A 72,089-nucleotide genomic window follows, 5' to 3' on the forward strand; every position below is an offset into this window, starting at 1 on the left:
GCCAATGTTATTAAGAACTATCTTCAGCGTAAAGAAGAACTAGTCCTGAAAGTGATGGCTTAGCTCCCACAGAACCCTGATCTCAGCATCATCTTGTCAGTCTGGGATTACATCATGGGTGCTCAAGCTGTGACCCTCCAACTGTTGGGAAACTAAATTGCTATCATGCCTCTGCCTTTGGGAGTCATGCTTGTAACTGTCATCCTTGCAATGCCTCATAGGACTTGTAGTTTCGCAACAGCTGGAGGGCCACAGATTGAGGACCCATGGATTACATGAAGAGACAGAAGGATTTGAGGCAGCCTACAGCCACAGAAGATCTGTGATTAGTTTTCCAAGATGTTTGAACCTACCTACCTGCTGAGTTCCTTTAAGGAACAAGTGTACCTAGAATAATTGATGCTGTTTTGAAGGCAAAGGGTGATGACCAAATAATAATTTGATTTGGATTTCTCTTCTGTCCGTGTTCTTTCAATTTTGTTAAAGTGTTATAAAACCCAGCACACTGCATTCACTATATCTGGTCTCCCACAGTACACAGAATATGGCCAGGCCCGGATTGGCTAATTGGGAGCACCGGGAGAATTTCCAGTGGGCTGGTGGCCGCGAGGGCCGTTGTCATGGCACTGGATTGAAATATGGATGCTGTCTGGGCCGGCGATACGTAGGTGGGAGGAGGGGAGGGGAGCGGAGCCCGGCAGCCGGCGATGCGTAGGTGGGAGGAGGGGAGCGGAGCCCGGCAGCCGGCGATGCGTAGGTGGGAGGAGGGGAGCGGGGAGCGGGGCCCGGCGGTCGGCGACTAGTGGCGGCGATACGTAGGTGGGAGGAGGGGCCCGGCGCTGGGTTTCTTTCTATGATGTCCTGTGAGCCACATCACTTAATCACCGTTATTTATCATATTGGTTTTTTACATACTCTTTTATATCAAGCTATCTGGTGCAGCCTTTTTTGAGAACTGTTTTAATGCACTGGTTTGGACTGGATACCTAATGTTATGTGTATTTGCTTATTTGCACACACTTGATACATTGTTTTGCATTACTGAAGTTTTATTGTTGTATTTGTATTTACACTGGATGCACAGATCACTTTTTTAGAAGCACTTATAAGAAGCACCATCTCACCTTTTAATATTTTAATGATTTTATTGGAATAAGGTATTCACATAAGCACCTTATAAATTAAATGTATAAGAATCAAGGACAGACTTTTAAAGATTTTGAAATATTTGGAATAGGAAGATAATACACCCAATCTTTGCACATTTATTTATTTATTTTTGAGTTGGAAATTACACACAAGCACTGCAACACATTTTAAACACCCAGAAGCGCACCCCAACCCATTTAAATTATTTGCATCTGCAACTGTTTTATAGCACCAGTTTTCGTGGTGCAGCATCAGGGTGACTGGGAGAATCCATGATAGCGCAGGAACCATATTATACATAAATGTATTATTTTGTGCCCTTAATCAAAGCAACCCTGGTATGAACAGAAAACTAGAAAAAAACCTAAAGAAGCTTATTGAAGAGAAAGAAGTGGCGGTCGCTATAGCTGAAGCAGAGGCATAGGCCTTGGAAACTAGATGTATACCCTAATAATGAACACAGTAGATGCAGCAGTGTGCTCAGTCCAGAAGCTGAGCCTCAGGATCCTCGTCAACGCATTCCAGACTACGTCTAACAACATTCCAGGCCAAGCAGCAACAGAGACTACACCAAGTAGGCAAACAAGGATGCTACATAGTACCAGCGAAAGTCAGTGACAAGTTTCAAATCTGCAAACAAGATTACTCCAAGCAAAGTGAAACCTCTTATGTCAGACATATTACATGCAAGTTACCAGAATCAACAAACTATCTTCAAGATCCTGCCTTCACTTCAGAACGGTACTCCAAGGACTAGGTTAAACCAGAAACTCTTAAAGTTGAGCTCCAGTCCCCATAATCAAATAAAAAAAAAAAAAAACTTCCCCATGATTGTTAGTACTAGTACATTTATATTTGGATACTTTCCTAACTGTCTTTATGGTTGTTATGTTTAAATCTGTAATAACTTACATGATCTCAGAAGCAGGCAGGGGCAATCGAGCAACGTGAGTTAGTCACAAAAGGTCTTGAAAAGTTTAACGACCACCCTGAAAGCTACAGAGCCTGGCGATATTTGTTCCAAAACACTATCAGAGGCTTAAAACTGTCATGCAGTAAAGAGATAGACCTCCTGATAAAATGGCTTGGAAATTAGTCAGTTGAACATGCCAAACGAATCATGACAATAAATAAAAAATACCCAGACACTGGCCTTAAAATGATCCAGAATAGACTTGACGAATGTTATAGCTCAGCAGAAGCAATAGAAAACGCACTATTCAAAAGACTAGATAACTTTCCTAAGATACCTAACAAAGCCTATCAGAGACAGTTACTTACAAGAGCAGTGGATCACACATGGCTCCAAATATAAGACAGTATAATGTTCCATTTCCCACTTTCTCTGTTTTTGTGGACTTTGTAATCCTGCAGGCTAGAACAAAAAATTACACTAGTTTTGACTTCACATTGTTATTTGCCACTCCTACATCTCCTACGTGGCTGAACCTTCACAAACCTCCAGTAGCAGTACACAAAATGAACGTGACTCCTCCAGATTCCTTTCACAGGTCTGCCAGCTCCTTTAACTCAAAGATGAAGGTCAAAGATCCTGATAAGCATTCCATTGCACAGGAAGCCACATCCTCTTCTAAAGCGCAGAGCCTTCAGAGAGAAGTCCACAGAGGACTGCAAAGTCTTCCTGAAGGAGAACAACATCTGCTATAAGGGCTGCTCATCAACATCTCACTTTTGCTTTTTAAGGTCAGTGTGAAATGCACAGAATGTGACAGCTAAGATCACAACACAGCTTTACACCCAGGGCCAACCCTATGGACATTACAGAGCACCAACAGGGTTCAGCTTCTGGGAACAATGTTCCCTATGCCCAGAAGCTAGACCTAGGATGGGTCATTATAGCAGATGTCTGTCTAGGAAACATGCACAAACCTACTGATGTTAACATAATTCTTAGTAGTACATTAGAGAATGGAGGACCCTCCCTTTTCCAGCCATGCCACAACCACTTCCCCACACATTACTCACTTGCTTTGTCCATTCATAAGCCTCTGTAGGGACAACCTTCACTATGACAGTGACCAAGACAATTTAGGGTGCAGTGTCTTTCAAAGAACAAAAGAGGACATTCCAGTGGTGTTGCTATGGGGGTGCAGACTGCACCTGGGTGACACCCACCAGAGGGATGACACTCAGGCCGGTGCTACCATAAGCGTGAGCTGCCCCCCCAGTGGGGACCCAGAGGAGATGGGAGCCGTGGTTTATCAGAGGTGCAATATTTCTTCTGCCTCGCTCCGAGTCCCTCAGTAATTTCTACAGTATGGCAGACAGGAACTCTGCTTGGGAGTTGGGCTATGTCAATATCCCGTCCTCTCACTACTGTTCTCAGCCCCTCCCTCACTCCCCCACCTGTCCAATCACACACTCCGTCTCCCTGGTGTGTCCGTCCAACTCCGCCCACACTCCAACCCTCTGCATGCAATGCCTGCAGTATGTTGTGAAAGAAGGGGTTCTGTGAGCAGCTGGGTGACAGATTTGAAACAATGGCTGCCATAGCTGCCTAAGGAGGAACCAGCCTGAGTGGGAGAAGGCATAATTGGTGAGCAAGCCTTTTACACACAGAACAACCCCCTGTCTCCCTTCCACCTTCTGCTCTGCCCCTTCTCCCCCCTTCACCCTCCCCCTCTCCCCTTCTCACCCCCCCCCACTCTCTCTCTTCTTTCATTCCCCTTTTTTACCCCCACCCTCCTCCTCTTTTCATCTCTCCCCTCTTTTGCCTCACCCTTTCTCTCTCCCTCTCCTCCCTCTGTGTCACGATCCAGGGTCAGGCTTGGAGACCAGCAGCTATAGCAGTGGAAGCTCACACCAGCAAGATAGGAACACAGGCAGGTCACCCAGGCAGATGACACAGGCTTACCTGAGGTGTGGAAACTAAGTACTAACCAGTCTTCACCAGCGCTCCTGATGGTGGAGATGGATTTTGCAGCGTGTTAGCACCAGGTCGCAGTACTCAGGATCGCCCCATCAGGAGGTGAGCAAGCCAGGGTCCAGTAGCAGATAAGGATTAAGCTGAAGCGTAGTCAAGGAGTAGCCAAAGGTCGGTAATGAGTAGTTGCAGGTTGGGATTAAGCAGAAGAGTAGTCGAGGAACAAGATAAAGTGTCGATAACGAATGATAGCAAAGATACGGACGTACAGCAGGAGAGACATGCAAGATATTGGCTGGTGAAGGCACAATATTCTGGTGACCAGGAAATGCAAAGACATGGCTTAAATCAGGAAGTTCGGCAAGTAGAGTCATTGCCTGACACCGTGGAGGTCCCAGGTTCAAGTCTGGGTCCTGACGGTACTCCCCTCTTTCCAGGACATCCGCTGGGTGTCTTAGGACCAGGTTTAAGAGGAAACCTCTGGTGGAACTCCCTTGTTAATCTAGGCTTATTACAATTTCTTCTGGTCCATATCCTTCCCATTGAACCAGATATTGAAATGTATTCCTAAAGATCCTGGAACCAAGAATTCTTTCCACTACAAATTTTTCTTCACCCTGTACCTCAACAGGTGGAGGAGGCAGAAGAATTCTTCCAGAAAAAGGATTTTCCTTAAATGGTTTGAGTAGTGATATGTGAAAAAATGGGTACATTTCCATACTGTCAGGAAGTTTTAAACAGAAAGTGACTGGGTTGATCTAAACAGAAATCTGGAAAGGTCCCACAAACTTTTGTCCCAACTTTGCAGATTGAACATGGACCTTCAAATTTTTGGTTGATAACCAAACTTTGTCTCCCACATAAAGGGTAGTAAAGTGATCTGCGATGTCTATCAGCAGCCTTCTTTTAACATTCCTGAGCCTCCTTCAAAGTCTCAATCAATTGCTCCTGAATCTCTTGCAACATAGTTAATCTGTCGGTTACAGCAGGAATTGGAGTTGAGATAGGGAGATCAGAAATAAAAACTGGATGATACCCATTGTTTAAGAAAAACGGCCTTTGAGAGGTGGAGCCAGGTCTAGAATTGTTATAAGAAAATTCTGCTGTAGAAAGATAGTCCACCTAGTCATCCTGAAGACAACTAACAAAACATCGAAGGTACTGCTCTAAAGTTTGATTGGTCCTCTCGGTCTGACCATTAGACTGAGGATGGAAAGCAGAAGACAGATTAATTGCTACTCCTAAAGCTGATCAAAAGCTTTTCCAAAATGTGAAGTAAACTGTACTCCTCGATCTGACACCACATCTTCAGGAATTCCATGTAGTCTAAAAGTCCCTCTTCTCAAACTATCAACTCTGCGGTTTGTTCAGAAGAGGGTACCCCCTCAATCGGTATAAAGTGAGCCATCTTGGTGAGGCGGTCAACGACTACCAAGATAGTGGTCATTCCTTTCGAGGGGGGTAAATCGACCACAAAGTCCATAGAAATTGACCCCCATGGTCTTGAGGGGATAGGGAGTGGCTGGAGCAACCCTAAAGGAGATGCTCGGGGGTGTCTTATTGCGTGCACAGGTCAGGCACGAGGCTACTAAGCTTTTAACATCTTTCTTGTACCCAGGGCCCCCGAAAGAGTGTGATAAATGTTCCTCTGTTTTGGAAACTCCAAAATGTCCAGCAAGTTTTGAGTCATGAATCAACCGGAGGACTTCAACCCGAGCAGTTTCAGGTACATAGAGGCGCTGTGTTTGAGTCCAAAAGCCATTTTTGTACTTAAGGTTTATGTCTGAAGGAGGATAATTGAGTAGCGAGTCATTCTCGTACCCTTCTTTGAGGAGAGTCAAAAATGCCTTTGAACTTGTGGCCCCTAGGAATTTTTTTTTTGAGGCAGGATTGTGCATTCAGAATTGTTTTCCTGGAAAGGCCCCGACATCATCCGTGATAAGGCATGAGCCTTACCATTTCTTGACCCAGATCGATAATAGATAAAAAAAATTAAATCTGGAAAAGAACAACGACCAATGTGCTTGTCTAGAAGACAATCCCTTGGTAGAACAAATTAATTCTAGATTTCTGTGATCAGTGAGAACGATCACAGGATGCTTAGTACCTTCCAGCAGATGCCTCCATTCAGAAAAGGCTTCCTAATTGCCAGTAACTCTTTATTCCCTATGTTGTAATTCCTCTCGGCTGAAGACATTAAACAAGAGAAGTAAGCACAAGGATAAAGCTGCATCTTTTCACCGCTTCGTTGAGAAAGAATAGCTCCCACAACAAAGTCAGAAGCATCCACTTCCACTACGAAAGGTAGCTCAGGATTGGGATGTACCAATACTGGTGCAGAAGTGAAAAGAGTCTTTAACTTAACAAAAGCACCCTGAGCATCAGGTAACCACACGAAGGGCACCCCTTTCTTTGTTAGCTGTTTAATCAGAGCTATCACCTTAGAGAAATTTCTTATGAATTTCCTGTAGAAGTTGGCAAACCCGACGAATCTTTGAATTTCCTTAACGTTTCCAGGGACAGGCCAATCTACTACTGCTTTAGTCTTCTCAAGATCCATGCTTACTCCATCTGGTGAAATAATATACCCCAGAAACTGGATCTGGGTTTGTTCAAACTCACATTTTTCCAATTTGGTGTAAAGTCGATTCTGCCTTAATCTTTCAAGGACAGTGCAAACATGCTTGCGATGCTCCTCCAGGTTATCGGAAAAATTGAGAATGTCATCCAAGTAAGCAATTACAAACTGGTCTAACAGATCTCAAAAAACATCATCATTGAAGTGTTGAAAAGTTGCAGGGGCATTGCAAAGACTAAAAGGCATAACCAAGGACTCGAAATGTCCGTATCTGGTTCTAAAGGCGGTTTTCCATTCATCATCTTGACGAATTCGAACAAGGTTATATGCCCCTCATAACTCAAGCTTGGTAAAAATGTTGGCAAAACGTAGTCTTTCCAACATTTCCGAGATCAACAGGAGAGGATAACGGTTTTTAATAGTAATTTTATTAATGTGCCTGTAATCGATGCATGGATGCAAGGTGGAGTCTTTCTTTTCAACAAAGAACAGGGCTGCTCCAGCAGGAGATGTTGAGTGTCTAATAAACCCCTTCTCCAAATTTTAGTTAAGCCACTCCCTGAGTACCTTTAATTCAGGTTCTGACAGATTGAATAGGCGGCCGTAAGGTGTTTCTGCCTCTGGAAGCAGGTCAATGGGGCAATCATACGGGCAATGAGGGGGTAAATGATTGGCATTCTTCTTGTCACAGGCATCCCGAAACTCATGATATTGTGGAGGCAGGTTGTGAAAAGAATGAGTGGTAACCACATCCAACTGTGACTCCTTGATTGGTGGAGAACTAGTTTGACAAGGCTCTCTACAGAATTCCTCGCAATGGGGGGAAGTAAAATTTATAACCCGTGCTTCCCAATTGATTGAGGGATTATGAGTAGAGAACCAAGGAATGCCCAAGATGACAGGAAATTTAGGTGACGTAATTAACTGAAAACTGATGGTCTCACGATGGTCAGCCTCAAATTGGAGAACCAGAGGGACTGTTTCATGGGTAATAGGTCCTGAAGTTAAGGGTGAACCATCCACCGTCTCCATATCGATAGGGGCAAATTTATTTTTTGTTTGAATCTTATTGTTTCTGGCAAAGTCTATGTCCATAAAGTTCCCCCCTGCACCACAGTCCAACACAGCAGAGCAAGGAATTTCAATGCCCTCAGAGATAAGTTTAATAGGGAGGATAAAATAAGGTAGTAAAGAATTTACTTTATTTTCTTCCTGGACCAATGGGGAGATAGACTGGCTAATGGAGTTTATTTGTTCAGGCATGATCACATCAACCGATGCAATTGTTCTTCTAACTTTGTTAGGACAGTTAACTTCGTAATGACCAAAGTCTCCACAGTAAAGACATAGGTTCTCAGAACGTCTCCTTTCTTTCTCCTGAATGGAAATGGATCGCTTAATTGCATCAACCTGCTTTGGCTCAGGAGTGTTGGAATCCGGAGAAACTTTGAAATCCTGCTAAACAAATGGAGTAGCAGAGAAATGCATGCCACTCTTACTTGTAAACATTCCCAGCCATTGCTTCCTCCTTTCTGTAAGCCTCTGATCCATTCTGATACATAATTGGATGAAGGCATCAAGATCATCAGGAGTTTCAACTCTAGCGAGCTCATCCTTTACCTGTTCAGAAAGCCCTCGGCGGAACTGCAGGGTTCCAAGTAGTATCTGCGACCCAACATCTGAATTCTGCTGTGTACTCAGCGACAGAGCATTTACCCTGCCTCAGACTATGCAGCTTTGCTTTGGCAGTAGCACAGCGGTTGGGATCATCAAAAACCTGATTTATTGTGGTCAAAAAGGTCTGCTGATTACTTAAAATGACTCTCTCCTGTTCAATATATGGGGAGGCCCAAGCTAGAGCTTCTCTAGTCCGAAGTTCGAGAATAAAGGTTACCTTCCTTTTCTCAGAAGGAAATGCACCAGGGTGTGTTTGGAAATATAAAAAACAACACTGATTTAGGAAACCTCTGTAATGATGATGGTCTCCATTTAAATTAGATGGTATATCTAAAGGCATATTTGATATATATGGTATATATATTTACATATATATATATGGTATATATATGGTATATATATATATATATATATATATATATATATATATATATATATATATATATATATATATATAGTGATCTGATAAGGTATATCTGAGGCATATATATATCTGTGTGCTAGTATCACCTCTGTCCAGTAGTAGTCTCTGCAGAGTATGAATCTCCTCCTGTTGCCCTTCCAATAGACCTTCTAGTTTAGCAATTTTTTCTTGGCAGGTAACACTAAAATCTTGCAGCTCAGCAAGTTGCTGCCTAAGAGAAGTCACGATGCTTGCTATAGCGGCTGTATCAAAAGGTGAAAAACAACAAAATTGATAATGTAGGTATACTGGACAGCCACTGAAATATCTAGTGAATATTTAAAATGAAAGCAGACACCAAGAGCAGTTTTGATAAAAAGCATAAAACAAAACTTTACTGGACATCATAAAACATAAAGCTTCCTTACACATACAAGTTACCATAAACAAATACACAAAATACCACGTCTTAAACATACAACCCTTGTCCCAAAAATATTGAATAAATACTTAGCTCTGGTGGTGGACTCAACAACTTCCAATGGATCTCTGCAACAACAGTACAAAGGGGTCTTGGCCGCATGTTTCTCCAACTCCAAACAGCCAACCTTCACCAAACGATCTCCTGGCTACATCATAGCTGTCCTACAGTTCAGGCTCACCGAGGAGAGGGTCCCCTTTCTCATGCTAATTACTCCTTTTTATAGTCCTGTATACAAAAGACCACTCCTCACTTATTTTTGTGCGTGAGGTCATCAACACATGGCTGCACATCCCCCACAACCACATGGCTCAATGAGTATGCAGCAGCCATTTTATATAAGAGACTTTACCGCCTGTGGGTGAGAGAGATTATTACACATGTATGGGAACATTTCATGAATCAGTTAAAAAATCCACAACTGATACAATCCACCTGTTGATCCCATACATTGGCAATAATTACCAACATTGCAAACAATTACATACATTTCTACTTCTTTACAAAAAATATGCCTACAACATGCACAAGCTAATTATCTTAAGCATGTACAATGTGTATGCAATAAAAACTTCAACATCTCTTAAAGCCTTTGCCAGGAAAGGGCAAAAATAAACCCACCATTCAATGGGAGGAAAAAATTCCCTTTCGACCCCCATATCATCTGAGCAGTCAGACTAAGTCCCTGGCAGCTACAACATTACTTTAAATAGGGTTAGCAATGTCCTTGGCAGTCTGTGGAAAGAAAATCCCAAATGATGAAAGTTCCTTGTCCTCCTTCTGGTAAATGCTCAGATGTAAGTCCACTCCAATTCAGGAGATCATCTGTATCTTCCTCTCATACGATCTTCTGGTCTGTCCCATCCCATCCGGTTTGGTCATCTGCTCTGCCTGGTCCACCTCTTGATGCTTAGTACCTCTTACAAAGCTGGTGTACTGCTCAGATGAATAATCTGCATTTTCCTCAGGCTCTCATACGATCTTCTGGTCTATCCCATCCCATCTGGTTTGGTCCTCTGCCCTGCCTGGTCCACCTCTCGATGCTCAGTACCTTAAAAGAATTAGAGACAAAGCGGATTATATGTTACTTCCACCTGGGCCAAAAAACATAGCTCACTGCTCACATTTAACTGCAAAACTGTTATAGGGTGCCCACTTTTTGTTGCCTGGTTACATTTTCACTGAAAGGCTTTGACTTCCAATGAAAGGAATAAACTTGCATGTCTCTCCGTGCTGTCCTGCGAATACTAACCTGCTGTTGTCCAACCGTCACAGCATGGCAGTGTCTAGCAAAATACCCCATTCTATGACAGCAGAAACACTTAATGTGGCTGAATCTACCATTCCCATCCACTTGCTCCCACCTCTTAACCACTTGCCGACCGCCGCACGACTATCTACGGCGGCGGTCAGCCCCTCACAGGCAAAGTGACGTAGGTCTACGTCGCTCGCCTGTGAGGGTTTAGGGAGCGAGCGCGCGCCGCCGGAGGCGCGCTCCCGCTCCCGCGTGGTCACGGACCCCCCCGCGCGTGTGACCGGCGGACCCGATGTCCGCCGGCCACTCTGCGATCGGCGGGGGAGAGGGAGAAAGTCAGGCAGCTTGTGTAAACAAGCTGACTGTCATTCTCCTCTCTGTATGAGAGATGATCACATGGATCTACTATGTAGATCCATTGATCACTCTGCATACAGTTGAAGCCACAGCCAATCACAGTTAGAATCACGCCCCTAGGGACACACACAGCCCCTCCCTCTCAAATAAAGTTAACCCCTTCACTACCAGTGTATTTTTACAGTAACAGTGCATATATATAGCACTGATTACTGTAGAAATGTCACTGGTAACCCCAAAAGTGTCAAAAATGTCAGTCAAGGGTCCGATCTGTCCGCCGCAATGTCGCAGTACCGCAAAAAAAATCGCAGATCGCCGCCATTACGCGTTAAAAAAAAAACAACAAAAATGACAAAAATCTTTCCCTTTGTTGGTAAACGCAATAACTTTTGCGCAAACCAATCAAAATACGCTTTTTGCGATTTTTTTTACCAAACATAGGTAGCATAAAACAAATTGGCCGAAAATATTAAAAAATTTTGATTTTTACATTTTTTTTGGGGGGAATTTCATATAAAAAAAAGGGAAAAATATTGCTATTTTTGCAAAATTTACGCTCTTTTTTTGTTTATAGCGCGTGATCAAAAAATCGCACAGGTGATCAAATACCGCCAAAAGAAAGCTCTGTTTGTGGGAAAAAAAGGACGCCAAATTCATTTAGGTACAGCGTCGCACAACCGCGCAATTGTCCGTTAAAGTCACGCAGTGCCGAATCGCAAAATACCCTCTGGTCGTTTAGCAGCCAAATCCTCCGGGGCTTAAGTGGTTAAACAAAGCTGGTGTAGGAATCCCATCTATTTCCTCTCTAGGGACCCCCGCCCTAAGTTAATCAGTCCACATGTTTCTTCTGGAGACCATAGGCCTTGTCTTGCTTGCAGGCTTAGGGCCTTTGTCCTTTGTGACATCATTAGAAATGCTTATGACGAGGACTGCACACCGTTCATTCAAATCTTCAGCTCTGCCTACAGAAGTTTGAACACACTTCAAAGCCACTGCAGGTTTAACTTTACCTAAATCATTCACCTTGGTTGCAGTGTCTTCAGTCACCACTGCAAGCTGCTCCTTGTGCTCAATTTGGGTAGGCCCCTTTTCCACTTCATTCAGTTCATCACAAGCACTATTCCGCAAACCATTCTCTCCACCATGCTCACCATTTATTTTCCCTTTTCTCTGATGTGTGATTATCGGACGTGCATGACACTCATCCAGATCATCACTACTATCAGAACAGGACACATAGTCATCATCTGAAGACTGGTGCACATCTTCAGCATTCAATATGGGGCCTGCAATCATTGCTCTTACTTTACAATTTTCCTCTATAGCACTTACTCGACATGCATTACATTGAACCAACATATCTTTCACTTCCTGCAACTCTTTCTCAAGTGCTTCATTCTTCTGCACCTCGCTGCAATTATGTTTACTTTGTTTGTTTTCTTCCCATAGTTTTACCCACCCTGTTTTGTTAAAGTGGTTTTAACCCCCCACAAAAAAAATGGATCCTGTTCCTTGAAAGCATGAATAACACCAATTTCAGCACATACTCTAATCTAGTCCATTTATAAACTGGTCCAAATCATCCCTAATGCCACTAGATCTGTTGGTGGATGCCCCTGTCCTGGCTCTGGCCAACATTCCAGTCTCAGCTTCCCTTAAGTACTTGGGCATCCAAGTGACTTCCTTCCCATTGGATTAGTTTAGCCTTAGTTTGACGCCGATCTTGGCCTGATTCTGTGACAGGGTCAGACTATAGTCTAAGCTTAAATTGTCCTTAGTTGGACGAGTGGATTTTATAAAAATTATTCTTATGTCCCAATTGTTATATGTACTCCTTAACTCCCTGGTAGTCATCCCTTAAAAGTGTTCCGTATTGTCAACTCAATTTTTAGATCCCTGTTTTGGGAAACTAAGCTCCCCAGCACAATTTGGGAAACTAAGCTCCCCTAGAACAATTTCAAAGATCCAAAGAGTCAGGCGGCTTAGCGTTACCCAACCCTTGGCTTTACTATCTACCTGCTCAGCTCTGGCATATATTACTAGCTATCCGTCCTACAGAGGAGGTTGACATGTGCAATTTAGACCCCTCAACAGAACTAATGCGATTCACAGTAGGTGGAAGGGATATAGTCAGTGGTTTGGAGGGCCTGGCATTCAGTGCAAGTCCAACAAATCATATCTCACGTATGCCCTTATGCAAAAGGTTTGGAAAAAAGCCAGGCAGTGGCAACAAGTTACAGGGTTCACAAGATTTTGCCCAATTTGGTGGAATGCACACTGTTCAGAATTAGCCCAGTTGCAATACGGGGTGAAGTGGGTACAATATGGTTTTACCCATCCTAGATACTTGTTTTCCAATGGGGTGTTGCGCTCTTTCTCAGGGTTGCAAACCTAGTTTTGCCTGCCCTGCTCGAAGCAGTTTTACTACTTACACTTGCGTCATGCAGTGCGGGTGCAACAGGGGTCAGATCTTTGGATTCAGTCACCTACCCCTATATACAACTATATGGCTAAAGTAACTATCTACAGAATAAGGGCTTTATTTCTCAATGCTACTCCCTGTTACTTAACAGCTTTCTTCATGATTACCCTGATTCGGTGGCTCGAAAAATATATCTGACAACATAGGGTGTTAAATTTGAGAAACTATGGTCCTTGTGCTTAGACACACCAGGTCTGGCCCCAGTAGAGTTAGTATTGAACCGTTTTCTGACTAAACAGAGTACTCCTGGACATGTATCTTGCCTAGAATCTTGGTGTGGTTACGTATAACCCTGTGAATAATGTACTATTGGTTCAATGTCACAATCTGGAGATAACCTCTGATGAGTTGCTTGTAATAACCCATATATATTTGATTCCCTGCTAACTTGAGTTGCATGTGAACATTGTATATGCTCTGTTATATGTATATGTTTTGTTTTTCTTTTTGTTGCTTATTAAAGCTTCTCGAGAAAAAAAAAAAACATGAATAACAGCACAGTGCTTGTGCTGTGTAATGTCTATCATTTAACCACTTGCCTACTGGGCACTTATACCCCCTTCCTATCCAGGCCAATTTTCAGCTTTCAGCGCTCTCGCGCTTTGAATGACAATTGCACGGTCATGCTACACTGTACCCATATGAAATTTTTATCATTTTTTTCACACAAATAGAGCTTTCTTTTGGTGGTATTTAATCACCTCTGGCTTTTTTATTTCTTACAAAAAAAAGAAAAATTTTCTGTGAGTAAATTTTGAAAATAAATAAATTTTTCTCCTTCACTGATGTGCGCTGATGAGGCGGCACTGATGGACACTGATAGGCTGCACTGATGGGCACTGATAAGGTGGCACTTATGGGCACTGATGAGGTGGCACTTAGGGGCACTGATGAGGTGGCACTGATGAGGAGGTACTAATATGCCGCACTGATAGGCGGCACTGATGCGCACTGATAGGCGGCACTGATGAGCACTGATAGGCGGCACTGCTGGGCACTGAGAGGTGGCACTGAGAGGCGGCACTGACGGGCGGCACTGAGAGACGGCACTGATGGGCACTGAGAGGCGGCACTGATGGGCACTGATGGGTGACACTGATGGGTGGCACTGATGGATACTGACGGGTGGCACTGATCAGCACTGATGGGCAGCACCATCAGTGCCCACACTCAGTGCCTATAGTGCTGCTAGTCAGTGCCTAGATGAGCAGGCACTGATGGGCACTGACTGGCAGCACTATGGGCACTGACTGTTGGCACTGATGGGGGGCACTGATGGCGGGCACTGTGGGCAGTTGTGGCATTATTTCCCCTCTTCAGTAATCAGGGCACTGGTGATCAGTGCCCTGATTACATTTCTGTGTGTTCCCTTACCGGTGATCGGGCTCTGCTCCTTCCTCACACGCAGTCTCTGTGTGAGAAAGAGAGCTGGCGATGAGAGATGATCTCATATGTTTACATATGAGATCATCTCTCATTGCACGGCCCAATCACGTGGTAAATGGCCGCTGTGATTGGCCATTTACCACGATCTGTGATTGGCTGTGTCCAAGGGACACAGCCAACACAGATTTTCCCAGATGCGCGCTCGCGGGAGCGCACGGGGAGCCTGTTTCTGGGAGGCTGTATAAAGACGGCCTCCCGAAAATTAGAGTCCGCGCTGCAGCCGTACTTCGGCTATAGCGCGGACCGGAAGTGGTTAAAATACCTGGTTGATCCTGCCTGGTGCTGACTCTCCTTTGTAAACTGACCGCGTTTATCATGGCTACTGAGTCCCTTATACCTTGGTCAGTTTACGTCCCTCCATCATCCGCTGTCTCTCCTTGCGCCCCCTCCCTACCTGCCTGTCAACTGTGTCAGTGCCCTTTACAACCACTTTAAGAAAGCTTAAAAATGACACGCAGTCTGGCTATTTGTAGAATAGGAGGGTTTAGCTGCATGTTGAGCTACACACAGGGAAACGTGTAGTGGGGACAGAACGGCCATCTTAGCCTCTGTTTAAATTGCAGTTGCCATAGTGCTGCACATGTGATCAATTATGACACCAGCCATTTGATAGCTTGACAGTTGACAGAGCACAAGCAACAGTTATCATTCAGTTACCATTAAGCTTATTTTAGTGACTTGTTCCACTGAAGACAGAAAGTTCTAATAATTCTTCCAGAATGTCTTCTTCATTTCACATGCTCTAGTGATTGCACTGCTGTTGCCAAAAAGAAAAAAAAAAGTAGAGCATGAAGATATGCTGCTCTTTCTGTACAAATGATCCACACAGGGCATTATTCAAAGCTGTTAATGTGATGAATATACAAATTATTATTTTTTCACACCCCACTTCTTGAAATGAACACATAGAGAGGATGTTCACAAGTTCCATTGACACGGATAATCTGAAAAAATATGCAGCTATGCATGACTTCACATTTGCTGCAAAATCGTTTTAATAATTATTTTTATTGTGTATCATAAACCTGCCATTACTTTGAAAGATACACTATATTACCAAAAGTATTGGGACGCCTGCCTTTACACGCACATGAACTTTAGTGGCATTCCAATCTTAGTCCGTAGGGTTCAATATTGAGTTGGCCAACACTTTGCAGCTATAACAGCTTCAACTCTTCTGGGATAGCTGTCCACAAGGTTCAGGAGTGTGTCTATGGGAATGTTTGACCATTCTTCCAGAAGTGCATTTGTGAGGTCAGGCACTGATGTTGAGAGAAGGACCGGCTGGTAGTCTGCGCTCTAATTCATCCCAAAGGTGTTCTATCGGGGTGGAGTGAGGAGAGAGTAAATAACATTGTTTATGCTGTGTTTATGCTTTAAAACCTTTTGTTTGGTTTGTAATTATATAAAGTTGTCCCCAAACACATGTAGCACCCTACAAGGTAGGTGCTAGGTAAGGTGTAGTGGGCCTTGTCTGCTTATCAGCAGGGCCATGATTTTCATCTGGGCTGTCATGGTTCCCAGGTGTGGCTGTTGAGACTGGGGAGTCTCCCCACTGTGCTCAATGAGAGGGCTGTCATTGGGCAGTGGAGGAAACCCGGCCAATGGTACACCCAGGCTTGTATCTACCCCAGAAAGGCAGATTCTGCCGCACAGCATTCTGGGAGGGGGTATAAGTTTGAGGGGAACACATGACGCAGTGTCTTTGGTGGGAAGCAGAGTACCAGGAGGGAAGGTACAGCTGTCTCTCCTCCTGTCAAGAGGAATCGGGTGTCCCAGGCGGCTTGCCTGAGGCTACGGAGGGCTGAGCTGAGCTTCAGAGAGGATCTGGTGTGCCGAGGACCAGTGGAGCTGAGAGGGGTCGAGTTTCAGGAAAGCATTCCCAGTCGTGAGTACTGCAAACTGCCCCTGGGGGTCTGCCTAGTGAGAGGGGACTACTCCGGAGAAGGTCAGAGGGATCCAGGAGCTAGCTAGCCGGTGCAGGAGCAAAGTAAAGGGGTTGCCAGTTTTGACCCTGAAGAGTAAAGGGGGTGCCAGTGAGTGGGCCCTGAAGTATTCAGTGTACAGTGAAAGTGTACAGCAAGCAGTGTACAGTGTTGAGAGTAGCAGCAGCAGCAGTGTTATAAAGGCTACCTCAGTCAGGAAGGACTGGAGGGAGCAGTGTCAGAGACTTTTGAGCTAACCAGAGAGTCAGAAGTCAGTCTTCAGTACAGCCAAAGACTTTTGAGCTAACCAGAGTGTCAGAAGTCAAGTTTCAATACAGTGCAGCAAGTCAGTGATTTCAAGCGCCAGCAAGCGTTGGTCGGCATCCAGCCGGCGTCAAGTCAGCGCTGAAAGGCATATTTCTCAAGTTGTCCCAATTTGTACCTAGTTGAGGCAGAGGAGTATTCCACTCATTCCCTTCTTCCATCCCCATATAAAATAAACAAAACAAACCAAAGATCTCGAACTGTTCTTTGACTCAGATCACACACTTGGGCAATCAGCTTAAATGTACTGTTGGTGTTACCGGTGACCATGGCAGATCCACATCAGGCCCAATGCCTGGAAATATTGCTACACACACATCACATACAAAAGACACACCAAAGACTGTAAGACCTTGTTTAGACTAGCACCTCCCAACCACCACCCCCTCCCCAGCAATGGCAGCGAACAGGGTTGTGTACATGCCGCAGGTATGATGCTTAATGCCAAGCAGCAAAAACAATCCAACATATTGTGAACGTGACCAATTCCAGCAAATGGAAAAACGCTTCAATGCATGCAATTGGGGATCAATTATTTGGCAAAAATTGGATTCAAACAGGTAGTGAGGAGGCATCACATTGCATCCTCACTGCTTGTTATTCTCCTCTAAAAAGCAATTTGGACACAGATTGCTTTTTAGAGGAGCAGCAGATTTAGATTAGTTCCTGTTTCAATCAGGAAAGCAGAAACAATAACTTTTTACCTGAATCCCAACCCTGAGCAATCTGATGAGTGCCCATGAGTCCCCAGTCTGGTTCCTGTTTCCCTAATCTGGGCACTGATGGCAGTCCCACCACCCTCCTCCCCCAGCAGTGTGCACAGGACAGCTGTATATTTCTGACATGGAGGAAACATGGATGACATGGAATTTTATAATTGGGTCAGTGTCAGTTGTACAGTATCTATTTTTGTTGTTGTTGGTTGCATTAAGAATGGATCGCTCACTCAGGTCCTGTAGATCATCACTTAGCTGTGACATTTACTTAAGGTCAGTGTTTTTCTTTATGGTGTGTTTTATAAAACAGGTTGCTTTGTTCACTGGGCTGAGAGTTAAATAGCAGTTTTTCTGGATCTCATTAACAATAAAGGTTGCAAAATGTTACTGAAGATCAGATAGTAAAAGAAATTGAATGAATACGATGCAGGCAGCATTTCATTACCTGTTAGGACTTCATACTACACAAGATGTGAGCACATTGGCAGCTATATTTAGTATAACTGGTAGGTATTACAATTATGCAGGAAATTGTGAATACATATAAAGGCACTTACTGTAACATGACTATACCCTGTCTGGGGTTGATTTATTAAAACTGGAGAGTGTAAAATCTCGGGCAGCTGTGAATGGTAGCCAATTAGCTTCTAACTTCAGCATGTTCAATTAAGATTTGACAAAAAAAAAAACTGGAAGCTGATTGGTTTTTATGCAGAGCTTTTCCAGATTTTGCACATTTCAATTTTAGTAAATCAACCCCACTGAGACTTGATACAACATTCCCTGTTGCCACTTGAGTATCTGCCTGTATTTTCCCGATTATTACCAGGCCATTTTTCAATTTTCAATGCTGTGATATTTTGACTGACAATTATTCGGCAATGCAATAGTACTACTAAGTGTACTGTACTCTAAGTGTACTGTAGAGGGTCAGCTGGGGAAGGGTTAAGAGGGGGTTTACTTCCCTTACAGCCCTGCCTAATAAACAGGTGAGTTCAGAGAGACTGTGGGCAGTGTCTGAAGAGAAAAGAGCTGTTTGCAGCCTGGATCACACCAAAAGTTGACACAGGGCACACTGAAAGGCTCACATGTTTTGGACTTTCTTGTTTGAAAATTCTGGTCTGCTGTACTTTAAATCTGTGCTGAAACGAGGCTCTTACTCAAAAGGGGAAGTTCCAGTTTTTCTACCACCTTCCCCTCTCCTCTATCATATTTGGAATATTTTTTTTGGAGGCTGCAGGACCATTCAGTTAGCAAATATGGCTTGTGCAAGTGGAGTAAGGGGGCTGGCTGTGAAGCTACAAGGAATCACAGCTGGCTTCCTTTAGTAAACATGCGGCGTGGACTCGAAGACCAGCAGAGAGCCTACCTGGGTGAGGACAGTGCTTGATCCCTGAACAGGTAAGTGTACTTTTATTAAAAGTCAGCAGCTACAGTATTTGCAGCTTGAGGGGAGCAGACCAATCTTATGTTGTGGTTTAAATCTACTCAGGCTTTAAAAAAACACAGACAAAAATAATTGAGTAGCTGATGAAGCAGCCGTCACGGACCAATACGCAGCTGGTTGCAACCCAACATGAGAATAGTGGTTTGCTGGCTGAACGGATTGTGGCACTACAAAAGACGGTAACCTACAAGCTTGAAGGCTCCAAGATGGCTCCACTCCGCAGAGCTGTGAAGCAGGATCTACAAAATATGACTGCCACAGACATTTTTTGCACTTATTAAGCAGATAGCCACTAGAGAAGTTCTGCCTGAGACACACTGGGTGAATGTACTGGCTCCTTTTTTGCTGGCAGATCCCCAGCAGGCATACTTCTGTTTTTCCCCAGGATCAACACAGGACTATAAGCTGTTGAAGACTAAATTATTGACCAGACTGGGGTGACTCGTACTATTAGGTGAGCCACGTTCATGCCTGAAGCTTTGACACCACTAAACCTGGCCATACGCAACTGTATGCCCAATGCACCTGCTCCAAGACTGGCAGCAACCTGAGGTTCTCCACAAAGATTATGGAGCAGGCCACCCTGAACCATTTTTTGGGTAGTCTTCCTAAATCACTGTGCCCTTGGGTGTCCAAGTCTGAACCCCATTTCCTGGATTAGATGGTCGCTGCAGAACAATACAACCATGCAAAGGACTTCTATGAGGGTCCTCAAACAACAAGAGAGCTGCTCTTGAGCAAAGAAGTGCATCCCGATGCCAAAATGTCAGCAGATAATGGCAATGTGTCCACCCAGGTGCGTAATACTCCCGCCAAAAGCACCTAAGTGCCTAACCCTCCCAATAAATGATGGGTTGATGGAGAACTTAGCAAGGCTTGTTACTGGATACACCACCAACTTGATAATCTGGCTTCCCAGTGCCCAAAGTGAGACGAGCCAATGGAATGTGCATGGGCTGGTGTAGTTCCCTCCATGTATGCATACAGTATGCAGCCTGTATTCCTCAAAGTGCAAATCTGCATGAGAGTGTGGTGCAAGTTGATGGACAGAAGTTTCTTACACTCATCATCTCTGTTATTAGCCTGCTCTGCTCTGCTCTGACAAGTTAAGGGGAAATCTGATACCTGGAGAACAAGTGGGTGTCATCTGTGTGCACAGTGATATGAAAGATATTCACATGGCCGTGTAACCCTGTCCATCCCAGTGAGAACTGTTTCACTTATGGTTAGGATGATGCAGGGTTGCAACCTGACCTATTGATGTGGCAAGACTGCCTCCTGAACAAAAGTTAAAGGATCTAGAAGCCTCCCCCAAAAAAGAGGTACTTACTACCACTTTTCTGCTTAAAGCCAAGGTGGAACTGTATCAGGAGAAATGTGCACCTGCAGAGACTGACTCAGGACCCCAGAGGTATTATTGGGATTAGAAGTAGAGGCCCCCTCCTCTGAGCCAGCCCTACTTGATCTTGAGGTCTACCAAAACGTTTTCTTCAAGCTCAAATGAGGGACCCTACTATGATCCCCACCAGTGACTAGGTCACAGTGTTAAACAGTGAGCCACAGCAACCTGGGTGGATCGGCAGTTCCCCCATATTCCGATGAATCTTGGTCTGTTGTACAGGGTATCCAAAGAGAATGATGAAGTGGTTGAACAATTGGTGGTAGCTCAGCCTCGTATATGCAAAGTGTTACATTTGGCCCATGCTAATTTGCTTGAGGGTTATCTTGGGGCAGCTAAAACTGAGGACTGGGTTTTGCAATAATTTTATTGACCCGGTGTATAATGGAAAGTCAATGACTTTTGACTTTTTACTTTTTGAGTTCTGATTGACCTGACAAATAACTGCCCCAACATCCCATTTTCACAGTCTGGCACTGCTTTTGATTAACAAAGTACCTATAATCGTATAGCTTTGGACTTGGCAGGTCCCATAGCCAAGTCATAGTCAAGGAGGCACTGATCCTTGACTATGCCACTAAATATACAGAGGCGGTCACTTTAAGAAATGCCTCATCTAAGGTTTGACGTGTTCATGTTTCACATGTTCAAGGCCCTGTTTATGTCTAAGATTATGAAAAACCTCTGTAAATTGTTCAAAATTCAACACCTGATGCCTGGTTGGCAATCCCTGGCCTGGCCCCTACACAAATGTCCTGGATAGGTTACTAGGTTGATCCTTCTTTTATTTAGTGGTTGCACACTATGCCATTAACTGTTTTTATCCCTGCTCTGTCTTATTTCACTCTGGGGCAGTGGTTTGTGGACTGCTGTGACACACTGTAGGAGGTTTTCTCGGGACTCCTAATATACTTGCTTATAAAACTAGGGTTGATGGTTGATGCTTTGATACTTTATTGCTGCAGAACGTATGATGGATATGTCATAGGAGCAATATATTTATTACAACAAATCAAGTATAATTGTATGTATCATATGTGACATAATATATATGGTCTACACGGTCTGCCTGTGATGTGACCATATCTGGAACTCCTACCCACTTCTTCTATTACTATGTATGATTTTTTTGTTTTTCCGTATGTGAGCTTTGGGCTTATTTGTTTTGTACTTTTTACAATTTTTACTCAAAAAAAAGTATCTGACTAAAAAAAAAAAAAATTAGCCCTTGCGGACTTCTGAGCATCATCAGCAAACTGATGGGATAGTGAAATGGTTCACCAAGACCCTAAAGATGATGCTTATTTAGCTGGGCAGCATAATCTATTACATATCTTATGCCTAAACCCATGAAAGAATGAAAAGAGACACAGCATAATACAGAAAGTTCTTTCTTTGATCTATTATTGAATATTTATACTTGCACATTGGTTGAATGATGTAGAAGTTCTGATAAATTTTTGAATACAGCTAAAGCAAGTGCAATGTAATACCATAGTATTGATATTATGACTATGTGTACCAATCCTACGTAATCCAGTACTGGAACTAACAATGGGTGCTCTGTACGTTTTGCTATCTGACTATTGTGCATTGTATTATTGCACTTTTTGTGTGTTTATTCCGTTTTTTTAAAAAAACCTGCAAGGCAATGTCATATTGTGCTAGTATGCATCACATTCTAGCACATTATGTGAAACTTACCTTAGAACCAAGCCCTCCAGTAGTGCACTGTCACCGCTTAAGGGACTTCAGATCTTCACCCAGTCTTCCTTTCGGGTTCGCGGACTCCGGCTGTGTGAGTGGCTGGAGCTGCGATGATTTAAGGCCCGTACACACGATAAGAAAATTGGAAGGGAAATTTCGTCCGACGAACGATCTGCCCATTTTTGGATTGTTAGTATAGTGCTTTCGACAGCCGATTACGGATTTTCGGACGACAAAAACTGGATGTGCAGGCTATAAAATCTTTATTGTACGTCAACACAATGTGTCTCTCCCTGCAGGCAATGTGAAGTGCTCTCTCCCTGCAAGCACTGTGGAGTAGTCTCTCCCTGCAGGCAATGTGGAGCAGTCTCTCGCTGCAGGCAATGTGGAGGCAATGTGGAGCGGTCTCTCCCTGCAGGCAATGTGGAGCAGTCTCTCCATGCAGGCATTGTGGAGCAGTCTCTCCCTGCATGCAATGTGGAGCGGTCTGTCTCTGTGCAGCAATGTGGAGCGGTGTCTCTCTCTGTGCAGGCAATATGGATCAGCCTCTCTCTGTGCAGGCAATGTGGAGAGGTCTCCTCCTGCAAGCAATGTGGAGTGGTTTCTCTCTCTGCAGGCAATGTGGAGTGATTTCCCCCTGCAAGCAATATGGAGTGGTCCCTCTCTCTGCAGTCAATGTGGAGTGGCCTCTCTGTGCAGGCAATGTGGAGCGGTCTCTCCCTGCATGCAATGTGAAGTGCTCTCTCCCTGCAGACACTGTGGAGTTGTCTCTGTGCAGGCAATGTGGATTAGCCTCTCTCTGTGTGGGAAATGTGGAGTAGTCTGTCTCTCTCTGTGCAGGGAAATGTGGAGCAGTCTCTCTCTCTCTCTCTGTGCAGGGAAATGTGGAGTGGTCTCTCTCTCTGTGTAGGGAAATGTGAAGCGGTCTCTCTTTCTTTCTTTTTTTTTCACAATCAAGGTTTATTGAAGAATAAAAGTATACAGACATTAACTCTCCTTTAGCAGTAACTAGAATAACATACAGCATAATAACATAATATGCAAATGGACACTGAAAGTAGCAAAACTTACTGCAGAGCCACAAGTACATCGAGTAGACTACGAAACAGAAAATAAAAATAAATAAAAAGGGTTCTGTTCCAGTCTGCAACAGTACCACAGGCGAAAAATATCAGCACATGTAGTAGTCATATCTCTTTATATGGCCATATATATCAAAGCAATAGGACAGACCATTGTAGTAAGAGAAAGGTTTAGGTGGTGAAGGTACATTCTAGTATAACAAACATTAAATAACCATGTCTGAGGGAAAATGAAAAATCTGACAGAGTCAGAGCACCAGAGGTAAGGAAAAGAAACTAAGAGAGGAATGTGGGATCATGGGGCTGGATATGAAAACACAAAAAAGTGATATCGAAAAGGTAAGCATGGAGGACCCGACATAGTGCACTAGGAAGGTCTGACAAAAAGGTAATGCTAGAGGCAAAAGTCGCCAGTTAGGAAGTTGTAGGGGTTAGCGCAGGGGTACAGTGAGAGTCAGTGAGAGTTTCATAGCGTGTGGAGTATCGGAAGATATGCCAAGCGGACCACATTTTGTGTAAGTTCTTTAGTTTATCATTAGCTGCCACAATAGTTTCTTCCATGTTATAAATATCATTCACAGTCAGCAACCACTCTTTAACAGTTGGGATTGAAGTGGACTTCCAGCATCTGGGTATTAGGGATTTAGCTGCGTTGAGTAGAAAACGCACTATCGATTTTTTGTAGGAACGAAGTGAACAATCAGCAACGTGCAATAAGCAGCACTCAGGTGTAAGAGATATAGAGTTATTGATAATCTCTCAGACAAGATCAAAAATCTGATTTCAAAAGCCCGCAATCCATGGGCACTCCCACCTGGGAAGCCTATCAGGAGTGAAATACCAACCAGTAAGGAGCTTATAGGCATTTTCCTGATATCTGGAGCTGACAGAACATTTATGTGTGAGAATGCAAGCGTTCTTCCATTGTCCCTCCGAGATGGAAATGTTCAGTGCGGATTCCCATTTACTTTTGTGGGTATGGGGTGATTGGTGTGTTGCTAGCGGTCTCTCTTTCTGTGTGGAAAATGTAGAGGGGTCTCTCTGTGTGGAGCAGTCTCTCTCTCACTCTCTGTGGGCAATGTGGAGCGGTGTCATTCTCTGCGCAGGAAATGTGGAGCAGTGTCTCTCTCTGTGTGGGAAATGTGGAGTGGTCTCTCTCTCTCTCTCTCTCTCTCTCTCTCTTTCTCTCTGTGGGAAATGTGGAGCGATCTCTCTCTCTGTGTATGCAATGTAGAGTGGTCTCTCTCTCTCTGTGGACATTGTGGAGTGGTCTCTCTGTGCGGGCAATGTGGAGAGGTCTCTCTGTGTGGATATTGTGGAGAGGTCTCTCTGTGCGGACATCGTGGAGAGGTCTCTCTGTGCGGGCAATGTGGAGAGGTCTCTCTGTGCGGGCAATGTGGAGAGGTCTCTCTGTGCAGGCATTGTGGAGAGGTCTCTCTGTGCGGGCAATGTGGAGAAGTCTCTCTGTGCGGGAAATGTGGAGAGGTCTTTCTGTGCGGGCAATGTGAAGAGGTCTCCCTGTGCGTGCAATGTGGAGAGGTCTCTCTGTGCGGGCAATGTGGAGAGGTCTCTCTGTGCGGGCAATGTGGAGAGGTCTCTCTGTGCGGGCAATGTGGAGAGGTCTCTCTGTGCAGGCAATGTGGAGAGGTCTCTCTGTGCAGGCAATGTGGAGAGGTCTCTCTGTGCGGGCAATGTGGAGAGGTCTCTCTGTGCGGACAATGTGGAGAGGTCTCACTGTAGGGGCATTATGGAGAGGTCTCTCTGTGCGGGCAATGTGGCGAGGTCTCTATGTACAGGCATTGAGGAGAGGTCTCTCTGTGCGGGCATTGTGGAGAGGTCTCTCTGTGCGGGCAATGTGGAGAGGTCTCTCTGTGCGGGCAATGTGGAGAGGTCTCTCTGTGCGGGCAATGTGGAGAGGTCTCTCTGTGCGGGCAATGTGGAGAGGTCTCTCTGTGCGGGCAATGTGGAGAGGTCTCTCTGTGCGGACAATGTGGAGAGGTCTCACTGTAAGGGCATTATGGAGAGGTCTCTCTGTGCGGGCAATGTGGCGAGGTCTCTATGTACAGGCATTGAGGAGAGGTCTCTCTGTGCGGGCATTGTGGAGAGGTCTCTCTGTGCGGGCAATGTGGAGAGGTCTCTCTGTGCGGGCAATGTGGAGAGGTCTCTCTGTGCGGGCAATGTGGAGAGGTCTCTCTGTGCGGACAATGTGGAGAGGTCTCACTGTAAGGGCATTATGGAGAGGTCTCTCTGTGCGGGCAATGTGGCGAGGTCTCTATGTACAGGCATTGAGGAGAGGTCTCTCTGTGCGGGCAATGTGGAGAGGTCACTCTGTGCGGACATCGTGGAGAGGTCTCTCTGTGCGGGCAATGTGGAGAGGTCTCTCTGTGCGGGCAATGTGGCGAGGTCTCTATGTACAGGCATTGTGGAGAGGTCTCTCTGTGCGGGCATTGTGAAGAGGTCTCTCTGTGCGGGCAATGTGGAGAGGTCTCTCTGTGCGGGCAATGTGGAGAAGTCTCTCTCTCGGCACAGAAATTAGGGGATGTCTCACCAGTTGAACATAAGTGACAAAAAAAACTGATGAGTTATAATACCCGCCCTTACTATAATAAAAATAAGAAATGTTTTTTGCCTTTAGCTCTACTTTAAATCACATTGTTAATTGCATATGATACCTGCTTGTAGCTTAAATACTGAAATTTGCACTTAAAACTGTGATTTTGTAACGTTTTAAAATGTCAGTAAGAACTTGGTTGTATCAGTAAATTTCACTTTTGTAGGTTGGCAACACTGGCCTTCTGTAATACTGAACACAAACATCCACTCACCCGTTCTCACTGCTGAAGTATGCAGAACACAAATACTCTATGATCTGGCCGAGGTGGAAAGAGTAGAGTTTTTTTTTCAGCGGGGCAGCCTGGCTAGGTCAGCAGTAGTGCTGGCAGAGAGGAAGTGATAAGGGCAGAAGTGACACCTCCCCTATCATTTCCTCTCAGCATTCTATGTAGCTCCGCAGGAGGGAAGAGACCCAGAGGTCGAGGCAGCAGCAGGCTAATTAGCACCTAATCAGTGAGGTAAGATCCTTACTAGGATTCTTTTGATTAATAATGTCTGGGATTGGGGCCGAATCGCTGTACCCTGGGCCTCTGGGTTGTACTTGCCCCCTGGGCCAAAAGTTGCCAGTCCTCCCCTGCTTATGTAATTCCCTTTTGTAACACTGTATGAGATAACACTACTGCTGCAGTAGAGTGTATCACACACATTATTCTGGTGGCAAAAGATATCCCCAGTCCCACTGTGTTCAAGCATCAAAAACAACTCAAGAAAATGCTTGATTCATACTCTAAGGAAGTTTTCATTCTGTCTCTGGCTCTCTGTTCTCTCCCCTGGCACCCCAGCCATTGTGTAGTGCCTGCTGGAATCTCAGACTTCCTCACAGGTATAGGAACAGTGAAAGGGCAGGGTTAGTTATGGAGCAGTAGGGGACTGATGAGGGGTGAGTTGTCTTCCTTTTCTTTCTTTCTTGGAAGAAACAGAGAGAAAGTGACTTGCTGCTGTCACTGAAGCTTTAAACAAGACTACTGGAGAGTTTAAAAGAGATTTTAAGTACAAAGGTTTTGATATTTTTTTTACAGTTCTGGATGAATAAAAATTTTAAGGCTGATGCTTCCACCACCGAGCTGTTTATTTTAGTTGGTGAGGGGGGTCTATCAGTTTGTGGGTTAAAACCTTTTTTATGCAGGGGACTACTTAACTAAATAGGTAAGATCACCTCAATTACTATTTTTCCTAAAACAAAAACAATGTAATATTTATCTAAATGGGGGACACCTGTTCCAGTGACAACCAAGTTGATGCTCATCTCAGAAAGCTCTCCTTTCACTGTCTGTCCCCAATGGGACACAGCAAAAAATAAAACTGACATGTTTAACCGGTTGCCGACCGCCGCAAGTACATATACTGCGGCGGTCAACCCCGGCCAGGCAAAGTGACGTATGGGTACGTCACTAGCCTGGGAGCCAATAGCGGGCAGGCGCGCGCCGCCGGCGGCGCCTGCCCGCCTCAGCTCGTTCACGGACACCTCCGAGCGTGTGGCCGGCGGACCCGATGTCCGCTGGTCACTCACGATCGTCTGCTGTGAAGGGAGAAAGGCCATTCTTCCCTGTGTAAAAGCACTGATCTAACAGTCCTGCTATGTAGGACCGTTGATCTGTGCTGTTACACACACAGCCACATCCCTGCACAGTAAGAAGCACGCCCCTAGGGACACACATAGTCACTGCATCTCTAATAAAGTTAACCCCTTCCCTGCCAGTGTCATTTTTACAGTAACAGTGCATAGGTAAAGCACTGATTACTGTAGTAATGTCACTGGTACACCCAAAAGTGTCAAAAATGTCAGTCAAGGGTCCGATCTGTCCGCCGCAATGTCGCAGTCCCGCAAAAAAAATCGCAGATCGCCGCCATTACTCGTTAAAAAAAAAAAATGACAAAAATCTTTCCCGTAGTTAGTAAACGCAATAACTTTTGCGCAAACCAATCAAAATACGCTTATTGTGATTTTTTTTTTACCAAACATAGGTAGCAGAAAACAAATTGGCCTAAAATGTTAAAAAATTTTGATTTTTACATTTTTTGGGGGGGTAATTTCATATAAAAAATTGTGAAAAGTATTGTTATTTTTGCAAAATTGTCGCTCTTTTTTTGTTTATAGCGCATGTTTAAAAAATCGCACTGGTAATCAAATACCACCAAAAGAAAGCTCTGTTTGTGGGGAAAAAAAGGACGTCAATTTCATTTGGGTACAGCGTCGCACGACCACGCAATTGTCCATTAAAGTCATGCAGTGCCGAATCGCAAAATAGGCCCTGGTCAGGAAGGGGGTAAAATCTTCCGGGGCTTAGGTGGTTAAAATGCTCTAAGATCATTTTGGTTTTCTATTTTGGTTTAATATTTTGAGTATGGTATGGGCTGTTGAGGATGCAAAGGTAACACAGAAATTCACCAAAAGACTAGCAGCACCCTAAAACTAGGTACCCATTACTGCATGCCAGAAAGCTGCGCAAATTTGTGTGCATTCCCGACCCGAAGGTAACACACTTCTCTTTAGTAGACGTGCTGGGGTGCCATTATTTCCTAATCAGCAATTGCGGTGCCTTTTCAGGACCTCCTTCTCCTTGTTTGTATGGGTAGGGCAGCCCACTGAAATGAATAGGTTGTCTACATGCAAACTCAAAGGTTTGAACCAAGGGTAAAACTTGCAAATGAACACATGAACATGTTTGTGTGCAATAAAGAGGAAAGGATTGCAGCTACTCCTGACCAGCCTAAGTGAACAAACGATAAGGAGCGGCCTCAGCCTACATGTCTCCACCACACCACACCCTGATGCATTTCACTGAAATGCACCAGGGTGTGTGGTGTGGCGGAGACGTATAGGCTGAAGCTGTTCTTTATCATTTGTTTATAGTTACATAGGCTGGTTGGGCTGGTTGGAAGAAGCGGCAATGCTTTCTTCTTTACATTTACTAGCCCTCTGGATTGATATCAGGATAAGCTTGCATCCCATGCTCTGGGGCACAGGGATATATTTTCGCCTCTACTTTGAGCAGTGCTAAAAGCAAAATAACAGGTCACATGTTTGTGTGCAGTGTGTAATACACTGCCCAGCCAAAAAAAAGTTGCTACCAAAAAAGGTCACACACTTTAATATTTAGTCGGACCGCCTTTAGAATTGATTATGGCATGCATTCTCTGTGGCATTGCTTCGATAAGCTTCTGCAATATCACAAGATTTATTTCCATCCAGTGTTGCATTAATTTTTCACCAAATGATGGTAGAGTCGGACCACTGCGCAAAGCCTTCTCCAGCAGATCCCAAAGATTCTCAATGGAGTTAGGTTCTGGACTCTGTGGTGGCCAATCCATGTGTGAAAATGATGTCTCATGCTCCCTGAATTACTCTTTCACAATTTGAGCCTGATGAATCCTGGCATTGTCATCTGGGAATATGCCCAAGCCATCAGGGAAGAAAAAATCCATTGATGGAATAACCTGGTCATTCAGTATATTCAGGTAGTCAGCTGACCTCATTCTTATTCAATAGGATAGTTACTTCATGCTTAGTTTAGTTAGTTGCTTGGTTAATTCCAGGTGGCGACTTTTTTTTTTTGCCGAGCAGTGTATAAATGTCTAGCACTTATCCCCGCAGGAACCATTTCGGGGGGCTTTTCTTTGTACTAAACTGATGTTTTTTTTCAGGGGCCTCGACTTTCTCCTCAAATCATGGAATGGAAGAACCTTCCTGTCTTTCTTTCTCTCATGACAGCCCTCTTGTATACTGACTGCAGCATGGGGTGCACTCCTTCTGCCAAAGAATCATGCTTGGTGGCAACAGGAGTGAACAGTTACCTCACCATACCTGTGTTCATCCCAATGTTCAAATAACTTTTAATGGACACTGGTGTCTGAGAACACACAATGGCCAGTGTTTCACAGACCCTGGGTTGTCTTCTAGTTAACGTACTGAATATCAAATCGACCCACAGATAACTGTTACAGGGGTACTTCTCTGCTTTGATGCCCTGAATGTCTAAGTCTTCAAACTTTTGCAGATGCATATACTTCAAGTGCTTCTTCCACAGTGTCCCAAATAATACTTCTGACAATGTCTTAGAGACTGACGAGCACCTTTTTCTTGAACAGCGTGATTCAATACAGACACAGGGCTGTCAGAAGAGGCATCTATTAAAGGCTCAGGCTTATCCTTCTTTCTTGCATCAAAACAAGGCTGGAAACTGGCTGAGGTAGTCAGGCACCTTGCCGATTCCTGGAAATTTCCAAGTGCTCTTCCCTCTTCGGTAGACTTGGACATTCACGTTTGTAGTAGTCTACACCTCTACAGTTGTAGCAGGGCTCTTGACCTTTCTGCTTCTCAGCAGGAACAGCTAGAGGAATCGAAGATAGCCTGGTGATTTTGGCTGCTAGCAGAGTGATCATTTCCATCATTTGTGATATCTGTGACCTCAAGGTGCCTATCTCTGAATTTACCTCTATCGCACATTCCAACCCATCTTCAGCCAGTGACGCTGATGATGGCCTGACCACAGCTTTCATGGCCTCAAACATGGTTTCCTCCTCTCACATTGTTCTATTGAGCTCAAGATAATTTAGCGACATGCCATTTTCTGAAGTCTTTATCTAGAACCACACTGGATTGGAGTGTAAAGCTCCTATAGCTGTAGGTTCTTTTCTTTAGCATGATTTGGTACCGCATCTTGTTTAGTCACCTAATGTACTCAGACAGGTGTTTACCCTGGTGATGGAAGGCATGCTTGAATTGGTAGATCAAATCCGAAGCCTTGTCTGTTCAGCCAAATTCCTCCTGTAGCATGGCAAGATAGTCATATCCTGTACAAGTCTTCTGACTGAACTTGAAATCTCTGTGGCAGTTCCTCTTAACCTGTCGGAGAGAAGATGTTTCTTTTTCACTTCTGGGACATCCCATTCTTCCAGAGCCCGCATGGCCTGCTCCACCCAGGTTTCATATTCTTCTTCCCCAGCAGGCACCAGTTGTGCCCCCCAAGCAGAGTCTCAGCTTTCTGTAGCCTGCCCCTGAATGTATGGCACTAGTCTGAATACACTTGGTTATAAAGTTCCCCACAGAGGTTAAGAAGCTGGCCCCTATGGTAACTGAGGTCACTAGCATAGAAACTCTTTTGGTGGGTGTGGCTTGTTTGGCTGGACATCTCCTATGGATCACATGAGTGCAGATCGTTTTGCACTCCTGTGACCCGTTCTCAGCAGAGAGCGGGCTGAAGTCTGCTCTCTGCTGACATCACAGAAGTCGGTCCAGGCAGCACGTCATCACGACAATGGAAGTCGGGATCCGCCAGGTGCCTGGACTGACACCCGGCTCAGCCTCCCAATGAGCTGCTGAGACCATGAGTCTGCCGCTTCCCACCCCTCCACATCTCAGCTCTCCAGTGAGTGAGGAGGGGGCAGAGCAGAGAGCTATCAGACCCGAGTGATCGGCGGTGTTCGATCGCTCGGTTTTCAGTGTAGAGGCTCTGGGGGACAGATGCAGCATTGGACCGATGCTGTATCCACCTAGGTAAGTTAAATTCTGAGGGAAAAAAAAACTTCTCTTTTGAATACCCAACCGTCCTGGATTCGCCAAGTCCATCCTGAAATTTCAAGTAAATTTTCGGTGTCCTGCAAATCCGGGCTAAATCCAGAAGCGGAGCCCAGTGCCTGAACAAGTTCTAACACTTAACTCCACTAATCTACCTGTCAGGTGCATGCTGCGCTGCAGGCCTGCTGAATGGAAGAGGAGGGAGGCAAGGTCTTCTCCACTTCCTCCCCATCTACCCCTGTGTCTGCCCTCAACCCCCGGTGTGCAGGCTATCTGTGGCTGTGAAGGGGTTGTGTGGGCAGGTCATTTTAAAGCAGGGCACATAATGTCTCTGCCTGAGCCTCTGGATACCAGCCATCCTCAGGTAAGTGAACACAGTCTGGCTGAACTCACCCCTCTCTCTCTTTCTTCCATCTAACCCTTCCCTCCACATAAAATAGAGATCCTTCCTTCCTGCCTTCCATGTACCATAGTGATCCTTCCTTCCTGCCTTCCATGTACCATAGCGATCCTTCCTTCCTGCCTTCTGTGTACCATAATGATCCTTCCTGCCTTCCATGTACCATAATATCCTTCCGGCCTTCCATGTGACATAGTGATCATTCCTGCCTTCCATGTACCACAGTGATCATTCCTGCCATCCATGTACCATAGTGATCCTTCCTTCCTGCCTTCCATGTGCCATAGTTATCTATCCTTTCTGTCTTCCATGTGTCATAGTGATCCTTCCTGCCGTCTATATGCCATAATGATCATATATGCCTTTCCTTGTACCATAGTCACCCTTATTGCCTTCCATGTGCCATAGTGATCCCTTTTTCCTGCCTTCTGTGTGTCATAGTGATCCTTCCTTTCTGCCTTCCATGTGCCATAATGATCCTTCCTGCCTTGTATGTGCCACAGTGATCCTTATTTCCTGCCTTCCATTTACCATAGTGAACCTTTCTGCTTTCCACGTACCATAGTGATCCTTCCTGCCATCCATTTGCCATAGTGATCCTTCCTTCCTGTCTTCCATTTTCCATAGTGATCCTTCCTGCCTTCCATGCACCATAGTGATCCTTCCTGCCTTCCATGTACCATAGTAATCCTTCCTGCCTTCCATGTGCCATAGTGATTCTTCCTGCCTTTTATGTGCCATAGTGATTCTTCCTGCCTTCCATGTGACATAGTGATCATTCCTGCCTTCCATGTACCATAGTGATCATTCCTGCCATCCATGTACCATAGTGATCCTTCCTTCCTGCCTTCCATGTGCCATAGTTATCCTTCCTTTCTGCCTTCCATGTGTCATAGTGATCCTTCCTGCCGTCTATATGCCATAATGATCATATATGCCTTTCCTTGTACCATAGTCACCCTTACTGCCTTCCATGTGCCATAGTGATCCCTTTTTCCTGCCTTCTGTGTGTCATAGTGATCCTTCCTTTCTGCCTTCCATGTGCCATAATGATCCTTCCTGCCTTGTATGTGCCACAGTGATCCTTATTTCCTGCCTTCCATTTACCATAGTGAACCTTTCTGCCTTCCACGTACCATAGTGATCCTTTCTGCCATCCATGTGCCATAGTGATCCTTCCTTCCCGCCTTCCATTTGCCATAGTGATCCTTCCTTCCTGTCTTCCATTTTCCATAGTGATCCTTCCTGCCTTTCATGCGCAATAGTGATCCTTCCTGCCTTCCATGTACCATAGTAATCCTTCCTGCCTTCCATGTGCCATAGTGATTCTTCCTGCCTTTTATGTGCCATAGTGATTCTTCCTGACTTCCATATGCCATAATGATCCTTCCTGCCTTCCATATACCATCGTGATCCTTCCTGCTTTCCATATGCCATAACGATCCTTTCTTCCTGCCCTCCATATGCCATAGTAATCCTTCCTTCCTGCCTTCCATACACCATAGTGATCCTTCCTTCCTGCCTTCCATGTACCATAGCGATCCCTTCTTCCTTTCTTCCATATACCATAGTGATCCTTCCTTCTATATAACAGTGATCCATCCATCCTTCCTTCCTTCCTTCCCTCTCTCTCTCAAATCTCTCTCTCAAATCTCTCTCCACAAAGGATGATTCACACTGGAACACAGTTCTGGAACACAGTGCAGGAAAGGCGCATTCCGTGTACATTTCCCACACTGCATGCAACCATGCTGCCCTCGTGAGATGCACATGGGTGCAAATAATTGTTAATAGTAGTTTGTTTGCGGCCACCAAACCACATGGTACTGCAGTACTATGCAGATTGGTGTGGCATGATTTAAAAAAGTAGTGCCATGCAGAGTGTACCCATTCACTTGAATGGGTCACGGTAGGTGGGCAGTAGTGCCCATCAATGAGTCACATGATATAACTCTTGCCACAAAGCAAAGCATTGCGGCTGCAGCATATGTACACCCCTGGCTACTGCCTCTGCAGCTAAAGGTGGAGCATTTGGCAAGGTGGTAAATCCCTATGGTTGAGTCATGGTTTTACCATCCCTACAACCACTAATGTGAGTGAGCCCTAAGTGTTATGTTAAATATTTCTGACATTTAAGATAAGATTTCCTTTTGATTTTCAATTGTTCGAGCAATGCTGCACTGTATACAGCAACGAGGATGAGCTTCTGTTTAATCATCCCTCTTCAAGCCACTCCCACTGTTAGGCGCAACTTGACCATTACCATCATTTGCTACTATGTGCTACACGTACTGAAGTAAACTAGGTACCCGTCCGCTAGGTAGTAATGGTGGCGATTTGCACTTTTTAGCGGGACTGCAACATTGCAGTGGACAGATCGGATCCCTAACTGACATTTTTAACACTTTTGGGGGGACCAGTGACATTACTACAGTAATCAGTGCTAAACATATGCACTGTTACTGTAATAATGATACTGGCAGGTGTAAGGGATTAGCTCGGTGGTAGGCGTGGATGACCCCTTTGGGGGTGCGTTTTCACAGAGAGATAGCCGATTAGAGGTTGAAAACAAGACTGATTTATTCATGCAATTTACTTAACACAATTGCAAGCATCAAAACAGCCAAAATAAAATAAAAGACAAAATAAATCCTTGCCTCTGTGGGCGGCTACCTTCTCACGCTGGAACCTACCTAAGAAGTCTTTCCAACCTACTGTTGGGCCGACACTGCTGATCCTACAGCAGACACTCAAATGTCCATTTGTTTGCTTTTCACACAGCACAAACATTGTCCATTGAACATGTCCCTTTGTTTTCTTTCACACAGCACATGTTCATTTATAACAGGATCCTTTACTCTTCAGATTCTTCATATTGAACACAGTTCATTTAACAGGTCCCTTTACTCTTCACACTCTTCACATGGAACACTTTGTCTTCTCACCTTTGAGACGTCTTCACTCGTGGTTACCCTCCTTAGCTTCACATCGCTTTAGGGGGTCTTCTCCCATGCTCACCAGCTTGTCGGGAGGCACACATCCGACTGTCCCCCTCTCCCAGCCCACACGGCGACAGGCGGCAGCAGTCCTTCTCCCATGCCCACACGGCGTCGGGAGGTACACGTATGTCTGTCCTCCTCTTCCCAGCTCACACAGCGACAGGAGGCAGCACTCAATAGATTTTCTCTGGACAAATTATAGAGTCCTTGATCTCCTCATTCTGAACAGCTGAATGGTTTTCAACTTCCTGCTGGCTCTCTCTGCAGCCAACACCCTATAGTATCAGTGAACTTTCAAAGCAGGTGGGAATGTGTCTCCTCTCAGTGACTACATTCCCAGATTTACCTGACTTCCTGTCACACAGGGAAGGGGTTAACCCAGGGATGATCAAAGGGTTAAGTGTGAGAACAGGGGAGTGTTTTCTAACTGTATGGGGGAGGGACTTGTGGAATTAACACAGAGACCTGTGATCCTATGTAGGAGGATCACAGGCGCTCTGTGATCATTTCAGAGAGAACAACAGTCTGCTGCGTTTACAAGAGCTGACCGTCCTTCTCTCTCAGCGATTGTGGGTGCCCAGTGGCAATCGGTGCCGCCGGTCCCATGGATCGGCATCCCCACTGCCTAGGGGTGGCGGGCTCACCCCCCAGGATCACTCCCACAAACCGCCGTACAGGTACAGTGATTCGGGCAGCCGAGCCAGCCTGCCACGGTATATATGTCGGCAAGTGGTTAAAGTGTCTTCCAAAGCTCCATAGAAGTCTATGACAAAGCTTGCTTGAAGCACCTGCAGAGGCAAGAGGCTGCAGTTCAGCTTCAGCTGCGCTTTGTTTTGGAGATATTACAGATATGAGATATCAGCATCTGCCATGCTTCATTAAAGCTTCACAAAAGCACCACCAAGGCTTCATCGAAGCACCACTGAAGCATCACAGAGGCATCATTGAAGCACCACCAATCATCATCGAAGCACCACAGAAGCATCGCAGAAGCATTAAAAACACATCAAAAAAGCATGTTGAAGTGGTAATTGCTTTAATATGTGTTGAGGTCGAAGCAAGTGTAAATGAGCCCTAATACTATCATGGCCAGACTATACCAGCCTATCCTGTCTGTGATCCAGTCACCAGCACTGCATAGCACTGCTTCATCTACCCAAGGATGCACAGGCAGACAGAGTGGCTCAACACCATCTGACACACTACTCTTGACAGTTATATACTTCTTAACATCATCATTATCATCATCATTGTCAGAAATACCTTTCTCATTATCATTCCTGACTTTAACAGGCTTTCTTAGCTCATTACCAGCTTGAGCCTGTGGAACATTTAATACAAGACTTTTCACCTCATGTGAAACACACTCGCCCATCGGGGCGGCTACACAGTTGTCCTGGGAAACCCCAAGCTCTTGTGAGGTCTCCAGGGACATCTCTGTTGCACCTGTCATGGATGCTAGGGGCAATGGCACACACCTCTAAGTGGTCACCCCTTAAAACTGTCTGCAATACTTAATTTACACCACCGTGAACTGAAAGAACTTCATTAACTTCATAAGACTCTGCTGTTTCAGCCCTTGCAGGCTGCATTAAGTCATTATTTACCTCAGCATTTTTAATCTCCTTGGTAAATAACACATTATATTCATTTTTACCACTTGTCTTCCTGCTACACAGTACACTGCTTGAAGACAAGTCCTTACCAGTCCTCAGTAATGCTGTGGGTTTATCATTAACCCTTGCTTCCCTACTACACAGCAGCAAGTCTCTTTTGGAAGAAGATCTCCACACTGGATTTGCCACCACTTCACCAACATTAAATACATACTCAGTCTCTCTCACACATGTAATAGGAACAGTCTTGCCTTTCCCATTGGCAGGTGTTGAAACTTCAATTGAGGGCTTAGTCCCTTCTCTGCTGCGCTCTCACAGGCTAATGCCCCCACATGGTCGCAGGGCAATATTGCAGCCTTTTTGGACTCTCCTGCACCCCCTGTAGACAAAACTGATTCCTTGTTTCCAATGGTAACAGCCAACACTTTGGAACAGGAACCTGAGGATTGCAGGTATATGCTTTTCCTCTAAAACATTACATCCAGCTGTACTCCAGAATCAGGGGCAAGTAAAATACCGTGCCCCAATCAACCACATTTCAGGCATGGAACATTTTCCTTCCCATCTTTATTGGAAAGCGGAGCCACTTCTCTGCTGCAGTTTCTGCTTTCAAGCAAAACCTTTCTTCTCGTTGCCAGGGGAGACGACACTCTCTGAGCGGAACTTTTTTAGCACTCGCCATCTGGTTGCCCAGGCTCCTCTCAAATCCATCTTTCATGACTCTGATCCAGAACACTCCACCATGATCAACCGATCTCACGGTTTAACTTAGCTTTGTTGCTACAGGCAACAACACCCATCTGCTCACTCCTTGCACTGAACGATGGCTTGCTTTCCTTTTTGTGTTCTGACAACCCCATCTCTGCAGTCAGGCACGTAACACGTTTTAGCACAGTTCCTTTTAACTCAGGAAAATTTGGTGTAACGTGTCTCTTTAAGACTTGCAAGACAATACACTTCCATGCAGACTTTACTGCAATCAGCAGTCTTTGACACTCATGGTTTTTGTTATGCGAGCATCTGGAACACTGCCATTTGTATGCCCACAGCTATCTTCCACCAATTGTGACACGTTGGGGTTTCTAAGCTCAATAGTAGTGCCGGAACATTTAGTTTAGTTCACACCAGATATAGTTTTCAGGGCTTTGCTGCCCACTTTTATTTAAAAGAACATAAAAAATTCAAACAGGAACAGTGAGTTTACATAGAAAAAAATCACCCCCCTTTAAAATAATCACATTTTGTTGCACTGCAGCCTGAAATGAAGACAGGCACGTTTTTTGATTTATCCAGCTGTATTTACTCTGCAATTTATAACATCCAAGTGAAAGATATAACACCAACATGCCAGAAAAAAAAAATAAAAAAATTCAAAAACAGAATCACCGAGTTGGAAAAAGGATCACCCCCTTGTGCCAGTATTTTGTTGAACCACCTTTTGCTTTAATTACAGCCTTTATTCCATTGGGATATGTCTCTACTAACCTTGCACATCTAGATTTTGAAATATTTGCCCACTCTTCTTTGCAGAACTCATTAAGTTCAGGAAAATTTGAAGTTGACTGTTTGTGGACTGCAGTCTTCAAGTCATTCTACAGATTTTCAATAGGTTTTAAGTCTGGGTCCTGACTAGGCCATGTAAGGACATTACCTTCATTCTCCTCCAACCACTGTGTGGGTCATTGTCATGCTTTGGGTCATTGTCATGTTGGAAGGTAAACCTTCTTCCAATTGACAACTTTCTGGCAGAGGGCAGCAGATTTTCCTCAAGCATTTTACGGTATTTTGCCCTTTACGTTTTTCCTTCTGTTCTGACAAGTGCTTCAGTCCCTGATGCAGAGAAACACCCCCCATAACAGGATTTTACCACCCATGCTTTACTGTAGGAATGGTGTTATTTGGATGGTGAGCTGTATTGGATTTCCGCCAGTCGTTTGGTGTTGAAGCAAATAATTAAATTTTAGTCCCATCTGACCATAACACCTTTTTCCATGTGGCCTCAGAATCTTCAAGGTGCGTTTTGGCAAAGCTCAGTCATGACTGCATGCGGCCTTTCTTGAGGAGTGGCTTTTTTAGTGCAACACTCCCATACATACCACATTTTTGGAGAATTTGTGATATTGTTGTCACATGTGCACAATGTCCGCTCTTTGTCATAAATTCCTGCAAATGCTTCAGAGTTGCTGTAGGCCTCTTAGTAGCCTCTCTGACCAGTTTCCTCCTGACTCTTTCATCCAGTTTGGAGTGACATCCTGATCCGGGGAGGGTCTGTGTTGTACCAAATGCCTTTCACTTCTTAATAAAATACTTCACTGTGCTTTTAGGCATTGATAAAGCCTTTAAAAGTTTTTTTGTATCCATCTCCTGACTTGTGCCTGTCCACAACTATATCCTGGAGATCTTTTGACAGTGCCTTGCCACCCATAGTTGATTGTTTGCTTCAGTTGCACTACCAGGCACTGAGATGCTCTAGGAAAACTCTTTCCATGCAGAGCTAATCAAAATGACCACATCTGATCACAGTTGAAAGTCAAATGGCATTGTATGCCATTGAGAAGGTGATAAGTTACACCTGATTGAGCTTACAAGTAATTTTTAGAAGGTTGGTGGTCCTTTTTCCAACTCAGTGAATCTGTTTTTGAATTTGTTTATTTTTTCTGACATGTTGGTGTTATAATTTTAACTTGGATTATATAAGTTGCACTGGGTAAATACAGCTGGATAAAACAAAAACTGTGTTTGTCTTCATTTTAGGCTGCAAAGCAACAAAATGTGATTATTTTAAAGGGGGGTGATTGTTTTCTATACCCACTGTATGTCTTCCCACGCAGTTTTTCCATCACTATGGAAAAAACATAACATTTAGCCTCCTGCCTCTCTTGTGGCCGCTTTACTGCTCCAAGTACCTCTTCAGGGTCTCACCTGAACTTTAGTACCTTTGTGGTCCTCCTAAATATGAAACACGTCCCCGTGTTTATGCACAGACGCTGCACCTCAGCTCTGCATTTTCCTTACAGCTTCCTAGCTGTTCTGTCCGTCAGACTCTCTCTCAGGCTCGGGCCTTGGTCTGTCCCAATCTGCACAGCATGGTGCATAGCAGCACCTCTCATGGCTCCCTTCACACACTGACCTCCTCAAGTGGGCTGGGCTCTGAGCTCTAACTCTGGCTCTCATATGAATGCAGAATACACCTGGGCCACTAGTATGCTTGCTACCCAGAAAACCTGGCGTAAACCCCCATCTTACACAGTGGCATGGGATCACCCTGCTACAGTGGTAAAATGCATATATACAGATCGCAGCCATAATGCATGGGACTGATAGATTAAAGTGAGAAGAAAAGGGTTAAATCCCTTGTCAAGTTTTTTATTTTGCTGTCTATGTCCCCACTAAGGGCTTGTTCACATTGTGGTCAGGTGCTTGGTAGAACCAGGTGGTTGAGCAGCAGTTTTACTCAGGACTGCACACATGCCATGGCTGTAATGCTTTTTCATGTTCAGCACAGCAACAGTACTGTCCATTCAATCAACTGTCCTGCTGCGTAGGGTTGCCATCTCATCCCTGTAAACCAGGACACATATTAATTACACAGGTTCTGAGGCTAATATAATGCACATAGAGCACTAATCCGACTCAAAGTCGCCCCCGACTTCGGGCGACTTTGAAGTGGCCCGTGCAGCGCGACTTCATCGCAGCTTGCAAACGATTTCTCATCAAACGACTTCTCATTAGGCTCCGACTTTGCCAAAAAAATAGTGCAGGAACCTTTTTCTAAGTCGGAGCAACTTGAGTCGCTCTGATTAGAACGGTTCCATTGCACAGCATTGGGAGCTACTTGTCAGGCGACCAAGTCGCCTGACAAGTCGAATTAGTGTAAACTAAGTGAGTTTAATTACCATCTTAATCAGCCACAGAACCTATGTAATTAATGTGTGTCCTGGTTTAAAGGAATGAGGTGGCAACCCTACTGCTGCGCTGCAACTGTGCACAATGTCCACGGTTGTGTCTTGGTAGTTCGATTTTTCATTGTTAAAACTGGTGGTGAGGAGGCAACATATTAACTCCTAGCCACCGACACTGCAGGCCTCATACCACCTTTCCGAGCTTCCCCACCCTCCTCCTTCCTTTTCTCTATTTCTCTCTCTCAGCTCCTTCCCTCTTGTTCTTCCCTTCAGCCTCCTTCCCCCCTCTTCCCTTTCCCATCCCTCCCCCCCTCCAGATGTTCCTCCTCTCCTCCCCAAGCCACAGACCGACCCCCCTATGGGCTGGCACATTTACCTCCATTGCTTCCCTCTGCGGGTTTCTCTGGAATTGCCCACCCCAAGACGGCCCACACCCATTTGGTGGCTGCCCCCTATATCCGGATACAGTGAGTTCCCCTTTGAGGGTGTCCGGCCACGGGAGGCGCCTCCGCTGCCCCTAATTGTGCCTTATCCGTAACACACCCCACCACCGTGGAGGTCAACACAGTTTCAGACTGTATATTCTCCCTACAGCCCTAAGCCAGAGAATGGGAAACAGGACTGTCCCCTCCCTGCTTATGGTTTATATTACCTGACCTGTGCCAGGCTTGTACACCCATGTGCTCCACTGTATGATTAGGTCGTTGGTTTACTCCTCCACCCCTATATTGTGCTCGTGTTGTTACTGTTACTGTTCTTGCTACGCTTTGTACCACCCAAAGTGATGTTCAATTGTTCTATCATTTTACTTTATTTCAATAAAATGTTTTGAAAAAAAAATATTAACTCCTAGCAACTTGCTAAACACCTAAAAGCGATCAACAAAAGATCTCTTTTTAGACGGGCAGCAAGGGTTGACACAAGTCCAAACGAGCCCTAAGGAAGATTCCCCCTCTCAATTTGTCCTGTCAACAAGTTTCTCTTGACCATGTTACAGGCCCAATTTCATTTTGGTCTCTTGGACAGGAAGTGAAGGGAAATCTCGCCAGTGGAGCACAGACAATAAAAGCTGGTATGAATTTTAATCCTTACCTACTACAACTAAAGATAAATACATAAATACATACACTTACACATAGAAAAAATGTAATACCATGTCCATGACTGTTACTAATTAACTGTTAGCAACTTTTAAAACCTAGACTTCAATAAGTGTTAGCACAGAATGTTAGAATATAATTAGTTTCATTATACCAATGCAATAAATACACCTGCATGAAGGTAGCCTATAAATGTTTAAAAAGTAATAAAGATAGTTTGTGACTTCCATAAAAATAGAAAATAATTATACCTGTTGTGCTGCTGATGTGTCTCAGACAAGAGGGTGACTAATGAAATGCCTGAGGTAACACAGAGACATGGGGTGTCTTGTAATGTCATTATTAGAGACACTGCTGACTAGCTGGAAGGGAATCCTAACTTTTTTTGCAAGCTTCACATGTACTTACAGCAGGACTGGCTCTCCAGGAGGGTGTTAGCAATGAGTAATGAGATATGGAGCTCCGTGCTAAATAATATACATTTGGAAGAGTGAGCAGAAAACTGCCACAAAATTAGAGGTCACTAATATTTTTATGATGACCACCCTTGAGGAAAGTGATTGCAGGATTATACATCATTAAAGTTCCTATCTGATTTAAAAAGTGAGAATGAGTAGGGTATTTCTTTTGCAGAAAAGGTTTTTACACTTTACATCAAAATTACAAAGAGGTAAAAGTATACAAATTAGTGGGATACAGTAATGATCAAAAAAAGAGGCAATATAAAGTACGAGACATGACAAAAAAATCATGTCAGCTATGTCTGAACATAGATTAAAAGAGGTACGGGAACATATCCATGTAGGAAAATAGGACAACTTCCAAATGACTGTGTCAGGAGTAACAATCTGGTTAGTGGATACCTAACCAGGTTTGTTAGAATAAGTTGTAATGTATGCTGTTTTAATAATCTATAGAGGTAGCATAGAGAGTAGGGTATTTCATGTCTCAGAAGAAATGTTTGGCCAGCAATAAATAAGCCAAATAAGATCTCATAAGATATGCTGGTTCTGTGATGACTGCCTTGGGGTCATTGATCCAGTCATGCCATGAACCAAGGTCAGGCGAGGGTGGTATGTGCCTTACTTTCTTGCCTTCAGTTGTCTCCGGCTGTGCCTTGAACACTGAGGAAATGGTGGAGGAATGCTGAAGTAGCAGGACTGGCTATGATCAAGAGTGGAAGCCTAGCAGCATGCCGGGGAGGCAGTTAAAGAACACAACTTTGTCCAGGTTTTGAAAATTGATTGAGATCAAGTTAAGAGCAAGTTTTGTTTTTTTCTGAAAAGAGTATGAAAAAGTTAAAACTGCTATTTTTTTTTTGTTATCTAAGTACCAATTTCACCTTCTATCCCAGTGACACAACAGAAAGTTAATGTAAGTGGCCCAAATTTAGGGAGGTACCCAGTTGCCTCCAGAGCAAGCATCCTTGTTAGATGTCCCTCTTTTTGATCTGGGGACAATTCTAAAATGTTGGTTTGCATTAGTGTTTTGTTTCTGTGACAATCGTCACCTGTACTAAGAGTGATGAATCTCCCCAGTATAGACTCAGTAATAAAAATTTAACAGAAGAACTAACCCTTTGCCACTCTATCATAAACTAAAAATAAATGGTTTTGCCTAAATATACAATTTAAATTCTGTTTTAACCATTGAGCTCTGGAAAGTTGTATTTATTTCTTGCTATTCAGAATTGTGCTACTTTAACTGGCAGTTGTGTGGAAACACTTTGAAAATGCACCAGATCTCAATGGGGGATAGCTATACTTATATGGACTGGGTAATGTGTTAGGAACAGAAGAATGCCACATTGTTTGATCGAAAGGAAAATTGTCAACCTACAGAGGGCTGAATTCAAACACACCTGAAAATCAAAGTAAAAAAAATGATGCAGCAGGCTAGTCCATTTTGCTGAAATTTCATTGCATGGCCCCCACGTGCTTGTACGCATGCCTAATAACATCAGGGCATGCTCCTAATGAGACGACGGATGGTGTCCTGGGGTATTTCCTCCCAGATCTGGACCAGGGCATCCTGTGCTCCTGAACAGACCCTGGTGCAATCTGGCAAGATTGGATGGCCTGAAACATCATGTCCCAGAAGTGTTCTATTGGATTTAGGTCAGGCGAGCGTGGGGCCATTCAGTGGTATCAATTCCTTCATCCTCCAGGAACAGTCAGCATACTCTCGCCACCTGAGGCCGGGCATTGTCATACACCAGGAGGAACCCAGGACCCACTGCACTAGCGTAGGGTCTGACAATGGGTGCAAGGATTTCATCCTGATACCTAATGGCAGTCAGAGTGCCATTGTCTACTCTGTAGAGGTATGTGCATCCCGCCATGGATATGCCTCCCCAGACCATCACTGACCAATCACCAAACTGGTCATGCTGAACAATGTTACAGGCAGCATAACGGTCTCCATGGAGTCTCCAGACCCTTTCACATCTGTAACATGTGCTCAGGGTGAACCTGCTCTCATCTGTGAAAAGCATGGGGTGCCAGTGATGGACCTTCTTATTCTGGTGTTCAATAACAAATGCCAATTGAGCTCCACGGTGCCGGGCAGTGAGCATAGGGGTCCACTAGAGGATGTGGAGCTCTAAAGCCACCCTCGTGAAGTCTGTTTCTGATTGTGTGGTCAGAGACATTTACACCAGTGGCCTGCTGGAGGTCATTTTGTAGGGCTCTGGCAGTGCTCATCCTGTTCCTCCTTGCACAAAGGAGCAGATACCAGTCCTGCTGATGGATTAAGGACCTTCTACGACCCCATCCAGCTCTCCTAAATTAACTGTCTGTCTCCTGGAATCTGCTCCATGCTCTTCAAAATAACTCAACACACAGCCATTAATGTCTAAACCGCAGGCAACAAAAATGAGTACAGCCCTAAGTCAAAATGTCTAAATTGGGCCCAAAAGTGTCAATATAATATGTGGCCACCATTATTTTCCAGCACTGCCTTAACCCTCTTTGGTCTGGAGTTCACCAGAGCTTTACAAGTTGTCACTGGAGTCCTCTTCCACTCCTCCATGACGACATCACGGAGCTGGTGGATTTTAGAGACCTTGTGCTCCTCCACCTTCCGTTTTGAGGATGCCCCACAGATGGTCAATAGGGTTTAGGTCTGGAAACATGCTTGGACAGTCCATTACATTTACAGTACTCTCAGCTTCTTTAGCAAGACAGTGGTCATCATGGAGGTGAGTTTGGGGTCGTTATCATGTTGGAATACTGCCCTGCGGCCCAGTCTCTGAAGGGAGGGGATCATGCTCTGCTTCAGTATGTCACAGTACATGTTGGCATTCATGGTTTCCTCAATGAACTGTAGCTCCCCAGTGCAGACAGCACTCATGCAGCCCCAGACCATGAAACTCGCACCACCATGCTTGACTGTAGGCAAGACACACTAGGCAAGACTCCTCACCTGGTTGCCGTCACACACGCTTGACACCATCTGAACCAAATACGTTTATCTTGGTCTCATCAGACCACAGGACATGGTTCCAGTAATCCATGTCCTTAGTCTGCTTATCTTCAGCAAACTGTTTGCGGGCTTTTTTGTGCTTTAGAAGAGGCTTCCTTCTGGGACGACAGCCATGCAGACCAATTTGATGCAGTGTGCGGCATATGGTCTGAGCACTGCCAGGCTGACCCCCCACCCCTTAAACCTCTTTAACAATGCTGGCAGCACTCATACATCTATTTCCCAAAGACAATCTCTGGATATGACGCTGAGCACGTGCACTTAACTTCTTTGGTCGACCATGGCAAGGCCTGTTCTGATTGGAACCTGTTCTGTTAAACCACTGTATGATCTTAGCCACCATGCTTCAGCTCAGTTTCAGGGTCTTGGCAATCTTCTTATAGCCTAGGCCAGGGCTTCCCAAACTTTTTTGGACCAAGACCCACTTCTGAATACAGGTATTTTTCGGGACCCACTGAGAGAATCCTGTCACCAGTCTAGCCACCACCGCTGCCACCAGCAGGACCGAGGAGCTGGCTCTGCACCCCATGAATATATCCTACATAACAGCCCACATACGTACTCACTGATGCAAGTATCCTCCTCGCGGGAAATGCAGACCAGCCTCCGTAAGCTGCGTGGACGGGGTCCTGATTCCAGCGCGATTTGACTGCTCTGGCTCTCTGTAATTTGCATGGGCTAGCACAGCACAATTTTAGCGGACCCGCTCTCAGTGATTTCCTGCTCAACGCGACCCACTCAAACACAGCTTGCGACCCACCAGTGGGTCCCGACCCACAGTTTGGGAACTCCTGGCCTAGGCCATCTTTATGTAGAGCAACAATTCCTTTTTTCCGATCCTCAGAGAGTTCTTTGCCATGAGGTGCCATGTTGAACTTCCAGTGACCAATATGAGAGAGTGAGAGCGATAACAACAAAGTTAACACACCTGCTCCCCATTCACACTTGAGACCTTGTAACACTAATGTGTAAATAATCACATGACACCGGGGAGGGAAAATGACTAATTGGGCCCAATTTGGACACTTTCACTTAGGGGTGTACTCACTTTTGTTGCCAGCGGTTTAGACATTAATGGCTGTGTGTTGAGTTATTTTGAGGGGACAGCAAATTTACACTGTCATACAAGCTGTACACTCACTACTTTACATTGTAGCAAAGTGTAATTTCTTCAGTGTTGTCACATGAAAAGATATAAAATAATATTTACAAAAATGTGGGGGGGGGTGTACTCTCTTTTGTGAGATACTATATATATATATATATATATATATATATATATATATATATATATATATATATATATATATATATAAATTAATAAATGTTTCTTTGAATCTTAAGGATTGTTATGTATCTTTAGAAGATTACTATATGGTGCTCATGCAATCTGATGAAGCCTAATCTCTGCGAAACACGTTGACACATGAGGATCTCATTTCTCTTATTGGATTGTTCAAGCAAAAGTATTGTAATTGATAATTGGTCTATGCACAGTTGATCCATTAAGCATCTTAAACCTGACACTGATGGCAGGACTCCCCAATCCCTGTGCTCTGCCTTACATACTCCTGCACTATTTACGCAATACTGTATGTACATTATGCTGTATACTTCTCACCAAAGTGTTCTTTGTCTGAACGGTTGATAGGCAGTCCCTTATTATTTTAATGAAGTTCTTCTTTAAGGTAGGCTCAGACAAAGCAATCAAAGCATATTTTATAGGCACAAGGGAGTCCGGGTTTTGTTTACCCTGCCCTTAAGCCCCTCCCATTGTAAAAAGTTTAGCCACACCAATATTTTGCCACAGCGCGCTAAGCGCGCCACAGGTCGCTTCCTTCCTCAAGTGTAACTCATTCTGAAGTTCAAAAAATGGGAGAATGCTGAAGGGTTGGTATTTCTTGAATCCTCATCTTTCAACTGCTACAGACAAGAACCTGAAAGAAAGTATACATTGATTAGAAAATTTGATATTCAGGATGATAATGTGGAGCTATCCCATGTTTTTTAAAATTAACAATAAATTATACATTTTTCTGAAACAATTTTTTTATGCGTTGCTATGTTATAATGTGAGTCACCTGTCATATTACTTTGATTGAATGCTTTTGTAATTAGTGCCTTCAACTATTGGCCTAATGGCTCCTGTACAAACAATGATCTCAGAGGGACAAACACCTTTATCCTCTGATGATAAAGAAGAATTAATAAAAAGACACAATGCTGCAGGGAGCAGCCCCGAAAGGAAGTTTATTGCAGCTATTGATTGACAGGTTTTTTCATCAGTATCTAATATATGAATTATTACTCATCTTTAATGCTATCTACGTGGCATTATTTGCAAATCTTCAACAAAACTGTGTGACTTATCTTTATCTATAACAACCTTTTTGCATCTGTTCTTTCAACTCGTAGGCTGAGCATATATAAGATTCTTATTGGTACGTTTTTATGATCTGACCACCACAACTCTAGTTTTAATTTTAAATAAATATATATATATATATATACTGTATATATATATTAGTGATCGACCGATTATTGGCAAAGCCGATATATCGAGGGCCGATATGCACTTTGCCCGATATATCGGAATCGGCCTTTTTATTTACCGATATTGCCGATATTTCGGGAAAGTGCTTGTATTGGGGTGATGCCTGCAGCTAGAGGCATCTCTCCGGTACCGGTGTCCATAGCCGACGGTCGACTGTCTTGTAATGACAACTGATGCAGCTGAGAAGCCGCTCGGCTGTCATTCCAAGGAGCAGGAGGGGACGCCCCACCCCCTCCCGCCGCCTTCCGCGGCTCGCCTGGGTCTCCTGTGCCACCGGGAGACCCGGGCATCCTACATTCATCGCCGCCATCTGACTGGGTCTCCATCTACACTGCTGCCATCTGACCGGGTTGAATTCAGCGCCGCCGAGTACCCGGAAGTGATGTCATGAATTAAAAAAACTTACAGCATTCAAAACAGCCAAACTTGCCATTTTTAATGCTTTTAAGTGCAAAGGAGGGGTTTGGGGTTTGGGGAAAATATCGGCAGATATCGGCCGATACCGATATGTGATGACCAAAATATCGATATCGGCGGTAAAAAAAAACGATCAGTAATCGATCAATAATATATATATATACTGTATATTTATATATATATATTGTAACATGGGGGACCAATAGCTCTAGTGGTAGATGCATTTTCAAGTGATTCACGGTAGTCAGGAACTATGTTTTAAGGGCCTGGTAGCCCTTTTTTATTAAAGGCAAAAAAAAGTCTATAATGTATAGGTTTCCCACGCAGGGGTTCTTCTCCCAGCTTCTGTGCAGACCTCTTTACTCTAGCGTCCACAGCTCCGCTCTGGCCTTAGTTCTCAGGCTGATTACTGCCTCTTGCAGAAACACACACTCTGGCTGCCACCTGCTGCCTCTGGCTTTTGGAGAGGATTGGGGTCCTCCTGACTCCCATGAACAGACCTCCTGTCTGTTGGGTGAAGCAGTCTCAAACTGGGAGCTTTGAGGTATTCCTATACCTTCATTATAAGGGCTGTGGGCACCTGAGCACACACCCTGCTGGTCCTCCACAAAACCCGGACACAGGGTTGGAGACTCAGTCCCACCCAAGACACCAGTGTTGGGGTAGTTACTCAAAAAATGTAACTAGTTACTAGTTACTTCTGTAAATTGTAACGAGATTACTTTACTAGTTACTGCATTTGAAAAGTAACTTGACCACTTATTACTTTACTTTCCTCTTTCTTAATTGACCGTGTAGAAGAAGATACATGGCACTCTTTCTGCATAGAGTTTACTGTATAAACACATGCTTTGGGAAACATGAGAACAAAACCTGGAAAAAACAGAATAAAACATAAAGTGCAACAAAAAGTCATAAACTTCATCCCTCTCTATTCTTCGAAATAACGATTGTATCGCACGGGTTGGGTAACGCAGGAAAGCGCGTTCCTATAGCCTAGTAAAGTAGTGTAGTTACCTCCTATAGCCTAGTAAAGTAGTGTAGTTACCAATATTAGTATTGCAACTAGTTACATTGCTTTGTTACCAAAAAAAGTAATGTAGTTACTGTAATCGGTTACTTTGTAACTAGTTACCCCCAACACTGCAAGACACTATGCAATCTCCCAATATCCCAACTACAGAGTCCCATCCAGGTATAACAAAATCTGGAGAAAGCTGCAAAAGCAGTTTACTCCACTCCACATCTACATCCTGAAGTCCTGCACTGAGCCAAAATGCACAACTTGTGTCCTTTAACCAACCATTGTCACTGTGACAGCATCTCGTCATGTCACAATATATACAAGTGGAATACAGCCAAGAATCCTAGTTTTCATCATCAACATCATCATATTTAAAGACGTACAAATGTTGTCCTCTATCAAGTGCCTTTGAAAGATACAGTGGGACATTGGAATGTTATGTTACTATTAGTACAAAGGTGGAAAAAAAATGGTGATTTCTAAAAATGTTTTCTTGCATCTAATCCAACTTTTAATGTTAAGGTAGGTGGTTGTGTGGTGGGCAAAGGGGAGAGAATGGGTTGTGGATAGGGGATGGATTTAGGTTATGTGACACGGAAGGAGGGGGTAAGGGGTCTTCCCAGGCTCAGCCTACACTTCTTTTCCTGTAGTTTGATCAGTTTGCATACAGAGGACAGGTGCAGTCTTTCTTCTGAATAGAAAAGGAAATTTTAGATATTTTTTAACATGTGTAAAGAAAATCTGTGTTTGAGATAATGATCACTGTGGACAAATGTTCACAAATAGCTCTGTGGTTAACTAGAGCTTGTCATGAATCTGCAGTAATGTTTCATGCCCTGACTGTCTGCTTACCTCTCTGGTCTGCGTATCAGCTTTAAGGACCGTGCTCCCACACCTGTGTGTTTAAGTAATCTTCTCTCAGCATGGCTCCACCCCAAGCTCTAACAGGAAACATTATATTAACTGCAAGCCATCTTTGCCCGAGCAACAATTGTGTGAAGGCTTCCCTGTGTGTTTCTTGCCATGTGCTCTACATCTAATCTCTCTGTACCGACTTTGGCTTGTTCACCTGACCATCCCTGTCCGCTTGTTGCCCTGACCTTTGGCTTGTTATCCTGACTATCTCTTGAGGCCCTGTACTGCTGCTTCCTCTCCATCCACCAGAGCCGGCCGTGAGCGTGAGCTGGAAGACCCTGGGGGCTGTGACCTGGTCAGTCAGCTGCAGCCAGGTCCATCCTCACCATCATGTAGCTGCTTCTCTTAACCATCGACCCTCAGCAGTCAGCCGTTGAGTTCACAACCTCAGCAGCATCACTTGCTCCCACAGGTGACGCTGACAGAGCTATAACAAACTTTTGTAAGTGATGATCAAATTAGTTGCAATGCTTAAAAATATCAAGCTATGTATGGCTGACCTTAATTTCCTAATATATAGGTACTATGGTTCATGCGAACTTTGTTTGTAAAGTTGGCGAACTTATATTACTCAGGCACCAAACACCAACGGCTGTAAATAGATCCGGATGTCATGCTGCTGGTGTTGTGAACCCCGAACGCCTGACTGGTCATCACTTTATGGACCACATTCCACCAACGGAAAAGAGGTCTGCACCCACAAGGATGTGTGTGGTTTGCTGCTCTAAACGTGACGACACTGGAAGGAAAATCCGTAAAGAAACGCGGTACTATTGTCCTAATTGTGACGTCGGACTTTGTGCTGTACCATGTTTTAAAATTTTCCATACCCGGGACGTTTACTGAAGCAATATGACTACCAATATTGCATCCTTGTTTGGCCAAAAAAAATGTCAATGTTTTGGAATATGTTATTGACTACAATTTATTGAATAAAAAGTATTATTATTATTTGTTATTATTTATAGTTATTTATTATATTATAATTTATGATTTTGTGCTTCAAACTTTATCATACCCGAGAAGTTATAAAGAAGAACGCACAGTAAAAAAAATCATATGTAAATAGTTGGTTTGGGCTGCTCGTCCTTGAGAATTACATGCAAAATAATGGTACCGCTTTCAGCACCTAAAATCTGAAATAATCATACCACCAGGGGGTTAAAAAAAAAAAAACTGTGCATATTTTAGATTGAATATTACACTAAGTGGAGTTTAGGAATTGCAGTTTTTGCAGACATTTTTGTTGTGTACAAACTTTTTTATTAGAAAATTGCAAAAGGTGAATGCTGAATTCTTAAAAAGACTTTTACTTGTGTTGTGAAGGTACCTTGTCCATTTACTGGCATTCCTATCAGGTAAGCTGTGAAGACAGATGGCAGAAAAAGACCAAGTGGCCCATTTTATCCCAAACATTACTTACTGGTGACGGACTCGCTACCTCTGCTGCAAGTCTACTCCAAGTGTCCAATACTCTTTCCACCAAATAATACTTTCTAAGGTTTTCTTGAACTTTCCTGATGCTAGTTTGAGGTCATGCCCCCTTGCTCTGGATCTCAGATTCATACTGCCCTGGTAAACCTTTTTCACATTGTTATGTAGTAAATGATTTTGATATTACCCCCTTAACCTTCTTTCCTTGATGTTGTATATATTATGTTCCCCCAGTCTCTCCTTGTATGTTTTAACCTTAAACCTTGCGCCATGTTTGTTGGCCATCTCTGGACTTCTATCCTTTAAATATAAGACACACAATTCTTGCTTTCTTGGCTTGCTTCTTTCTGTAGGTATTGCAGCTTGGGTTTCATGTCTTTCACTGTATGACAGAGAAGACAAATATCCTCAGGCAAGTTAATGTTTTCAAGGTGGTCTTCAAGAGAACACTGCATGCCTCTTCTTCTGCCTATAAGATTTGTTCATGTAAATTGTGTTGTCAATCAGCAATATGGAGCAGAATTTGTGGGCAGAGAATCAATATTTTCAAAAATATCAGTGTCCTTTGAATCCCACTGACAGGAAAATAGGCATAAATGTTAGGCTAAATACATATGACCATTTACTGTCCCATTGGGCAGAGACAACAAAAACACACATTATAAAGCAGATCATAGATAAAGAATAGTATAATATTATTATTATACAGGATTTATATAGCGCCAACAGTTTGCGCAGCGCTTTACAAGCTTATGGCAGACCGTACAGTTACAATACAATTAAATACAGGACAGAATCAGAGGACCCTGCTCTTATAGTTTCCAATCTAAGAGGAAGGGTCAAGCGATACAAAAGGTAATAACTGTGGGGGGTGAGCTGATGAAGAAAAGAAAAGAACAGTTGTTGGGTGGGGGCAGGATAGGCTTCTCTGAAGAGTAAAGCTTTCAGGGATCACCTAAAAGTGGATAGAGTTGGAGATAGTCGGATAGATTGGGGTAGGGAATTTCAAAAGATGGAAGAGAGGCTCTTCCATCCGCTGCTGTGTCTCAGCCAATCAGGAGAGAGAGTCCCGCACGGCTGAGGTGCTCGTGGACATCGCTGGATAGAGAGGGGGTTGAGGTAAGTGTTAGGGGGGCTGATGCTAGAATGCATTAAGATAAAAAAAAAAAAACTTCTGACATTACAACCCTTTTAGGTTGGGCCACCCGTCGAACAACATTAGATCAATTCAGCATTATTTGAAATTAGCTGTGTGTATAGCCAGCTTAAGAAACAACTGTTTTGTGCTTATGCTAGTGCTTGCAACCTGCCAAGATTATGTGCTCATAGAACAAAGCTCAGCCTGTGTTATGAACTTGAAAATAAATAGCTTCATAATGCCTATAGATACAAAGATCAGTGAGTGATTGTACAGCTTGTTCAGAATATGTAAATACTTTAGTATGCATGATCTGGGCCAGGTTCTCCTTAAATGACTAATAATTTTGGTCTGAAAGACTGCCTGGAATGCTTATATATTATGCTATATAGATAGCTGCTACTGGTCATTTTTGTTGCTGTCATTATTTATATTCTTTCAAATTCTCATCTGAGAATTGAAATATGACTAGGGACTAGATGCAGCTGTTTATATAGTATATAATATGCTGTCTGCAGACAAGACAGTGGACATTAAAAATGATTTAAATCTTATTAACCGCTTGCCGCCCGCCCGCCGTCATATGACGGCGGAGCGGAACGACCATTATCCTGGGCCGCTGTCATATGACGGCGGCACTTTAAGCAGGGCAGGCGCGCGATCGCGTGCGCGCCGCCCTGCACTGCCAGTGTCGGGGTGTCCCCGGGACACCCCCCGTCACCGGCAGGGGGGAAACAGCCAATGGGCGTGGCTGTTTCCCACGTGATCGGCTGTGTTCCAATGACACAGCCGATCACAATGAAGGCGCCCACCAGATGACCGCGCATGCGCGATCGGGAGCGCGCAGCGCGGTCATGTCGGTGGCACTGTGTTCCGTAGGAACACAGCTGTCACCGGCAGTAGTAAACAGTCACTGACAGTGACTGTTTACTATGTGATCGGCAGTGAATCCATTCACAGCCGATCACAAAATGTAAACAAAGAGCAGTAACTCAGTGTTACTAGCTCTTCTCTCCTCATACAGTTTCCAGTATGAGGGGAGAAGAGCTAGAAATAGTGAGTTACTGCTCTGTACACATGTCACAAAGTAAAAATCACACTAATAAAGGTCCCCACACAGTCCTCAGCCCCCCCCCCAATGTCACCTGTCACCCAACAGTCACCTCATCAGTGCCCAGAAATTGACACCCATAACGTTCACATGTGAGCGCAGCGATCGCGGGCAGAATCACTGCGATTCTGCCCGCGATCCGGAAATCATTGCAAATCGCGGGACGCCTGTGCGTTGCCCCTGATTTGCAATAGCACCCCAAACGCTGTGTGATGTTGCCGCCATTTCCGCCTGCCGAATCGCGGTAACATCGCGCAAACATCGCATGACGCCCAAAAAAGGTACAAGAGTTTCTTTGGAGCGTCATGCGTTGTTTGCGCGATGTTACCGCGATTCGGCAGGCGGAAATCGCAGCAACATCGCACAGCGTTTTGGGTGCTATTGCAAATCAGGGGCAACGCACAGGCGTCCCGCAATTTGCAATGATTTCTGGATCACGGGCAGAATCGATGTGATTCTGCCCATGATCGCTGCGCTCACATGTGAATGTAGCCTAAAGTTCACCGGTCACCAGAGACTGCCATCAGTACCGCCGTGCACCATCGCCCGTCACCTGTCACCCATCAGTGACCATCGCCCGTCACCTGTCACCCCATCAATCACCGTCACCTGTCACCCCATCAGTCACCGTCATCTGTCACCCTATCAGTCATCGTCACTTGACACCCCATCAGTGATCGTCACTTGTCACCCCATCAATCATCGTCACATGTCACCCCGTCAGTGATTGTCATCTGTCACCCCATCAATCATCATCACCTGTCACCCCATCAATCATCGTCACCTGTCACCTCATCAATCATCATCACCTATCACCTCATCAATCATCGTCACCTGTCACCCCATCAGTCATCGTCACCTGTCACCCCATCAGTCATCGTCACCTGTCACCCCATCAGTCATCGTCACCTGTCACCCCGTCAGTCATCGTCACCTGTTTGCCATATACATGCAATCACTTACTGACCGCCTAACGTCTATATGCGTCGGCCATTAAAAGCTAAATACTGGGGTTATGGCAGCAGATAGCCCCCATAACCCCGGTATTTTTTGAAACGGCGGGCGGTCGGCTTTCAGATAAGGGTGGTCCCAGTGGAATTACCCTTACGGTGCAGGGGAAGAGGTGCCCCCCCCCCTCCTGCCGCGTCCCAGATGTTTTCCCAGCTTACCGGACCCGCCGGCAGCGGGGAAAACTATCCGGTCCCGGATCCTCAGAGACAGGAAGTCGAGTGAGGGCAAGATGGCCCTCACTCAACTCTATGGTCTTGGAGGACCGGAGCTACGTCAAAAGACGTTGCCTAGCAACCGGTTTAAAGGGCCGCTTTTTTTTTTTTTGCTTTTTTTTTTCCTCTTTCAACAATTTTTTTTTTTTTTTTTCTTTTTTAGTGTAGTTGTGAGGTGTGAGGTCTTTTTGACCCCAGATCTCACAATAAAGAGGACCTGTCATGCCTATTTCTATTACAAGGGATGTTTACATTCCTTGTAATAGGAATAAAAATTATCAAAACATTTTTTTTTTAAACTGTGTAAAAATAAAAAAATAATAAATAAAATAAATAGGAAAAAAAAAAATTAAAGCGCCCTGTCCCCGTTAGCTCGCGCGCAGAAGCAAACGCATACGCAAGTCCCGCCCACATATGTAAACGGTGTTGAAACCATACATGTGAGGTATCGCCGCGATCATTAGAGCGAGTGCAATAATTTGAGCCCCAGACCTCCTCTGTAACTCTAAGCTAGTAACCTGCAGAAATTTTTAAAATGTTGCCTATGGGGATTTTTAAGTACCAATGTTTGGCGCCATTCTGTGAGCATGCGCAATTTTGAAGCATGACATGTTGGGTATCTAATTACTCGGCGTAACATTATCTTTCACATTATGGAAAAAAATTGGGCTAAATTTACTGTTTTCTTATTTTTTAGTTCAAAAAAGTGAATTTTTTTCAAAAAAATCGCATTTGGAAGACTGCTGCGCGAATATGGTGTGATAAAAAATATTGCAACGATCTCCATTTTATTCTCTAGGGTCTCTGTAAAAAAAAATATATAATGTTTGGGGGTTCAAAGTAGTTTTCTAGCAAAAAAAATGATTTTAGCTTGTAAACACCAAGTGTCAAAAATAGGCCCAGTCTTAAAGTGGATAAATGGACAACTTTGTGTAAAGCGCTACTTGGATGTGAGGCCTATGTATGTGGCCAGGCTGTGAAAAAGTGTTACACATGTGGTATCGCCATACTCAGGAGGAATAGCAGAATGTATTTTGGGGTGCAAGTTTTGCTATGTACATGCGATGTGTTAGAAATATTGCATAAATGGACAGCTTTGTGTAAAAAAAATGTGTTTTCATTTTCTTTCCACATTTTCCAAAAACTTGTGGGAAAAAATGACATATTCAAAAGACTCATTATGCCTCAAAAATTATACGTTGGGCTGTTTGCTTTCCAAAATGGGGTCATTTTATGGGGGTTTCCATTGTCCTGGTGCTCCAGGGCCTTCAAAAGTGCGATAGGTTGTCAGGAAATGATATGTGTAATTTGTGCTCCTAGAATGCCGGACGCTGCTACTTGGATGTTAGGCCTCTGTATGTGGCCAGGCTGTGAAAAAGTCTCACACATGTGGTATCGCCATACTCAGGAGGAGTAGTAGAATGTGTTTTGGGGTGTAGTTGCAAGTATACATGTGCTGTGTGAGAGAAATAACCTGTTAATACGGCAATTTGTAAAAAAAAAAAAAATAAAAAAAAAAAAAATCTTCATTTTGCAAAGCATTGTGGGAAAAAATTACAACTTCAAAAAACTCATCATGCCCCTTATTAAATGCCTTGGAATGTCTACTTTCCAAAAAGGGGTCATTTGGGGGGTATTTGTACTTTCCTGACCTTTTAGTGTCTCAAGAAATGAGATAGGCCTTCAGTACATCAGGTCTGATCAAGTGTGATCAATTTTCAATGAATAGCACCATAACTTGTGGACTCTATAACTTTCACAAAGACCAAATAATATACACTTATTTGGGGTTTTTTTTTACCAAAGATAAGTAGCAGTATAAATTTTGGCCAAAATTTGTGAAGAAAAATGACTAATTTGCAAAATTTTATGACAGAAACAAAGAAAAATGTGTTTTTTCACGATATTTTCAGTCTTTTTTTATTTATAGCACAAAAAATAAAAAACCCAGTATTGATCAAATACCATCAAAAGAAAGCTCTATTTGTGTGAAAAAAAGGACACAATTTTTGTATGGGTACAGTGTTGCATGACTGAGTAATTCTCAGTCAAAGTGTGAGAGCGCTGAAAGCTGAAAATCGGTCTGGGCAGGAAGGGGGTGAAAGTGCACTGTAGGCAAGTGGTTAAAGAGGAAGTAAACCCTCCTCTGCAAGTTGTACCTATAGGTAAGCCTATGATAAGGCTTACCTATAGGTACTGTAAATATCTCCTAAACATTAGGAGATATTTACCTTACATGCAGCCAGTGACATCACTGGCGCATGCGCTCTGAAGGAACGGCCACTGGTGCCATTCCTTCAGAGCCCCGTGCCCTACCCGTCAGCTCCCGCGCGAGTGCGCGGGAGTGATGTTACCGCGGCTCTGGCCAATCAGATGGCCGGATGCCGCGATCCCGGAAGACGGGCGACTGAACATGTCGCCCGTCATAGATGTAAGAGGGCGGCACGGCGGGGGCTCGTTCTAAGGTAAGTATTTCATAATGAGGTAGTATGCGATGCATACTAGCTCATTATGTGTTTCTCTTTCAGGTTGAAAAAAAAATGTGGGTTTACAACCTCTTTAAATCTTATATAAATATTAAAATTGTATACTTTAAGAAATCTGTATCAGTATATAGAAGTGGGAGACCACTTAAGTACATGTACTGTATATATTACATTCTATGCAAACAGCTGCTTCTAGTCATTTCTCACGAATTTATATTCTCAGTGAGAAAGAAAATAAAGGACCACAGAAATGACTAGCAGCTGTTTTTATAGTATTGGTATGTAATGTACTCAGGGGCAGTACCAGAGGGATACATGCTAGTGCTTGGGAAACAGCAAAACTTTCTTCAGCACCCCCACCAGCCACCGGCACTCCTTCATGAGCTGGCATAACCAGCAGCATCCAATGCATCTTTGCCATAAATAATCCAACCTTCCATCAGTAAGCTTTACTTACTACTCAAGTTGCCTTAAAGTGCACAGGTGTCCAGACTTTGGGCTTTAAACTATTTACATATTCTTAACAAGCAATAAACGTGCTTTGAAACAAGCCATCCCCAACTTCTTTAAAGTTATACTAAAGTCATTTTTTTTTTGTTTAAAATAAAAAACATGTCATACTTACCTGCTCTGTGCAGTGGTTTCGCACAGAGCTGGCCAGATCCTCCTCTTCTTGGGTCCCTCGTCGGCCTCCTGGCCCCTCCCTCCTGCCGAGTGCCCCCACAGCAAGCAGCTTGCTAGAGGGGCACCTGAGGCCCCCCACCTCTCCTCATTGGCTCACTGATTTTGATTGACATCAGCGGAAGCCAATGGCAGCAGCTTCTGTGCCTCAGTCAATCAGGAAGTAGAGTCCCGGACAGCCGAGTCTCTAGTGCAACATCGCTGGATCGAGATGGGGCTCAGGTAAGTATTCGGGGGGCTTCTGCACACAAAAGGTTTTTTATCTTAATGCATAGAATCCATTGAGTTAAAAACCTTCTGCCCTTAGAACCACTAATACATGCCAGATTATTATTCACTTATTACGATCTATGCATTTTTAAACGGTTCCGGACCGCCCACCGCATATATACTGCGGCAGGCTGGCCCTCCTGCGTGAACCGACGTAGGGCTACATCGGCAGCTAGGGGGCGGTGCGCTCCCGCCCCCCACTCAGCAGCGGGGTTTGCCGCTGGGCACCCGCGATCGCTCCCCTCTGAGAAAGAAGAACGGTCAGCTGTTGTAAACACAGCTGACCGTTCTTCTCTCTGGAATGATCACAGAGCGCCTGTGATCCTTCTATATAGGATCACAGGTCTCTGTGATCATTTCACAAGCCCCTCCCCTCACAGTTAGAATCACTCCCCTAGGCTCACATTTAACCCCTTGATCACCCACAGGGTTAACCCCTTCCCTACCAGTGTTATTATTACAGTAACAGTGCATATTTTTAGCACTGATTACTGTAGTAATGTCACTGGTACCCCCAAAAGTGTCAAAAATGTCAGTTAGGGGTCCGATCTGTCCGCCGCAATGTGGCAGTCCTGCTAAAAATGGCAGATTGCCGCCATTACTAGTTAAAAAAACAAAAAACAATAAAAATGATATAAATCTTTCCTGTAGTTAGTAGACGCAATAACTTTTGCGCAAACAAATCAAAATACGCTTATTGTAATTGTTTTTACCAAAAATATGTAGCAAAAAACAAATTGGCCTAAAATGTTAAAAAATTTTGATATTTTAATTTTTTGGGGAATGTTATATAGCAGAAAGTGAAAAATATTGTTTTTTTTTTTTTTTCAGAATTGTCGCTATTTTTTTGTTTATAGCGCAAAAAAATGAAAATTGCAGAAGTGATCAAATATCACCAAAAGAAAGCTCTATTTGTGGGAAAAAAGGACATTAATTTTATTTGGGTACAGCGTCGCACGACCACGCAATTGTCTATTAAAATAACGCAGTGCCGAATTGCAAAATATGGCCTGGTCATTAAGGGGGAAAATCTTCCGGCCAGAAGTGGTTAATACATGCCGTCCCCAACTTCTCTACTTGCTTTTAATGTGAAGTTGTTTGTTCTCACAGATCTTCAAAGACTGGCATACAAACAAAAATGCCATTTTCTATATGCTAGCTTATTTAGCATTTTACAAGCAAATAAAAGTTTTTCACGACAATTTGGTAAAAGGGAGGGCCAATGTGTTTAGAAAGATCATTCACCATGCCACAGCTTTTTATTCTCTTTTCCAATTCTTTTTTGACTAAGCATTTCTCAGTATGTGTAAGCTGGGATTCAGAATGTAAGGACTTAAATGACTCACACTCCCATCACCAGGAAACAAAATATATACTAAGTGCTCATGTGAAGCCAGTCTAAATAAACTGAGTCAAATGTGGATGAATTACATTTTACAGTTCCTAAAAAATTGGCAAGGTTACCTTAGTCAGTTGCTTAAATACCTACATACTAGCCTGAAATACCCCTTCATTACCATGCCTTTTTTCAGTTTTCATTGTTGTGATATGTGAGCAGGGGGAGCCGGTGCAGTGGTTGTCACATCCTCCATGTTTCCCATTAACTTGTTAGGCACAAAGTACTGGGTTACCCCACGTGGCTTCTTCTTGGCTATGTTAGGTACTTTGTTTCCGAGTAACTCCACACACACACAATTGGGGTATCTTTTGTTCTGTGTCATCTTTATCAATGCCCTGGGACAAAGCTGAGGTTGTGGGGTAATACCCAACCTTAAGATGGACCTCTACTTCTAGGGATGAACGTATACCATATACACTGCTCTCCAGGTAACTCTCATTTCCCCATGACAATGTACCCCTCTATCGCAACCTGCATTTTTGAGGAACACACTGATCCACATGTCCATCGTTTTCTAACTAAAATTTCGCAGTAGTGAAGTGGGCCCCTTCATGCACTCTGCAACGGCTCCACACGTGTTCTCGCTCAACTCTCGAACTTCCGTACCTCTGTACAGGATGGGAAACCTCTGTGGTACAATTTTCTCCTGTTGCCATAGGGGACAGACCGCTGGCAGAAGGAGTGCTGACAAAATCTCTTTCGCTGCTAGAGGCCTATAACAGGTCCAAGCTATCCACAAGCTGCTTTTTAAACTTCCATTACTCTAGGTAACCACAGTAATCATAGTCCTTCCAAAACTCTCTCACGCAAGTGTTATTCTTTGAGGCACATTCCAGTACTGGTGTCTTTGGGGTTCTGATAGCTTCACATCCCGATGATGATAATCAGCAGGCTTCGGACTCCATGGAGAACTTCCACACACACTGACGAATCCTGGGCCGTGTGTGCTGGGCTCTTGACCACGGCCCCTTTAATATGCCATAGGGACAGTGAGTTGGACCCAACAAAATGACCTGCAAATAAACAAAAGAACTGGGTCTTAAATCCTACCCTCCCAGCCAGGAAAGCACCGAACTAACTGGCTTAAACTTCCAACCCTGCCTACAGATAGTTTAGCTGTCAATTAGTCCTTCATGCAACACTGTACCAAAATGAATTTGATATACATTTTAGGACAGATAGAGCTTTCTGTTAGTACTATTTATTATATACTTTTTTATTTACAATATAAATGAAAAACATTTTGGAACAATAAAAACAGTTTCACTTATTTGTCATTATAAAACATAGCAAAACAAAATGCCAGGACAATGCAAAAACCCCCATCTGGGGTTCACAGCCAATAAAGGGTACACTTACTGCCCGAAAGAGATTTCTGCAGTGCCATTTATAAACAGTTGTGCAGAAATAGGCAAATACGAGTTTGCTATTCAAAAACCTTTGGCAGTACATATGTAGTTAAACAGGATAGGAATCATGTGTACCAGCAATACACTTTATTAATATATAAATCTGACTTCTTTGACATCTGTAGCTCTCTCAGATGAGACAAATACATAGGTCAACATGTTATTCAGAAATTATGCAATCAATTCCTAAATACAACTAAGCTACAGGTAAGAAAATCCGACTAAGGCTAGGGATAGACCGATATGCACTTTCCCCGATATATCGGTATCGGCCCCGGAACTGGCCGATATTTTTGTGACGTCATTCTGCCTTCTTAGGCCATCTCCTTTGCTTTGGACAGCATAGTCTGCAGTCAGGACTAGTCTCGCGGGAGTGTATCACAGCCATACACCCACCCACAGCAGCCCGGTGCCAGCCAGCCACCCACATCCACAGGCCCTGTACCAGCCAGCCACAGGCACTGTACCAGTGAACCAGCAAGCCACCCACAGGCCCTGTACTAGCCAGCCACAGGCACTGTACCAGCCAGCCACCCACAGACCCTGTACCAGCCAGCCACCCACAGCCCCTGTGCCAGCCATCCACCCACCCACCACAAGGTGCCAGCCAGCCACCCACCCACCACAGGCTGCCAGACAGCCAGCCACCCACCACAGGGTGCCAGACAGCCAGCCACCAACAGACCGGGTGCCAGACAGCCAGCCACCCACAGACCCTGTACCAGCCAGCCACAGGCACTGTGGCACTGTACCAGCCACCCCCCCCCACAAGCCCTGTGCCAGCCAGCCACCTACCACAGGGTGCCAGTCAGCCAGCCACCAACAGACCGGGTGCCAGACAGCCAGCCACCCACAGGCCCTGTACCAGCCAGCCACAGGCACTGTGGCACTGTACCAGCCACCCCCCCCACAAGCCCTGTGCCAGCCACCCACCTACCACAGGGTGCCAGCCAGCCACCCACCACAGGATGCCAGCCAGCCACATACCACAGGGTGCCAGCCAGCCATCCACCCCAGGGTGCCAGAAAGCCAGCCACCCACCACTAGGTGCCAGCCAGCCAGCCACCATAGGGTGCCAGCCAGCCTGCCACCCATCACAGGGTGCCAGCCAGCCAGCCACCCACCCACCACAGGGTGCAAGCAAGCCAGCCATTAAGCACTAAACAAAAAATAACATGTTCAGTACCAGATTTGTGTCAAAAATTGTCTTTATTTTTCAAAACTTTAAATGTACAAAATATCGGCCCATATCGACCGATACCGATATGTTGATAGACCAATACTGAAAAAAACATATCGATCTATTCCTAACTAAGGCCACACCCAGTAAAATATGCAGGTCAACATGTTATTCAGAAAATTATGCAATCAATTCCTAAATACAACTAAGCTACAGGTAAGAAAATCCGACTAAGGCTAGGCAAGGCCGATATATCGGGGGCCGATATGCACTTTCCCCGATATATCGGTATTGGCCCCGGAACCGGCCGATATTGCCGATATTTTTGTGACGTCATTCTGCCTTCTTAGCCCATCTCCCTCGCCTTGGACAGCATAGTCTGCAGTCAGGACTAGTCTCGCGGGAGTGTATCACAGCCATACACCCACCCACAGCAGCCCGGTGCCAGCCAGCCACCCACATCCACAGGCCCTGTACCAGCCAGCCAGCTACAGGCACTGTACCAGTGAACCAGCCAGCCACCCACAGGCCCTGTACCAGCCAGCCACAGGCACTGTACCAGCCAGCCACCCACAGACCCTGTACCAGCCAGCCACCCACAGCCCCTGTGCCAGCCATCCACCCACCCACCACAAGGTGCCAGCCACCCACCCACCACAGGGTGCCAGACAGCCAGCCACCCACCACAGGGTGCCAGACAGCAGCCACCAACAGACAGGGTGCCAGACAGCCAGCCACCCACAGGCCCTATACCAGCCAGCCACAGGCACTGTACAGTCACCATCACAGGGTGCCAGCCAGCCAGCCACCCACCACAGGGTGCCAGCAAGCCAGCCATTAAGTACTAAAAAAAAATAACATGTTCAGTACCAGATTTGTGTCAAAAATTGTCTTTATTTTTCAAAACTTTAAATGTACAAAATATCTGCCCATATCGACCGATACCGATATGTTGATAGACCGATACTGAAAAAACCATATCGATCTATTCCTAACTAAGGTCACCCCCAGTAAAATATGCCACACCCAGGAAGAACCTAGCTCTTTTGTTGGATCTTGGGCCAACTCAATAATTAAAAAATTGCCAATGTCAGTAGGGGCTAATTAAGATGAATAATGCATTTTCCCAGGCACTACATTGATGCTTCACTAATTATGATGGTCTAATCACTTAAGAGATGAACATATCTTGTGGATGGTTAGGAACACCTAATGCAAATTTTCATCTCACTTAAAATTCATTTAAAATCTTTATTCTATCAGGGACAACATATTTTACCAATGCGTTTCAGAGGCATAACTCTCCTTTTCTCAGGACTAAAATGCAAAAGACAATAAAAATAAAATGTTTAGGGAACTATGATATATAGGAGTTAGCTAGCTAACAAAATAGATAGAACACTCTGGAGTCCTATAGATTGTCTCTGAGCACAATGTTCTACAAGAGGCTTTACAAAATATCAAAAAATGCTACAAAGAAAAGCTGTTAAGAAACACACCTATCCCATACATCATTATTTGTATTACCACCACACCCATTAATCAGAATCTGTAGGGCGCTCTAGAAGATAACTTATCATATGTACGTATTTAGTTTATTATCACAAGCAGGTTCCAATAGGATTTCTGGTTAGCAGTCCTGGGAATTTTTGCATTTTATACTGTGCTTTTCAAAAAAATAATATATACATTATATGTCCAGCAATTTCTTCAACACAGAAAAACATTTTGAACTTCTGAAATCAAATTTTTTTTTGCATGACTGCTTCAAAAATGCAGGAAAACTAAAAGTTGCTCAATTCACAATAACATATACAGTAGCCATAAAAGGGGACCACCCATATCATTTTGTCTGTTCATAATGGTGACAATGGCTGCAGGACAAAAAATATTACAAATAAATAATAAAGAGCACAAGCTGTTCATTTCATCTGCAATAAACCTGACACAGAAAATGAAAATATTTATCTGGATATATAGAATGCTGACACAAGCAATTGCAATAAAAAAAAAAGATTAAACTGCAGCATTTCCATCCCATTTACCACACATAAAGCCGATTCACCTGAATGGATTCACTGCTAACTAGGCAACACACCAGCACGTGAAACGCGTGTGGATTTTTTTTTTCTTTGAGCCGTGAAATTTATTGTTACTTGATTATGACTACGATGTTCCCTTGTCAGTTGTCCTGCTCTATTCTGTGTGTTTTATGAAAGCTGTGATTACCTTCATCGTTCTATTTTAGAATGTAATTATCTTGCAATGTGCTCTGCCAGTCTGAATAAATTAGTCATATTGCTCGCAGTCTCTTTAAAATGTTGTTAAATGGCGCCAATAACAGAAATGCCAGTGGTCTAATTCGCCCAATTAAAGTCAAAGATATGTGAAATTTATCTGCTGCATTCATGGAACGTCGCACCCAAGATTGACAAGGGCTCGACCCCTCAATAATATCTCTTTTTTTTCTGAATAGCAATGTACATTATATTGTAAAAGTAGGGTAAGTTGATAAAGCATGGAAATATCCGTCATGCTCTTTGTAGTAGTAATGTCATTATAATTCAACTATTTCAAGTAACTATTCATTTTCAAAGAAGTTTGTTATAATTCTCGGTGTTCATGCTGTGGCTGCACTGCCTTTTTATCTTCTCTTACTCTCCTGTAGCTTATAAAGGCAGAGTAGTTAGGCTCCGAACAGATTCAAGAAGTTGGAAGTAGGTCATACCATGCTGAGGTAGTGGGTGTGTAAGCAGAGCCTGATTTCCATCACTGGAATCTGTAGACAGGCAACCTTTGGTGCCCAAAGAGACACCTCTCTGCTTGGGTCACCTCTTTGACACAGAACATTTTCTCGTTTTACTGATCGTAATCCTGGTTAGAATATTGTAACAATGTGTAAATAAATTCATATAAAGTAACTGATGGTTGTAAAAAATGAGTGGCTGATAAATATAGAGGGAAAGTCATCCTTTTTCCAAATCTAGGTGTCTGCACCTAACTGCAACTGCTTTAAATTGGTATTAAACGCAAAAACAAAAATGTAATATATTGTATCTTACCGATTTTAAAATGTGGTGGCTGCCTTAGTTTACCTTTGTTAGGCTTTTATTTTCCCTTTATTTTCATCTGTTGTTCCAACAGGTAAGTCTGTTATTTTTTAACTTCTTTTAGCAGACCAAGCTGTGCAGCAAAAGTGGCAGTTAGAGGTTTGAGACAAGCTACTTGATACAGACAGGGGTGCTTACAACGGTGAACTTTTATTCATTTATGTAAATCCTTTAAAATGCAGCTGGGTTGCTAGACCCAAAAATAAGTGGGGGTTATCTATCCCTATAATAAAAAAAAACCCACAAAGGGGTACAGGGGGAGGGGGGAATACAATACCCTTGAAATAATACAGATAGATGAAAATGGTGTAGAAATAAAGATTAAAAATGTATTTAAACAATTTAAAAACCTTAAAAAGAGGAAAAGCATTTTAACAATACTATTAAACTCAAAAGTCACATAGTAATTCCAAATACAAAGGGGGTAAACCCAATACATGTAGAGCATGGGTGTCCAACCTTTTGGCTTCTCTGGGCCACATTGAGTGTAGAGAAATGTTCTCAGGCCGCATATAAAAATATATACTATAGTTAAGTATATAAGTAATAAAACGCCACTGCGCCCTTCCGGCGCCGCCGCACCCCCCACTTCGTACTAATTTAACACAACTAGAGGATGATCAAATGAAATGGAATCAGTATACAGAGGAATCAGTATACAGAGGAAGCTGGTCAGAGGCTGCGATCATGGCACAGGAGTTGGTCAGAGGCTGCAGTCATGGTACAGGAGCTGGTAAGAGGCTGCAGTCATGGTACAGGAGCTAGTCAGAGGCTGCGGTCATGGCACAGGAGCTGGTCAGAGGCTGCACAGACATGGTAGTTTCCTGCTCTGTCCCCCTTACCTCTAGACATCAGTGTCCTCCTGTGCTGTACCCCTTTCACCCCTCCACAGGCACATTAGTGTGTCCTCTGACCTCTGCCCCCTTTATGGCTGCAATATTGTCCCCCTCACTCAGATGAGTGTCTGTCCTCCTCGCTCTGAGCCAGTCCTCCTCGACTCCTCCTCTGCTGTGGCAGTGAGGCGCCACTGAGAACGATTTAGTGCCTTTCATTTAAAAATGGCGCCAGGCGGTGCCATTACGCGACTGCACATGCACCCGCCCGGTCGAGCTGGTACTAGCTTTCCTGAGCCCGGCAGGCATTGGAATGGCACATGCGCAGTTACTATGTCGGCCCACAACCTTTTTTTTTTACGGGCACCGCTGCCCGTAATGGGCATCCCAAAAATGGGCTGAAATTTACGGGCTGCCCATAAATTAACTGGCAGATGGCAACACTGTGGGAGACTGTCTGGAGTTCCGCGGCCAGTGGGCCGCATTGCCGGCGGGCCGCAGGTTGGACATGCCTGATGTAGAGTATATATATCTGTATGTATGTCTGTATATCTTTTTGTATTTTGGGATATTATTTTGCATGTATTACCTAGATATCCTTATCAAGTGGACATCCTCAATCCCTGAAGAAGACAATTGGTTAAAACGCATTGGGCTCTCTTTGTCTGTTCAGTTCAGCTTTACTCTACATGTATTGGGTTTACCCCTTTTAGAGTTGAAATTATTATGTGACTTTTGATTTTATTAGTGTTGTCAAAACGCTTTTCCTCTTTTTAAGGTTTTTTAAATTATTTCCATAAATTTTGTAATCTTTTATTTCTACACCATTTTCATCTATCTTTATTATTTCCTGGGTATTGTATAGTCCCAATCCCTCCCCTGTATCCCTTTGTGAGTTTTTTTTTTTTTTGTATGTAAATCCTTTATCTCAAAAAGGTTTAAAAAAAATGATTAAAAAGTGTTAGCTGAAATCCAGTTTTAATTTTGTTAGTCCATCTAAATTTGCTAGTGCATCTAACACCACCCTCTCCACAGACAGACAATGCTACTGTCAAAAGATTTTTCCGTTGCTTCTATAGTGGAGGGCAAGACACGCTAATACAGGAATTGTGTTACCAGGTGGAATTGAATAAAAAAAAAAAAATCCTTAAAAAGTTAAATTTAATTTTAAAAAATCCTTAAAAAATAATAAGAGAAATTAAAGGGGTCGGTGCATTTAAAGATCAGTAAGCTGCAATATAATACATTTTTGTTTTTGCATTTTATACTGCTTTAAGTACCACAAAACTGCCAAAATACTGTTATATTTTTGTAAGGTAAAATGTAAGCACTTGATAATAGTACTAAAGCTTGTGCACTACCTTCCACAGACTGTTAGTGACCAGTAAAGCAGCCCATTACATTGACAGCAGCTCAGTATTTGGGCACACCGGGGCACTGAAAGCTGCTGCAGGTAAGTGCAGGCTAAAGTGGGGATATGATCCAGTGGAGCTCTGCAGATTACCATCTCCGTGGATATGTGTTGTGACTTGTGAAAACGTACACTACACCTTCCTAACCATTATTAGGATAGGTTTTATAGGTAATTAGCATAGGTTTGCCACCTGGACAGAATTTTATTGACTTCATCAGTACAAATGCAACTTGCTTACGAATAGGGAATGAAACCCAAGGCCAGCATTTTTTTTTTTAAAAGAAATGGTGGCAACTTTACATCCACGTCATGCGTTGCAGTGACTCTTTCATTTTAACAGAAGTTTCAAAGAGTGGTCCTTGCAATAGAAGTCAGTAAAAACATATCTCTCCAGGGGGTGTCAAGTCCAAACTCATTTACGTTGAAGCAATTCCACTTCCCGCAAAGTCTTCAGTATTTGATGCTTTGGATAGTCTTAAAAGCTGTGCACTGGTGCGCAGTCATGTTGGAACAGTAAGGGGCAATCCCCAAATTGTTCCCACAAAGTTGACCAAAATGTCTTGGTATGCTGACACCTTAAGTGTTCCCTACACTGGAACTAGGGGACCAAGCCCAACCCTTGAAAAACAACCCCACAACATAACCCCCCCTCCATCAAAATATATGGACCAGTGCACAAAGCAAGGTCCATAAAGACATGGATGAGGGAGTCTTCTGTTCTCACTACACGTATGCCCCACGCGTGTGTGCCGCTCAACATACAGCTGAACCTTCAATCCTATAATAACCAGTCTTTTTGTAACTTTAGGCTTTATTCCAGTGAAATAATGGTGGTCACATGAAACAGGATATAAGTCAGATAGAATGGATATGCAAATAGGATTGAGAATAGATAGGATTAATTTCAGGTGAAACTGGAAATAAACAGATAAAGCATACAATCAGTATATAAACATAAACAAGATATGCACTGAGTATATAGCTAACAGTTCATAGGCATACCAGCGATGCTTCCTTGAAGGGTTCAGGAATCTCCCGCAGGAACATGAGATGCTGCCTGGCTTGTCCATGAGGTCTAAAATTGAGATTTTGCAGAGAGAGTTGGAGCTAATACCCAGTGATAGAGAGCAAGAAATACCATTGAGTACTGTCCATCAATAGTCTTTGTCACAGTGGCATCTTGTGGACAATATCGGTATTGCAAGTTTCAATAACATGAATTCTTTTCTTAGGCTGGAGGCATGACAGTGAGTTTGGGTTGGAGGAACTTGAATGGCCTGCACAGAGTCCTGACCCCAACCTGATAGAACACCTTTGGGATGAATTAGAGTGGAGACTGCGAGCAAGGCCTTCTCGTCCAACATCAGTGCCTGACCTAACAAATGCACCTCTGGAAGAATGGTCAAACATTCCCATAGACACACTCCTAAAACTTTTGGAGAGCCTTCCCAGAAGAGTTGAATCTGTTATAGCTGCAAATGGTGTGCCAACTCAATATTGAACCCAACGGGACAAGACTGGGATGCCATTAAAGTTCATGTGCGTGTAAAGGAAGGTGTCCCAATACCTTTGACAATATAATGTAGCTACATCTAGCTACTTTTTCCCAAAACAACCATGGCAGATTAGGAACATGACACCACTATTACTGAACATGCACCAGTGATGTATTTGAATGGTTCCTGCTAAAAAAAAATGTTTTCTCAAATATGGTGCTTTTGAATGTATACTATACTGGTGGAATCATAATTGTTTAGACCAAGATAGTGCTACCATTGTGCTGTATATATGCTGGATCCAATGTTAAAGTCGTGTTCGCTCCCATGGCTCTAGCTGTCCCCTTCCTGCAATCTCTTGTTTCCAAATCCTGGAGAGGGAAGATAAAGAATAGCTTAGCGGTTTTGGATCTGAAGCCAAATAAGTTCTGGATGGGTAGATATGAGCACTATATAAGTTAACTAACAAGTTAATTAATGAGCTGAAGCTATCTAATCTTTAATTAATGACCTAAGGGAAATGCATGACTTCATTAATGAAATGGGGTAATGCAAGAGTTAATTAAGGTGGGAGCAATGTAGAAGTTGATGAACTGTGGGAATTTAAACTGTGCATTGCTATCTGGAACAATGTATATAATAATTGACTTGAGTACTTGCAATACAATATATTTTGGCTTGTAACTTATAGATCTGCAACATTATTTTTATGCTACAACTTAAGTCTCCATTCACACTAGCACGACTTGTCAGGCGACTTGGTCAGCCTGACAAGTCGTGCACCGTTGCGGTCAATTGACTGCTACAGGAGCCGTTCTAATAGGAGCGACACAAGTCGCTCCGACTTAGAAAAAGGGTCCTGTACTACTTCGGGGCGACCTGGAGGGACTTGCATAGATATTCATTTTATGAAGTCCGTGCAAGTCGTGCCGAAGTCGCGCTGTGCGCGACTTCACAGGTCGCCCCCTAAATCGGAGCGACGTAGTGTGAACCGAGCCTAAAAGTAATGTGCATAATTTCATATGTAGCAATATTTCCAAGCATTGGGCCTGATATGGTTCTGTCATCGTTACCGGTAACACTTCTAACAAATTTAAGTTGAAAACCCAAGTGTGAGAACTGAGACAATGACCATTCTGGAATCTTTGGTTTGTTTTGTTTATTTTGTAATAGGGATGGGAGAAGGGAATGAGTGGGATACTCCTCTGGCTCAACTAGGTTCAACTGGGACACTGTACAGAAAAATGCCTGTTAGTGCTGTCTTGATGCCAGCTGAATGCCGGCCAACGCCCCCTGGCGCTTGAAGATACTGTTCTGCTTAACTGTGCTGAAACTTTGACTTTAATACTCAGATTAACTCAGAAGATCCAGGACTGTAAGACATTTGACTCCTGACACTCTGTGTAGCTCAAAAGTCCGGTGAACAGCTCCCTCCAGCCCTTCACTGACTGAGGAAGCTCCTTGTAACTACTTGTGCTGCTGCAACTCTTAACACTTCTCTTAACACTGGAAAAAGCAAGGACACTTCTAGTGCTCTCTGTAAGCTATTTTATTAAATGAAGACATATAGATCCACTCACATTTTGTACATGGGGCGGAGCCTGCACACGGATACTGCATCCCAGAGCGAAAGTAGGAAGAGATTATCACAGCCAGCACTGCTGAATTGCCTGCAAATGTGAGTGGATCTATATGTCTTCATTTAATAAAATAGCATACAGAGAGCACTAGAAGTGTCCTTGTTTTTTCCATATACTATTGTGGGACGTGACCTTGAGCCCGGTGAGACAAGGGTGGAGGAGCCAGATTATGAAGGAATACTGGTATAGATCCCTGTTGGAGATCCCACATCTTGTAATTGGGAAGAGGAGGAGGTGCATCACTGTATGGCCAGAGTGCTGCAAGCTTGTGGATTGGACACTTGGACTAGCACTTTATCCAGCACTGAAGATTTATGCTCTTTTATATAGACTTTGATCATTTTCACCGTTTTTTATTGATTCCTATTTTTGAATGGGGAGTGGTCACCTGCACTAGCACTTTATTTAGCACTGATATTGGATTTATTTATTTATACTGATGCATTCTATTGATTACAGATTTTTTTCTGATGCACTTATTCACTGTTTGCACCTTATCATAGGCGTGCGCACAGGGTGTGCCGGGTGAGCCTGGGCACACCCTAATCACCTAGGGCACATAGCATTATCACTCTGTTTGCCAGTGAGGAGATGGGAAAGATCTCCCTCGGACCTGCTCTGCTCTATTTCTCTTTGCCAGCAGGGAGAGTAATGTATCGGGGACATGTACATGTAGGCAAACACATGCATGTGTATTTAAACTTTGGGGTGCACACCCTAATGCAATAGGCTGCGCACACCTATGCACCTTATAATCTTTTATGTATAACTTTTTTATTAATATTAATTGAGTGGCGCTGCATTTATTTATTAGTACTTTCTACTGAGTTATTTATTCATACTAGAATTTTTTTTTAAAGAAATCCAGAATTTTGAATATTTCAAAGACTATGTATATGTTTGCTAATGATTTTTTTTTTAAAGTCCTAACTGACTCCACTTAAATCAAACATTTTGATGGTGGACACATCCTTGATTTGTGGTGCTCTCATCCTTTTATATAGATGCCTCAGACTTCTATAGGGATCTCCAGGAACACCCCAGTTGACAGAGAGTAGCCTCTAATAGTTTGGTGTTGACACCCCTTCCCATGCAATTCAGGTGTCCAATGGCCGACCAGCACATACTTTATCCTTCTAATGTAAATAAACAGCAGGTTGCTAAAATCTGTTAGACACTGTAAAAGACTCACTTTAAAGTTTCTGTTGTGATATTTAACCACTTTTGGAAATACTGCGGCAGGCTAGCCTCCCTGTGCAAACTGCCGTAGGTATACGTCGGTCGCATGCCTGCAGCTAGGGGGTGAGGGCGCGCCGCCGGAGGCGCGCTCCCGCCCCCACTCGGCAGCGAGAACTCCGATGCACGGGGCAGGCGGCTCCGATTGCTGCCTGGCACCCGCGATCGCTCCCCGC

Source organism: Pelophylax lessonae (genome assembly GCF_965119305.1).
Source record: "Pelophylax lessonae genome assembly, chromosome: 1".
NCBI lineage: Eukaryota > Metazoa > Chordata > Amphibia > Anura > Ranidae > Pelophylax > Pelophylax lessonae.